This window comes from Cervus elaphus, chromosome 30 (genome assembly GCF_910594005.1).
Source record: "Cervus elaphus chromosome 30, mCerEla1.1, whole genome shotgun sequence".
Classification (NCBI taxonomy): Eukaryota; Metazoa; Chordata; class Mammalia; order Artiodactyla; family Cervidae; genus Cervus; species Cervus elaphus.
Genome location: NC_057844.1, coordinates 21,597,853 through 21,661,246, shown reverse-complemented (window position 1 = coordinate 21,661,246; position 63,394 = coordinate 21,597,853). Strand labels below are relative to the sequence as shown.

Genomic DNA, 63,394 nt, shown 5'->3' with positions numbered 1-63,394 from the left:
TGGAGCACCTAAGCCCATGCACCACAACTACAGAGCCTGAGCTCTAGACCCAGCGAGCCACAGCTATTAAGCCCATGTGCCACAACTACTGAAGCCTGTGCACTGACAGCCCGTCTGCGCTCCATAGCAAGAGAAGCCACCACAATAAAAAGCCTGAGAACCACAACTAGAGAGTAGCCCCTGTTCACCTCTACTAGAGTAAGGCCACATGCAGCAAGGAAGACCCAGCACAGCCAAAAAAAAGTCCACATTAATATATATACATATATATATATATAATACTTAACCCCATTAAACATAAGCATCCATTTTCCCCTTCTAGGTCAATTTCTTTGTCAAGTCTCAAGCCGATGACTAGATTTTACACATATATGACCATCCAATCTAAACACAATGGAAATCAACTACAAAGTGAAATTGCACATCTCACGAAAGATAATTTTATGAGATTGATGAAAGTAGATGTAGTCCACAGTGAAAGAGGGGAAAAGACACTGATATTGAGGAGCTAAGCAAAGACCAGATCAAGGAAGGCCTTGTGGTCTCAGGGGTTTTTGTTTTTGTTCTGATTGGGATGTAGAATTAGGGGACGCCTTTAAGCAGGGGAAGTGACAGATTTGTCTGTAAAATTTTCATTCTGCAACTGGCAAATACAGTAACATACGTGATTCTGCAATTGAATTTCTGTGATTGTACCCCATAGACGCAGCTCCACATCTATGAAATGACACTTGTACAAGACTTTTCATTGTTGCATTATTTGTTCACCAAAAGGTGCCTGGTTCAATAAACAGTGGAGTGATAAGCTTCAGGAAAAACAAATGAGGAAGATGTCTATGTGCTAATATGAAAAGGGCACCAGGATGTATTATTAATAAGCTAAAAAAGCAAGCAAGATTTAGAACAGCGTAGAACAGTCTATATGATAGGCTACCTTTTACTATGTAATAAGGTGAGAGATATATTTGTACAAATGCTTGCATTTGCCTTCAAAATCCTAGAAGGATGAAAGAAAAAGATACCAATGGAAATAGCTATCATTCGAAGGCTGGGGGTGAGGAATGCAAGAGTTCTCTGGGCTTATCTTTTTATGGTGTGTTAAGCTTTGAGCCGTGTAAAAGTTTGTGCCTAATAAAATTAAATACATTTAAGAATCATTCTGAAAAAAAAAAAAAAGAATCATTCTGGCTGCTCTGTGGCAAGTAGTTGTAGGGAGAAAAGAAGAGAAGCTGGCAGACCATTAGGAAGGTGGTGAAGCGGCTCAGGCAGGGGCAGATGGTTCTGGAATGGAGCAGTGGAGGTGGTGAGAAGGAGTCAGGTTGGGGATGCAGAAACAGTTGGACATGTTGATGAACTGGGCATCACCTGTGAGAGAGGGAAAAAAGAAATCAAGGATAATTCCTCACATTTGTCTCAGGCAGTTGGAAAAGAGAAGATGGGATAGAGGTGGGGAAGGGACAGGGAAAACTGAGAACTAAGGGCCTGTTTTGGACTCTTGAAGATGGATATGTCTCTTGGATGTTCAAGTGAAAACATCCACAATGAGAGAGAAACATCCGGAAGAATGAGGACAGCAGAGATGTTTCCAAAGATGAGTCCAACTCCCCATGAGTTTTATTTATTTATTTATTTATTTTGCATTTTTCTTATTTGTACTCTACTTTTTTATTTTATTTTATTTATTTTTTTTTATTAGTTGGAGGCTAATTACTTCACAACATTTCAGTGGGTTTTGTCATACATTGACATGAATCAGCCATAGATTTACACGTATTCCCCATCCCGATCCCCCCTCCCACCACCCTCTCCACCCGATTCCTCTGCCCATGAGTTTTAATTAAAGGACTGAGAGACTATGGTAGGATCAATAAAACCCTCAAGCATTTGATTAAATGTTCACCTTCATTTGCATGCTGCATAAATAAAGAAGGAAATGTCACTTGTGCTATAAGATTTGGCTGGAAAAAATTATGTCCAAAAATTCCAGTCAATCATTTGACTTATTCTTTGTTCTAAGAGTAAGCCTGTAGTGATCATTATAGCCTCAGTTCAGTTCAGTTCAGTCACTTAGTCTTGCCGCCTCTTTGTGACCCCATGGACTGCAGATGCCAGGCCTCCCTGTCCTGTCCACCACCAACTCCCTGTCCATCACCAACTCCTGGAGTTTACTCAAACTCATGTCCATTGAGTCGGCGATGCCATCTAACCATCTCATCCTCTGTCGTCCCCTTCTCCTCACACCTTCAATCTTTCCCAGCATCAGGGTCTTCTCAAATGAGTCAGTTCTTCGCATCAGGTGGCCAAAGCATTGGAGTTTCAGCTTTAGCATCAGTCCTTCCAATGAATATTCAGGACTGGTTTGATCTCCTTGCAGTCCAAGAGACATTAAGAGTCTTCTCCAACACCACAGTTCAAAAACATCAATTCTTTGGCACTCAGCTTTCTTTATAGTCCAACTCTCACATCCATACATGACCACTGGAAAAACCATAGCTTTGACTAGACAGACCTTTATAGCCTATATCTTGGTAAATAAAAATAAACATAGTTTCACAATTTTTATTGTACTTTTCAAGATAAAACTCACACCAAAGCATTTTCACTGTTGGGAATTCCCTGGTGGTTCAGTGGTTAGGACTGGGGGCTTTAACTGCTGGGGCCTGGATTCAGGTTCAATCCCTGGTGTGGGAACTAAGCTCCCTCAAGCTGCATGGCACAGCCAAAATTTAAAAGACAAGTTTTTTTAAAACACATTAAAAAAAGCAAACCTTTACACTGTTTACTATGAGATGTAAGCAGCCTACTCTAAATGACCTTCACCCCTACTTTGGATTTTTTTTAAGTCTTTATTGAATTTGTTACAATATTCCTTCTGTTTTATACTTTGGATTTTTGGCTGCCAGGCATGTGGGATCTATTTACCTTGACTAGGGATTGAATCTGCACCTCCTGCATTGGAAGGTGAAGTCTCAACCACTGGACCACCAGGGAAGTCCCTAAGTGTCCTTTTTAGTCTCCAAAATAAGATGGAAAAGGACAGAACTATGCAGTGACAGAAACACAGGGAAACAAATATAATTCAAACTTTTTTCTCTAGGATGCTAAGTTCACTTCTTTATTAACAGAGTAACTGACTATAGAACCTAGACTGATAACAGGGCAAGAGGTAGAGAGTAATGATTATTCCTACTTCATCACTCTAGAAGTCAAATAAATGCTTTTTGGTTAAAATGCAGAACTACTTTCTTAAGAATTCTACCTTCAACTATTAATTTGCTTCTCATGCATTTACCTGAGCAGGACAGCTTGGGAAATGTTCCAATGTTAATATAAGTTAGGGTGTTACTAGTAATAGTGTTTGGAGCAATGCAGTAGCGTCTTAAAAAGTCCAGGCTGCCAGAACAAATGACCACTATGGCTTAAGCAAGAAACATTTATTTCTCAGGGTTCTGGAGGCTGAAGTTTGAGATCAAGTCACCACATTCTGGTGAGAGCTGTCTTCCTGGTTACACTCTCACATGGCTTTCCTTTGTTCGTGCACACAGAGAGAGATCTCTTGTGTCTCTTCCTCTTCTTATGGAAGGGCACTAATCCCAGGATGGGGGTGCCACCCTCATGACCTAATCTAACCCTAACTACCTCCCAAATATCCCACCTTGGGATTAGAGTTTTGACATATTACTTAGGGGGAAGAGGGACACCAACATTCAATCCACAGCACCCAGCCCAGATCCCACTTAGTTTGGAGACCTTCAGACCCCCAGCTGCTGGAAGTGTTGGCTGCTCTTAGCTTACAACTAAGTCTTCCCAAGGACTTGCCTGAAGGAAGCAACTTTCCTCAAGGCTAGGACACTTCTGGGCTTCCCTATGGCCCCAGTGGTAAAGAATTGGCCTGTAATGCCAAAGATTAGAACTCTTTCCAAGGCAGTGAGCGATTGGTACGAAGGAAAGACAGTACAAAGATCCAGTCCTCTTGCTCATCAAGTTATGCACAAGACAACTTGGATGAGCTGTCTCACCTCCCCAGCTCCCCAGGAGGTCACTTGAGCCCAAACTTCTGCCCCATTCTGTTTCCCTGGCTCCGTTATGGGTGTTTTTCTCAATTTTTCTGCCCATAAATCTCGGTCTCAGAGTCCATTTCCTGGTTCCCAACCTAAGACACCAGGAGACTTCATTAATAGCTTATTCAAATAAAAAAATAACCTAATTGTGCAGATTTCTCTCCATTTTGTGTAGATTAAGACACAGCATAAAAAGTAAATGTAGTGGAAAATGCCCAGAATAGAGAACTGCTTTATGCACTTTGCACGTGTCGTACACACATTTGTGGGAGGAGAAAACTCTCCCTTATATCCGCTTGGCCCCACAGCTTTTTGTCTATCACAGAGAGTAGTCTCTTTGCTCATTATAACTGATCTCTGAATGTGTTACGATAAGAGAGAATGAAGTTTTGATCCTATTTTGCTAGAATTTATTTTTGTTTCTTAAAGACACATAACAACAGGCAGTCCTATTTCAGTCCGAATATTCTTGGAAGAAATAACCAGTAAATCATGAAATGAAATAGCCAGTTGGGCAGCTCTTCTTAAGAATTCCCCAGCAGGGGTTATGTGGCTGCATCTAAAAAAAAAAAACCAAGCCTTTGATACTGAGTTGATTTATCAAACACACAACAATTCTCAGCTCATAGATTCTTTCTGCTAATTCATTTCCATTATCATAATTTATTTAGCCTTTACCCTTCAAGATCCTTTATGACCATTAGTGTGATTTTTAAAATAGCATCATGCAGGCTATTTCACAAAGAACAGTCAGATTCTTCTCTCCCTTTCATGTCAGCATTTGGTGAAATCCAGAGGCTTTTTTTTTTTTCATAGCACCCAGGTAGCCTAACTTATATTCAGAGATTTAATCACAAAGAGACTGTCTTCAGCACCCTCTTTTATTTTGTAATAGTTATTTCTCCATTTATTTCCTTTTGAATTTTGTCATTCTTTGTTAATCATCATTTTATTACAGGATTAGGAGAAAAATGGAAACGGGATAAATGAAAAAGTGTCCATAATCTTGTCATCAGAATAAACCAAAATCAATGTTGCTGGTTTATTTTCTTCCAGACTTTTGCCAAGACAGTGCGTATAATAGTGATTACGATTTTTATAAAATATACTCATGCCATGTTATAATTTAAATTACCAGTATGTAATAAATATTGCTCATGTCAATAAATACACCATTAAAATAATGAAAAGATGCACACCACTGTATAATATGGGCATATCATAACTTCTTTAATCAATATCCTGCTATGAAGCATCTATATTTTCTCTTTTTAAAATTACTTTTATAAACAATGTGTAAGCAAACACCCTTGCAAATAAATCTTTGTACAAATAACTAGTTATTTCCCTGGGACAAGTTCTTTTTTCCCCCCTAGGAGAAGGCAATGGCAACCCACTCCAGTACTCTTGCCTGGAAAATCCCATGGACGGAGGAGCCTGGTAGGCTGCAGTCCATGGGGTCGCTAAGAGTCAGACAGGATTGAGCGTCTTCACTTTCACTTTTCACTTTCATGCACTGGAGAAGGAAATGGCAACCCTCTCCAGTGTTCTTGCCTGGAGAATCCCAGGGACGAGGGAGCCTGGTGGGCTGCCATCTATGGGGTCGCACAGAGTCGGACACAGCTGAAGCAACTTAGCAGCAGCAGCAGCAGGACAAATTGTTATAAGTGGGATTTCTGCATCAAAGAGTAGTTACATATTTAAGACTTTTAAAAACACATCACTAAATTGTTTCAACTTATAATCCCACCAATAGTGGTTGAGAATCTTCTTTACAACATTCTTGTCACTCTGAGTATGTAACTCTTTTTTATCTTTGCTAATCTAATAGATGAAAAACAGGACTTTATTTTTAGTTGCATTTCTTTGAATACTAGTGAGTCTGAATTTTTAAAAAATGTTTATTGACCATGTACATTGTTTCCTCTGTGAAATATCTGCTTATGGCCTCTGAACATAAGACATTGACTTCAAATATTTATCTTATTGAGTTTTAAGAGCCCTGTCTATTTATTTATCATACATCTGTCTGCATTATACATATAGAACTACATATACTCTAACCAGTTTTCCTCTGGTTTCTCTAACTTTAAATTTAACTTTGGGGGCATAAAGATTTTTTTAACTAGTTAAATGTGTCAATTTTTTCTTTATAATTTTGCCTATATTGTAATGCTGAAAAGAAAGATATTATATATCCAAGATTATACAAATAATCTAAGAGAAGTTCTATTTTCTGCTAGCAATTAATGGATTCATTGAAAACTTCTGTTACATTTAAATCTTTAACCCACTAAACTTTGATTGTATCTGTGAGGTAGGAGTCTAACTTTATTTTTTTCTATTGTTTCAGCAAGTATCCCAAACTTATAAAATAATCCATCCTTTTTCTTTTCAACTGAAATACTGTCATTAATGTGTGCCAAATTTGTAAATAACTTTATTTTATTTACTTATTTTTAATTTTTTTTTTAATTTACTTGGCTGTGCTTGCTCTTAGTTGTGAGACTATCAGGGGATCTTTGTTTAAACTTGTGGGATCTTTCAGCTGTGGCTTGTGGGATCTAGTTCGCTGACCAGGGCTAAAACAAGCGCCCCTGCATTGGGAGCACAGAGCCTGCCCACCAGGGAAGTCCCTGCTTCCAGGCTTTTTATTCTGATTGTTTCTTCTGTCTGTGAGTCCTATGCCCATACTATACATTTAATCAGTGTTGTTTTATAATGAGTTTTGATATCTGATATGACCCTTATCTCTTTTGTATGTTTTTAAAGACTGTATTATCTTTAGTGTCGCCTCTTTTTCAAAATGTCCATTATTCTCACATATGTATTCTTCCATATATTCAGATCTTCCTCAGCTTAACAATGGGGTTATATCACCATAAACCCATCATAAGTTGAAAACACTGCCAAGTCCAAAGTACATTTCATGCATCTACCCACTGAACATCATGGCTTAGCCCAACCTAACTTACACATACTCAGAAAACTTACATTAGCCTACAGTGGGGTGAAATCATCTAATACAAAGCTGATTTAATAATAAAACATAGAAAATAGCATATAATTTATTGAATATTACCCTGAAAGTAAAAAACAGAATGGGTGTGGAAGGGAGAAAAAAAGAAAATCAGAACAGGCATCTGGGAAGAACTGTGTATGTGTGCTGGCTATTTACCCTTGTCATCACAGGGCAGTGTCACAGGAGAGGGTCTCAAGCCTGGGAAAAGAGGAAAGCTCAGAATTCCAAGTATGGTTTCTACTGAATAGGTATTGCTTTCAAACTTTCATAAAGTCAAAAAATCATAAGTCAAACCACCCTATTTAGGAACAATCTATACTTTTAGAGCAGTTTTAGGTTCATAGCAAAATTAAAAGAAAGGTATAAAAAGATCAGGGATTCCCAAGTGGAGCTAGTGATAAAGAACCCGCCTGCCAATTCAGGAGATGTAAGAGACTGGTTTGATCCCTGAGTGGGGAAGATACCATGGAGAAGAGCATGGCAACCCACTCCAGTATCGTCACCTGGAAAATCTTAATGGACATAAGAGCCTGGTGGGCTACAGTCCACGGGATCACAAAGTCAGACGCAACCGAAGCGACTTAGGACAGCACACGAGGGATTAATAACAATTACTAATAGCAAAATGGAATAATTATAACAATATACTGTAATGAAAGTTTCATGAATGTGGCCTTTCTCTCACATTTAATGCCTTTTCTGTGTTAAAGTGAAAGTGAAGTTTGCTCAGTCGTGTCCGACTCTTTGTGACCCCATGGACTATACAGTCCATGGAATTCTCCAGGCCAGAATACTAGAGTGGGTAGCCTTTCCCTTCTCCGGGGGAATCTTCCCGACCCAGGGATCCAACTCAGGTCTCCCGCATTGCAGGCAGATTCTTTATCAGCTGAGTCACAAGGCAAGCCCAAGAATCCTGGAGTGGGTAGCCTATCCCTTCTCCAGCGGATCTTCTCAACCCAAGAATCCAATCGGAGTCTCCTGCATTGCAGATGGATTCTTTACCAACTAAGCTATGAGGGAAGCCCCACAGAGCACTTATCACACACTGTGACTTTAACTTTTACAATCGGAGGTTGAACAACAAAACTAGCACAAATTTCTTTTTCCTTCTTTACAATTTCATGGATAGAAGATTTATTTTTACCCTAGATCTTAGCAACCTCAGAATACAAATATTTTTTCTTTCCTTATTAATTCAAGAACTTTCATCTTTTTACTTAAAGGAGGCACTTTACAGCTCCTCTTTGGCATTTCCTAATTGCCAGCATCACTATTCTTGCACTTTGGGGCCGTTATTAAGTATTGATAAAATAAGAGTCACTTGAATACAAGCACTTTGATAAACTACAGTCAATCTGAGAGCCGAGAGGGCTACTAAGTCTAAGTGACTAATGGGCAGGATACATTGGACATAGGGATGATCCCAGATGGGGTGGAGCAGGACAGAGGGAGATTTCATCATGTTACTCAGAAGGACATGCAAGTCAAAACTTACCAATTGTTTACTACTGAAATTTTCCATTTAATATTTTTGGACCATGGTTTGACTTCAACTGTGGAAAGTAAAACCACAAGTAAAGGGGGACTACTGTATCTTTTCTTAGAGAAAAATCTAAGTCCTTTGCCCATTTTTAATGGGATTATTTATCATTTTATTGTTGAGTTGCCAGTTTTTAAAAATATATTCTGAATATCAAACAAATCATTTGCATAATTTGCAAATATTTTCTTCCATTCTGTGGGTTTTTCTTTCCACTTTCTTGATGGTGTCTTTTTTTTTTGCAAGGCAGCTGGCCCTTTTTTAAAATTTATTTTTAATTGAAGTATAACAATATTGTGTTAGTTTCCCCTGTACAATGTGAATCAATCAAAACTGTACATGGATCCGGCCTTCCTGAGCCTCCATCCCAGGTGTTTTTTGAAGTTTTAATTTTGATGAATTCTCATGGATCTATTTTTTATTTTGCCATTTGTGCTTTTGTATCATTTCTAAGAAGCCATTGCTAAACTCGAAGTCATAAAAATTCAGTTCTACATTTTCTTCTAAGAGTTTTATATTGTAGTTTAACTCTTAATTGTTAAATCTATGATCCATTTTCAGTTAATTTTTGTGTATGGTGTGAGGTAACTGTCCAGTTTCATTGTTTTGCATGTGGATACCAAATTGTCCCAGTTCCTAGTCTATTGACTAATTTTAAAGTCTTGTAACTATCCACCTAATATTGTTTCTAATATATTTGATGGATTTCTCTTTTTTTTTCAAGTAGATACTACCATGTTCAAATGATAACTTTGCTTTCTCCTTGACAATATTTGTATTTATTATTTTGTCTTCTCAGTTTTTTTTTAAAATCACATCATCTTCACATTTTTCTTCATTTTAAATGGACTGTTTCTAGAGTCTTGCCACCACTAAGTACAACACTTTCCACTATTCAGTAATAACTGCTTTTCAGTGTCTGCTACTGTGTCTGTATTTTGCTGCTATTGATACAAGGTGAGGAAACAATTTTGCTTCAAAATCTCTTTAAATTTTGTTTTAAAAATATATTGTTATAATTTCTACTGAATTTAAAATTTCTATATTTCTATTCGAAAAACCCTGATGCTGGGAAAGATTGAAGGCAGGAGAAGAAGGGAATGACAGAGGATGAGATGGTTGGATGGCATCATTGACTCCATGGATGTGAGTTTGAGCAAGCTCCGGAAGATGGTGATGGACAGGGAAGCCTGGCGTGCTGCAGTCCATGGGGTCACAAAGAGTTGGACATGACTAAGTGACTGAACTGAACTGATTGAATACAGCTTAATATTTATTAGAGGGAGGCTCCATAATCTTTTTTATGAAACCTTTGGTTAAAACAATTTTGTGTGTTTTTTTGTTTTGAAGGTAATAACATTTATTAAGACATCTTGACTATGTACCAGGTTTACCCATAGGACTCATTTAAACTCCACAGCTACCCTGTGAAGTAGAGGCCACCATATCTTCAGTTTGCAGACAAGTGAAACCTCAGGCACTGAGCACTTACCCAAAGTATCCAAGGATGCTCAGCTGCAATGTAGCAGAACTGAGATTTCTACCTTGCTGTCAGCTCTCTGATCATGAGGACTTTATTCTCTTTCCCCTTAACTGAGATATAATTGACATATAACATTACAGTAATTTCAGGGTTGTAACATAATGATTTGCTATTGTGAAATGATCAACACTGTTAACACCTAGTTAACTTCCATCACCACATGTAGTTACAAATGTTTTTTTCTTGTGACCAGAACTTTGCAAAACTACTCTCTTAGCAACTTTCAAATATGCAATACGGTATCATTCACCACAGGCTTCCCTGGAGGCTCAGACAGTAAAGAATTCGCCTGCAATGCAGAAGACCTGGGTTTGATACCTCAGTTAGGAAGATCCCCTGGAGTAGGGCAACCCACTCCACTCCAGGATTCTTGCCTGGAGAATTCCATAGACAGAGTAGCCTGGCAGGCTACAGTCAATGGGGTCACAAAGAGTCGGACACAGCTGAGCAACTTTCACTCACTCACATTATTAACTATAGTCACCGTGTTGTACATTACACCCCCAGGACATTTCATAACTGGAAATTTGCACCTTGTGATTCCCTTCACCCACTCTGAACTCCCCTATTTAAAAACAAAAACAAAAAACATATTTATTTGTCTGCGCTGAGTCTTAGTTGCAACATGCAGGATCTTCAATCTTCATCGAAGCATGCAGGATCCAGTTCCCTAACCTGGGATCAAACCCAGGCCACCTACGTTAGGAGCACAGTCTTAGCCGCTGGACCACCAGGGAAATCCTCAACTCCCACCTTTGGCAATGACCGGTCTGTCCTCTGTATGATTCTTTTATTTTTTCAGATTCCACATAAAAATGAGATAATACAGTATTTATCTGATAGTCATTTGAGGTGAATACTTTCATAAAACAGTGTTTATCAAGTAGTTTATTATTCCAATTAAAAAAATAAATTCATCATAAAGAATATGATGTTTTTGACACTACATAAAGAAATAATTAATTTCTTTTAATCTTAAATAGTTTAATTTTAAAAGTAAATCAATTAGTGAACTAGAAGAGATAATTCACAAATATCATATAGATTTCAAAAGGTAGAAAATAATATATACAGTGGAATAAAATTTCCTTTTCAGCCCTGTTTCATAGCCACCACATTCCTCTCCCTGCAAGCAACTACTGTCTTCTATAAAAGGACAGGATTTTTAAAAAAAAATACAAGAAACACATACTTATTCAATGCACACATATATACATACACATATATAAAATATATGCAATATGTACAAAATATATCAAATGTTTACATGAGAACAACAATGTGCTGAGGATGTGCAATATTCCTAAGGAATCAGATGGAATGCAGAGACTTGATAAAAAGTCTGTTCACAAAACAGAAAGAGAAGCAGCTGAGAAACTCTTTGAAATTTTTCTAATATTATCCATTACCAGTTTATTTAAACTCCAAATCGATTTTCTCATCAAGTTATGGCAAGAGATAAATCTGGAATCTATGCCACATTAGCTGCACTAAATATAAATGTCCACCACCTCAGCTTTCCCTACCTCAGATGGCAAATAAGATAGGAACCATGCATTTCTGAGAGGCAACAAACAACCGGAGTGCAAAATGACAAATCAAATTCCCAAAGTTTACTAAATCTCTTCATATGGATGGAAGAAACTTAAATAAATCAAAATCACGGCATAAAAATACCTTAGCCTTTCCCTGAATAATTTTGTGTGCTTAATTGCTCAGTCATGTCTGACTCTTTGCCACCCCATGGACTATAGCCCGCCCAGGCTGTTCTGTCCCCAGGATTTCCCAGCTAAGAATACTGGAGTGGGTTGCCATTTCCTTTGTATTAGGCTGTAAACAACTCTGAACAGTCACTTGGAAGCATGGTGTGCAATGAGGGAGAGCTGGCTGCTGGGTGCAGGTGGCACCTTTGGTGGAGTTGGTGCAGTCCAGCCCTGGGACTGATAAAGCTCCAGACGGTGGAGGGGGTTGGGGAGGGCAGTAGTGGTAGTGGGGAGTTGGGAAGGGAAGCTGGGAGGCAGAAGGGGAGGAGGGTGCTGATTCAAACAGATTGAACTCACAGAAGACTGATTTTTAAACAGAAATGCCACTTGTTCATTAACCATACTTGGTTGTCGTTCGGTTGCTAAGTTGTGTCTGACTCTTTCTGCGGCCCCATGGACTGCAGTCCACCAGGTTCCTCATCCATGGGATTTCCCAGGCAAGATTACTGGAGTGGGTTGCCATTTCCTACTCCAGGGGACTTCCAGACCCAGGGGTCGAGCCCACCACTCCTGCATTGGCAGGTGGATCTTAACCACTGAGCCACCAGGGAAGCCCTCATTAACCATGCAGACCACGATAAAACCGAGTGAACAATGGTTACTTTACAGCATCACTCTCCAAAGTTTCCTGAGGCCCTCCCTGTCTCCCCAGCTCTCAGCGTGGACACTTTGGTGAACGGCTAGGAGGTAATTAGTAATGTACTGTAGTGGTCAAAGTTCTGAGTCCCGTGGCCTTAGCCCCAGTCCAGGCCTGGCCACTTGCCGGCTATGTAACCTCAAGTGGTTATTTAACTTCTCTCTTCCTGTGAAAATGGGAGTGATAACAGTACCTACTTTAGCATGTCATTGTCAAGATTAAATGATAGCACAGGGGGCTCAGCTTAGTATTCTGTGATGGGGGGTGGTAGGAGGGAGGCCCAAGAGGGAGGGGATATATTTATACTTATACCTGATTCACCTTGTTGTTCAGCAGGAACTAACACAACATTGTAAAGCAATTATACTCCAATTAAAAAATAAATTTTAAAAAAAGATTAAATGAACTGTTTCATGTTGAGCATTTAGCACTGTGCCTAGTACATGTCAAACACTTCATACAGCCATTAGTATTAGAGGTTTCTCTTGTCTACTTCTGTTGATTTGTAGTTGTTTCTGTTCTCAGAGAATGTGCTATTTTTCATTCTTCGCCCAAATTAAGGAACGGGAAAGAGGAAGTTAAACGAGAGACCAGCTTGACTCAATGGTGAAAAGTCTGAAATGTATTCAGTGTTTCAAAGAAATGCAATTGTACTGCTTTCAAATTTGAATTGCAATCCCAAATAACATGGAAATAACAAATAACAAAGAAATAAAGCTATTTTTCCTGCGTTTTTTCTTTCATTTTTTCATTTATTTTAATTGAAGTATAGTTGATTTACAACATTGTGTTAGTTTCAAAGTTAGTATAGCAAAGTGATTCAGTCATCCATGTGTGCGTGCCTGCTAAGTCCACACATATGTATGTATTTTTTTCAGATTATTTTCCATTTTAGGTTATTGAAGCAAATTTTTAAAAGTTGAAATAAGTAAAAAAAAAAAAAATAGGGAACTTAATGTAAAAATTCAGTGTGTAGTAGACAAGTATTAATATTTCCAGTGTCCAGTATATACCCAGCTAGTCTTCCTCTTTCTATCCTTCTCTCTTTTAAATCCATTTGCAACACACCAGCCAAAATAATCTTTTAAGGATTTAAGTCTGAGCACATCACTTCTGGGCTTCCCAGGTGGTGCTAGTGTTAAGACACAGGTTCGAGCCCTGGGTGGGAAAGATCCGCTAGAGGAGAGCATGGCAACCCATTCCAGTATTCTTGCCTGGAAAAGCCCATGGATAGTGGAGCCTGGTGGACTACAGTTCATGCAGTCACAAAGAGTTAGACATGACTGAAGTGATTTAGCAGACATGCTGCTTCTGCATTCAAAATCTTCCAATGGCTCCCCACCTCATTCAAAGTAAAAGCCAACATCTTCACAATGCCCTATAAGGTCTTATGTAATCTGCTCGCCCCAACCCTACTTCTATGACTTAATCCTTTCAGATCCTCCAGCCTACTTCTTCTGCACAGGCCAAATGGGACTCTTTGCTGTCCCTCAATGTGCCAAGTACTCCTGCCTCAGGGCCTTTGCACTGGTAGTTCCATCTACCTGGAGTTCTTTTCTTGAAATCACATTTCTTTATGACCTTCCTTGACCCTCCTATTTAAAACCATAATTTTTTCCCACTGACACCCCTCTCTAATCTCCTTTCCCACTCTATTTTCTCTATAGTGTTTCTCTATACATTTATTGACTTATTATATTAACAATCTATCTTGTCTAGCCCTCCCTTCAATATAAAATTCCACAAGACAGGGGATTTTGTTTGTTTATTGCTGCGTCATTAATCCTCAGGTTAGTGATAGCACCCTTAGTTGAATGGATAAATGGTCACCTCAGGTGTTATTTCATTTATATCTTTTGGTGAAGGTCTGATTTTCATAATAACATGTTATTAAAAGGTAGCTATTTTTATTTTTATTTTTTTTTTTTAAAAGGTAGCTATTTTTATAATTAGGTATTTTTGTATTCAACAATTGCTGTCTTCTGAAATGAAAAATAGACTGAAAGCATCTTTAAGTTCTTGAAGCTGGAATTGAAAAACCACTGTTTATTTTAAAGTGTGGCTATCCTTTAAAAAACATCTTACATAAGATTGAAAGTCAGAGGAAGAAGTTGTTTTTAACTTCTTACTCAATATGAATGAAATGTATCACTTCTGAATTATAAGAAATTATGAATTTTCATATAAATTTAAGTTGGCCTTTTCTAATTCCAGCATGAATTCTCCAGCCCTTAGATATGATTTTTAGATTTGTCCAAATGGTGTATGACAGCAGAAGTGTGGGCCTAGATGTCCCTCCTTCTGCTTTGCTAGAGATAAGGCCTGCCTACTGAATTTCTGGTTTCCATTACAGCTGATGACATGAAAGAAATGCTTGTAAGAACAAATGTTTGGTTCCAGGCTGTAGCCTAATTTAATAGTGTACTTGAAAAAGAAAAGTTGATGATTCATTCCAAAACCCCTGGGGAGGGAGGAGTGATTGTAAGCAAATTGGAAAGGGGCAAGAAGACCTAATATGAAACCATTGCCACAATCTTCAACAACAACCAAAAGAGTCTTGTCTAAACTTGATCAAATGCTGGTTTCTTTCCAGAATGATTTTAACTGAGGAAAGATTGTTCAATTCAAAACCCCTTTCCCTCTGCTCTGCTTTGGAAAGGGGGAGATGGTAACTGTATTAATTTTGGATAATTTCAGATAATATGAAGTATTTGGTTGAGAGATTACCCTGAGGTTTTCATAACTGTGGTTTTGCTCAAATCATTGCGTGTGATTGCAATGTTTTTATGGGCCAGAACCCTAGGCAAATTTTTATGGAAGAGGGAAGAGACACTTCTTTCAAAATAGAAACCGAGACTGAAGACACCAGCCATCTAAGTCCGTGGAGGAGACAGCTGCCCTGGGACCCCGAAACCACTCCCAGCCCTTGCTTGTTGATGCCTGAAACTTTGAACACCGGGAATTCGTTTTCTTGGTTTAAGACTTCATCTATTAAAATACTAACAGCCCAACTCAGGATCACATGTTAAATTCTCTGGGCCATTTTTACTTCGATGGTGATTTCCTCACTGACTCCAGATCTAACAGGCTTTTCCAGCTGGGTGGGGAGAAGGAAAAGGGATCCTGGCTCTTTGGAAATGAGGCTGAACGTGTGATGGGGGAGGCGTCTCCCTTGGAGGAAAACAGGGAAGATCACTAGTAAGTGAGGAAGCTCAGGAAAGAAATCTGGAGACTTTTTCCTCGGAAGGAACCCTTTTTAGCCCTCTTTCCTTCTCTGAATACTGGAAGAACAGAAGGTTGATATGCAGACATGGTGCTAAGAAATCAGGCACATTTGAGTCTCTGGTAAACCTCACCACTGAAGAGATTAACACAGCAGTTAATCCTCCAATGAGTCCAGATGACTTGCTTATTTTAATTCATATCTATTGTTTCACCATAGCAACCAGGAACATTTTAGCACCTTTATCATTTTATATATTTTAAAATTTTATTTATTTTTATTTTTTTGGCCATTCCACACAGCAGATGGGACCTCAGTTTCCTGACCAGGGATCAAACCTCTGAACCGTGCTTTGGAAGTGCAGAGTCTTAACCACTGGACCACCAGGGAAGTCCCACCTTTATCATTTTAAAAGGTATTCTATAAAACACTTCTGACATGGGAGAATTCCTCTCTCTCCCCTACAGTTTTATAAAGGAGTAAATGGATGCTGGTGTATATAAATGTCCCCAGGCTTTTTTTTCGTCACCTGTTAGGCTTTCCAACTAGGTTGTTACTGGCTACCTGGTTATCACAGAAATAACAGTGACTTTTTAATTTTAATTTTTCACCATTTAACTTAGTTATTTCCTATTATGTAACTTTCAGAACAACTTAGTACCTAGGTCAAAAGGAGATTTTACAAAGTTTGGCTTATCATGTCATTTTTATTTTTATTAACTTTTTAACTGAAGTATAGTTGATCTACAGTGTTACATTAGTTCCAGGTGGACAGCAAAATGATTCCATTATTTTTATAATCACAGATTATTCCATTATAAGTTATTATAAGATAACGGCCACAGTTTCCTATGCTACACAATAGGTCCTTGTTACTCATCTATTTTATGCATAGCAATTTGCATCTGTTAATCCCATACCCCAAATTTGTCCCTCCCACTCTTTGGCAACCACAAGCTTGTTTTCCATGTCTGTGAGTCTGGGTCTATTTTGTTATTATACCGTTTTGTAAGTCATGATTTGCAGTGCAGTACATATATTTGCTTCTTCTTCTTTCTAAAATATTTATTTATTTGACTGGCTCGGTCTCAGTTGCGGCATGTAGGATCTTGAGTTGTGGCATGCAAACCCCTAGTTGTGGCATGTGGGATCTAGTTCCCTGACCAAGAATTAAACCTGGAAATGGGAGCGGGGAGTCTTGGCCACTTCCCTTGGCCACCAGGGAAGTCCCATCTTTGCTTCTTAAGCCTATAGCGTGTGTGCGTGCTCAGGTGTGTTTGACTCTTTACAGACACCATGGACTGTAGCCCACCATGCTCTTCTATCCATGACATTTTCCAGGAAGGAATACTGGATTGGGTTGCCATTTCCTCCTCCAGAGGATCCTCCTGACTCAGGGATTGAACCATTGGCAGGCAGATTCTTTACCACCGAGCCACCTGGAAATCCCAGGGCTATGGCACGACTGTTCAAAACAAGTCCCCTCGTCTTGGAAAGATTGCCAGGTTTCTTCGTCATCATTCGTTTTTTTGCCATACATTTCACACATATTACATAGCAGAGCCTGGGCTGGACGCTGAGGCCACAGAGCTGAGATCCACCCACTGACTAGTCAGTGGGAAACACATAATCACCATCTGCTAAGAACAGGACAGATGTTGGCACAAGGGCTGTGGATGTTTCCTTGCCCATCCTGGGATGTCAGGAAAGCTTTTCTGTGGGGATATAGTGTCGGAGCTAAAAGTTTTAAGAATGTGATGAATGGTAGGAATTAAGCAGGTGAAGAAGTGGCAGGGAACATTCCAGGAAGAGGGAAGAGCACTTGCAAAGAAAGAGTGGAGAGAGAACTCTACCTTCCTGTCTTCACCTCTCTAAGCTTCATCCGTACTCATCACTGCATCTCTGGTGTCTGTCTGGCATGTCAGAAGTACACATAAATATTTGTTGAACTTAAATGAACTGAACTGCAAATATTTATTGCTGCCAATAAGATTGTGGTCAGAAGAGAAGTTCTTGTTTTCGTGGTGTGTATGTTCTAAGCAGGTGTTAAGAAGAGTTAACATTTACCAAGCACTTTCTGAGCTTCCCTGGTGGTCCAGTATTCAAGAATTTGCCTTCCAATGCAGGGCATGCAGGTTTGATACCTGGTCAGGGAACTAAGATCCCACATGTGGCACCGGGCTGCCAAAAAAAGTTTTTAAAAAAGGGAAAGAAAAGAAAAACTTTTACTAAGCACTTACTACCTGCCAGGCCAAGAGCTTTATATATTTACTCATTCATTCTTCACAAGACTTTAGGTAGGTATAATAAGATTATCCCAATGTTACTGCTGAGGGCACAGAGAGATTAAGAAACTTGTCTAAGCTTATCCAGCTTGCGGGAAGTGGAGCTGGAATTCAAAGCTGGGAGATTTTGGCTTTTGGAGTGAGTTTTAACCTCTATAGTTAGCATTTCAAGACTTTTTAAATGCCTTTCAGTCTTCTTTTTGGAAAACAAAATAAAAAAATTCTGAATGTCCTTTCTCCCTCCACCTCTTTTCTCTTTATTGACCTAAGAATTATTTGGCGTAAACATACAAGTCTAACGGACATTTTGAAAAGCAAGAGGAGAGTTAAAATTAAAGGTAATGTTGTCTTTTATTTTATTTTAATATGGTCTTTTAAAAAAAGGTAAAGGAACTTCCCTGATGGTCCAGTGACTAAGACTCTGCCCTCTTAATGCAGGGGGACCGGGTTCAATCCCTGGTCAGGGAACTAGATTCCACAAGCTGCAACTAAAGATCCTGCATGTTGCAACTAAGACCTAAATAAATATTTAAAAAAAAAAAAAAAAAGTAAAGAGGGGATAATGGTCATATTATACATCAAAACGCATTTAAAATTATACTGATTAAGGGGCTTCCCTGGTGGCTCGCTTGCAAAGAATCCATTTGCGAGTACAGGAGACACAGGGTGCGGTCTCTGGTCTGGGAAGATCCCACATGCTGAGGGCAACTGAGGCCATGCACCACAACTACTGACCCTGTGCTCTGGGCCCCCAAGCCTCAACTACTGAACCCCCTGCACCCTAGAGTCAGTTCTCAGACAAGCCACCACAGCAAAGAGGGACACCCACTCTCTGCAACTAGAGAGAAGCCTGAGCAGCAACAAAGACCCAGTACAGTTAAAAATAATAAATTGAAAAATAACGTTACACTGATTAAAATATAGACATGGTGACCATAGTTAATAATATTGTATTGTATACCCAGAAGTTAGTAAGAGCGTAGATCTTAAAAGTTCCCATCACAAGAAAAAGAATTTGTCACTATGTGTGGTGACGGATAACTAAACTTATTGTGGTGGTCATTTTGCAATACATAAAGATATTGAATCATTATATTCTATACCTGAAAGGAAGATAATGTTGTATGTCAATTATATCTCAATTTTAAAAAAAGAAATAAAACTATATATTTAGCATGAGCACAGATTTGGGTCCTTCCACTACTACCTGTTTTCTTCTCCTCCAGACCCAAGGATCGGTAGGGAAAATGAGAAAGATTTCTCATTTAGAGATAAAGAATCATAAACAAATAATACAAACTCTGCTGCTGTCCCCATTCACTTGGTATTTCCCTGGTATTTCAATTATTAAGCCGATTGCCTTTCACATCAGATACCAGAGAGATGAGAAGAGTTGGATCCTATCTTCCCACTAGGGAAGGCTCAGTGGTAAAGAATCCGCCTGCCAATGCAGGAGACACGGGTTCAATCCCTGGTCTGGTAAGATCCCACACGCCGAGGGACAAATAAGCCTGTGTGCCACAACTACTGAACCTGTGCTCTAGAACCCAGGAACCCTAACTACTGACCGAGCCCGAGTGGTACAGCTACTGAAGCCCAAACACTCTAAAGCCTGCGCTCGGAAACCAGAGAAGCTGCCTGTGCACTACAACCAGAGAAAGCCCTCGCAGCAACGAAGACCCAGCACGGCCAGATAAATAAATAAAATTATTTTTAAAAAGTACGGACAAACTTTTTTTTAATAGAGAGAAGGAGAACTTTAAACTTTTTGTATAATTGAAATAATATATTTTAAATTATTTGATTTAAGCATTCAATTTTATGGATATATCAGGTGTATTTTATCAAACTGGCAACAGAGACCTATTAAGTACAAAACTCTTGACTGCCATGGGAGCTGGCCTGATTCTGAGAAAGAGATTCTAGACTGGAAGTTCCAATAGTTCTCGACCAGACTTGTCCTGATATTTTACAATTATAAATTTAATATAAAATATGTAGATTACAAATAGATTAAGTAAAATAAATTTAGGTAAGTACTACCCAAAGGACACACTCCTGCCACTTAAGGTGGCTCAGTGGTAAAGAGATGCTGGAGATGTGGGTTCGATCCCTCGGTCAGGAAAATCCCTTGGAGGAGGAAATGGCAACCCACCTCAGGACTCTTGCCAGGGAAATCCCATGGACAGAGGAGACTGGCAGGCTATAGTCCATGGGTCTCAGAGAGTTGGACATGACTGAGTGACTAAACACACACACACAAGCAGGAAATTCAGAGAAAGTGATGTCACAGGTGCCAAAGAAGAAGAGGGGACTTTAGAAAGAAATGTGGTCAATGCTCAATGACACAGAGACAGTGTGTACATCAAAATGTTAGAAAGTTATATTGAATCGGGCAATAGGGATGTCACCTCTGCCATCTGTGGGGATAGGTTCACAATTCAGATGGGGCTGGAAGCGAGATTGAAGTGGGTAAAGTAGTGAACGGGAGGATTGTAAAGAGGCAGTGATGATTTCATAGACTGATATTTGCAGAAGGTTGTCTGTGAGTGGAAAGAGAGTTTGTATAGAAGATAGAAGGCCTTTTTTTCTCTTTAAAGATAAAAAGAGTGAGCTTATTCATAGGCTTGGGGCTTCCCTGGTGGCTCAGATGGTAAAGAGATGGTAACGATAACCCTATATGCAAAACAGAAAAAGAGACACAGATGTACAGAACAGACTTTTGGACTCTGTGGGAGAAGGCGAGGGTGAGATGTTTTGAGAGAAGAGCATTGAAACATGTATATTATCAAGGGTGAAACAGATCACCAACCCAGGTTGGATGCATGAGACAAGTGCTAGGGGCTGGTGCACTGGGAAGACCCAGAGGGATCGGGTGGAGAGGGAGGTGGGAGGGGGGATCGGGACGGGGAATACATGTAAATCCATGGCTGATTCATGTCAATGTATGACAAAAGCCACTACAGTATTGTAAAGTAATTAGCCTCCAACTAATAAAAATAAATGGAAAAAAAGAAAAAGAAGAAAAAAAAAAAAAAGAAAATCTAGAAAAAAAAAAAAAGAATTCGCCTGCAATGTAGGAGACCTGGGTTTGATCCCTGGGTTGGGAAGACCCCCTGGAGGTGGGCATGGCAACCTGCTCCAATATTCTTGCCTGGAGAATCCCCATGGACAGAGGAGCCTGGCAGGCTACAGTCCATGGTGTCGCAAAGAGTCTGACACGACTGAGTGAATAAGCACATTCATAGGCTCAGGGAGGAAAGCAGTAGGGAGGGAGAGAGGCAGGGGATACAGTGTCGCAAGGACACATGAAGAGACTAAAACCTCAGAGGAGATAAGAAAGGTTGGTATCCAGAGTAGCCATGCATGAGTGGTGGAACACTCTCTCGATGAGTTGGAAGGAGGGCAGGATGGGTATAAATGAAGATATGTTTGGAGTTGGATAGAAGGGCAAGCGATGGAGTGAGTTCCCATCTGCTGATGATTTCTGTGGAAGGTTCACAAGGAGAGTGGTAAAGATTTAAGATCACCATTTAGAAATTTAGGTTGAAGATGGCTGTTTAAAGACACATCGGGTGACTGCACAGCACTGCAGAGGATCTGTCTGTGGCTGGAGGTCATAAACTTACGGTTGTGATGATTTGCAATGGATATGCTAATTGCATGGTTACAGGGGCGCAGAAGATAAGACTGGAATTATGACTGGAATAACAACCAGATTGATCCAGGCAGTGGAATTACAGGCTTTAAAGGTTCTAGGCAAGGCAGACTATTGTCTAAGGTCATATAGCCAATAGAAGTGGAGCTAGATTTGAGTAGCTTGATAACCTTAGCTGCACTTGGAGGCTAGGGTGCTGAGCAGGTCAACTATATTGACAGGAAAATTGCCTAGATCAATGGCAGGCCTTGGAATGAAGACAGAGCCTAAGATACAGATGCCAAAGTTCTTGGTGAATGAGGCCTGGGTGAACACTTAATGAATATCTACTGTAAACTGTTGAGTTAGGCTTTCAACAATCAAACATCACCTTTAATTCAATCATGAGAAAGGTTCTTCTAAAATATTATTGTTTTACAAATTAAAATATGTATAGAGAGAAGCCATGATTTAAAAATCAAAAATAACTTAAAATTAAATATGAATTGAAAGAATGGGATACCACTGTGGAAGTAGTGACAGATTTTATTTTCTTGGGCTCCAAAATCACTGCAGATGGTGACTGCAGCCATGAAATTAAAAGATGCTTGCTCTTTGGAAGGAATGCTATGACAAATTTAGACAGTGTATTAAAAATCAGAGACATTACTTTGCCAACAAAGGTCCATATAGTCAAAGCTGTGGTTTTACAGTAGTCGTGTACAGATGTAAGAGTTGGACCATAAAGAAGGCTGAGGGCAAAAAAACTGATGTTTTTGAACTGTGGTGCTGGAGAAGACTCTTGTGAGTCGCTTGGACAGAAAGGAGATCAAACCAGTCAATCCGAAAGTAAATCAACCCTGACTATTCAATGGAAGGACTGATGTTGAAGCTGAAGATCCAATACTTTGGTCACCTGATGTAAACAGCTGACTCATTGGAAAAGATCCTGATGTTGGGGAAGACTGTAAGCAAAAGGAGAAGGGGGCAGCAGAGAATGAGATGCTTAGACTGCATCACTGACTCAATTGACACGAATTTGAGCAAACTTTGGGAAATAGTGGAGGACAGAAGAGTCTTACATACTAAAGTACATGGGGTCATAAACAGTCAGACATGACTTAGTGACTGAACAATAACAACAGACACCTCCACCAGAGTGGTATGTTTTTTACAATTGATGAACTTACATTGACACTATAATGATGGATACATGTCATTCAACATTTGTCCAAAGGCACAGAATGTACAATACCAAGAGTGAGCCCTAATGTAAAGCCCTCTCTATGGGAGGGAGACAAATTACATGCACAGAGAATGGGTTTGTTTCCCAGGGTCAGCTGGTAACCAGACAGTATTGCCAGAAAGCTAGGCCTTTTTTGGCCAAAGATAGGTTTTCCAGAGCAAGTTATAGTTTCTCCCACTGTGCATGGAGTCAGTTTAGGAAAAAATAGAACCACAATCCAATCCTTTGGCCACCTGATGTAAAGAGCTGACTCACTGGAAAAGATCCTGATGCTGGGGACGATTGAAAGCAAAAGGAGAAGGGGGCAGCAAAGGATGAGATGCTTAGACTGCATCAATGACTCACCACCTTCCCACAGCTTACCATAACTTCCCAAACTTTCCCATCTCTCCCCACACCTTACCACACCTCCCCACACCTCCTGACAGCTCACCACACCTTCCCACACCTCACCATACCTGACCAAATCTCCCCACACCTTACCAAACCTTCCCACCTCTCCCCACACCTTACCACACCTGACCAAACCTCACCACATCTCACCACACCTTCCCAAACCTCACCATTCCTTCCCACCTCTCCCCACACCTTACCATATCTAACCAAACTGCCCCATGCTCCCCCTACACCTCTCTACACCTCCCCATACCTGATCACACCTCCCCACACCTCATCTATAATAGCTCACTACCCCCACCCTCCCCCTCACCACTAGGAGATGGTCGCCTCATGCTGAGATGGGCACTTGGAAGTGAGTTCAGTACCACATAGACAAGCTATAGAGCCAACAGGCAGGACGAGAGCGGAAACAATCCCAGTAACAGCAGTCAAATGTGGTACATGAAGTACACCCTTACAGGGAAAGATGCAGGACAAGAGGTATAGCAGAAAAGAAAGAAAGAAAGTGAAGTTACTCAGCCATGTCTGACTCTTTGTGACCCCATGAACTGTAGCCTCCAGGCTCCTCCCATCCATGGGATTGTCCAAGCAAGAGTACTGGAGTGAGTTGCCATTTCCTTCTTCAGGGGATCTTCCTGACCCAGGAATCGAACCCAGGTCTCCCACATTGTAGACAGATGCTTTACCGTCTGAGTCACCAGGGAAGCATAGCAGAGGGAGGGACCAAAAAGTAGGATGGATGAAACAGGAAAGGAAGGGGAGACGGGGGAAAGTAAAGAAACAAAGTGAATTTGTAAAAGACTATCCTCAGGTCAAGAACACCTTGGTGCTAGTGGCAGGAACTGACACCCTGCCTCTCTCAGTGAGTTTATGTTCTGGTAAGACACCTACCAAGGAGGATAGAGTTAACGCAAGTACTACAACGGCTTTAACAATACCTACATCCAAGAAGTAATCTAAGAGGATAAAGTGAAAAACGAAGGACTTAGGACTTTTAAGCAGTGGAGTCATATATTGTGACTGTGTGTGTGTTAGTCTCTCAGTTGTGTCTGACTCTTGCAACCGCATGGACTACAGCCTGCCCGGCTCCTCTGTCCATGGAATTCTCCAGGCAAGAATACTGGAGTGGGTAGCCCTTTCCTTCTTCAGGGGGTCTTTCCAACCCAGGGATTGAACCTGCGTCTCCTGCATTACAGGCAGATTCTTTACTGTCTGAGCCACCGGGGAAGCCCCATATTGTGACTAGTTGGATATATTTCATTTAATAAATTGGTTGTGATTCCTTCCCTTGTTATATTTATTGAATTGTTTTTAAGGAGTCCCTTTTCGCTTTAAAATTTCTCCACTTGGGAATACTAACAAAATTTTTGTCTGATTCTGAAATACCTGACTGTGGATGGTTTCCACAAACCCTCTTTGCAATCAGTGATCTGGTTCCAGATAGAGAGGAGATGACTGAGTGGATTTACCTGGGCTCCTGGAAACCTGGGCAGAGAGAAGAAAGGAATGAAAGCTGCTGAGTTAAACCCAGACTGGAGATGATTTACAAGAGTATTTTCTGTCGTCAAGGAGATAACTTGGGGAAAACTCTATTTTGTATTGCCAAACAAATTAGTAATTGAAATTGATTCCTGGTCATTGATTTTTGATTCCACATTCTTTTCAGTTGACATTAGTTACAATTTTGAGAAGAACTGTCAAGACTGAGTGCTTACTATGACCGTTATCTCAGACCTTTAGAGAGATGTCACTTTGGAGATCTAGTCTAACTCTTCTTTTTAAAGGAGGCTGAGAGAGGTTACTCCCCCACAGTGGCAGGCGCAAGACCAAAACCTGGGCATCATAATTTCATTATATCAGCACTCGATGCTGCTGTGGCTGGGTTCCCCCCACCAAGCAGGTTCTGAGACAAACTTGCATGCAAGGAATTTATTGGGGGAACTTTCCTGGTGGTTCAGTGGTTAAGAATCTACCTGCCACTGCAGGGGACATGGGTTCGATTCCTGGTCCGGAAAGATCACACATGCCTGAGAACAACTAAGCATGTGAATCACAAGCACTGAGCCTGGGCTCTAGAGCCCACAAGCCAAAACTCCTCGAAGCCTGAGTGCCTCCAGCCCATGCTCTGCAACCAGAGAAGCCATGGCAATGAGAAGCTAGCTCACTTTAACGAAGAGTAGCCCCTGCTCACTGCAACTAGAGAAAAGCCCGCTTGCAGCAACAAAGATCCAGTGCAATAAAAGTAAATAAATAAGTAAACTTTTTTAAAAAAAGTAAAGAAATATATTTGGAATACACAGGGACGTGCCCTGAGGAGTAGAACAGAGTGGGGCAGAGGGAGGAGTGACTTAACTTCCAGGTTGTCTGGAACTGGGATGGTCCTTCTGAGTTATCCTGGCTCGAGGCCGTGGCCTGAAACCTCTAACACCTACTCTCTAAACAACCAGTCATTGGGTGAATTCTGCTTTTAGGGAGACAGCATGATCTTGGGGGGGGAGGACGCAGTCTTGGACTGAGGGCAATCCTGGAAGAAGGACTTCACTGAAGGCTGTGGGTCATCGTCACTCCCAGTATCCAGGGAATAGCACCCTTACTTCTTCAGCCTCTGAAGAAGAGCACACCCCCGCCTCCACCACAAAACTTCACACTACCTCGGTAATGATGCTTTCACACACATCCACTTGACTTTCCACTGGTCAACAAGACCCTTGTTGATGGGTCCCTGGTTTATATCAGGCTCAAAAGAAGCATGGAGGGACTTCCCTAGTGGTCCAGTGGCTAGGACTCCATGCTCCCAATGCTACGGGCCTGGGTTCAATCCTTGGTCAGGGAACTAGATCCCACATGCCACAACTAAGAGTTCCCAAGCAGCAACTGAAGATCACACCTGCTGCAACTAAAACCAGCATAGCCTAAGAAATAAATATTTAAAAAAAAAAAAGAAAGAAAGAAAGAAAAAGGAGCTTGTACTTTCCAGATGGCGCAGAGGTAAAGAATTCACCTGCTGATGCAGGAGACCAAAGAGACTTGGGTTTGATCCCTGGGTAAGAAAGATCCTCTAGAGTAGGAAATGGCAACCCACTCCAGTATTCTTGCCTGGAGAATTCCGTGGACAGAGGATCCTGTTGGGCTACAGTCCAAGGGGTCACAAAGAGTCAAATATGACCAAGCAATTGAGCAAAGCAGCACATCATACTGCTCTGACCCCATCAGGAACTCAGTAAAATGTATTGATAACGAACAATCAAAGAAATTAATTATCATGTTAACTGCAGTTTGAAGAGGGCAACTTACATGATGACATTTTTTTTCTGCATAAAAGCAGTATTTTGAAACGAGGAAAGTAGTTTATCATGTTAAATACTTCATAATATTAGAAAATACCTTTGCTTTTTGATTGGCTGTTAACCTACATACATGGAGGAGGAGCAAGAAAAAGAAAAGAAATTAGAAACCAACATGTTATGTTCAGATAAAAGAACATGAGAGTGAGCCTGAAGATATAGCTTTCATGAAAGGCTTCCCTGTTGTTCTAATTAATTGCTCAGAAGCCTGAGAGGGTAAAACCCTGTGAATTTCCAAGTGAGCTTGATATCCTTTTTCATTTATGTCACCAAGGGGTATAAAGTGAATGAATCAATATCCCCAAAGCATACCCTGAAAAATGCTAAACTTTTTATCTCCCTAATAGTTTCTTTTTTCATTAAGAAATAAGATTAAAGAAAATCTGCACATTTAAAGTAGGATGAAGACTTGAAATTAGAAGGATATAACTTGAAACTATAAGACATGCTATGTCACTTACTAAAAATGTGGGTTTGTATTGAATAGTTCAGGTGTTTTCCTCCCACTTGGGAGATTATCTGTGCCAAAGCTCTGTTTAGTGTACTTATATACCACTCTCTGTGGGCACAATACTACTTTGATGTAGGGAAAAGAGATCCCCAGGTTTTAACTAGTGCTCCAAACCAGAAGCAATCTTCAAGAATGACAGTAACCACGGAAGAATCTGAACATCACAAATAGCATTGAGAACCGGAATGAAAGGCTTTTTGTGTCACTGAAGAATCCCCTTGGTAGGCCCAGCTGCAGCTGTTAACGTTTGGGGAACATTCTGAACAAGCAGATGTGCCAAAGTGTGGTGGTGTCCCTTTTCCAGAGGGCAGGCCGTCTTGTCTCCATTACAGGCTCAGGGTGAGTGGGGTGAAGCAAGGGACTGTCTCTTCTGTTTGAATCATGACTTCTCAACCTGCCAAAAGATCAACCAGCTGAAGCTTTGACTGAGTTCTCATTTTTAAGCATGTTCTATACAGAAAAAAAAAAACAAACTTGGAAACATTAAATCAGAGCTCAAGATAATTCCCATAGAGTTTTATTATTTTTTTTGTTTGGCTCTTAAGAATAGTTCTCTAAACAATTTATGATGCAAAGAAAAGGCAGTATCTTCCCAAATTCCCATCAGCGAGAACACAATGACCTGGAGGGACCTTTGCTGGAATTCCAGAACCAGTGGAATTTCAGAAGTGGAATACCAATTGTTAGTGTGTGCTCTAGCAACGCTGAGATAAAGCAAATAAGTACTCTATGTCCCCAGGCCACCAACTTTATACCATCATCATAAAGTCACATTCAGAATTTTCCTGCTTCCCTTTTCTTGAATGAGACATTAATGTAACCATTAAGTTGTCATCATGCTAGTCCTCAATGTTTTTCCTTCATCAAGAGCACGTCCACATAAAAACAGAACTGTTCACAGTTTCTTATCTCACAGTCGAAGGAACCACGTGATTATCTTGTCTACGAGTTTTTATGGCATCATAAGGATGGCGGAGAAGGCAATGGCAACCCACTCTAGTACTCTTGCCTGGAAAATCCCGTGGATGGAGGAGACTAGTGTGCTGCAGTCCATGAGGTTGCTAAGAGTTGGACTCGACTGAGCAACTTCACTTTCACTTTTCTCTTTTATGCTTTGGAGAAGGAAGTGGCAACCCACTCTAGGGTTCTTGCCTGGAGCATCCCAGGGATGGGGGAGCCTGGTGGGCTGCCGTCTATGGGGTCACACAGAGTCGGACACAACTGAAGTGACTTAACAGCTTAGCAGCATAGATGGATGGAGCATGCTCATATTCCCTCCCCTGTTCCCCCCACCACCAAAAAAAGAAAACAAAACACCCTTTAAAAATAAATTTAAAATATTTTTAAAAACAATTCTGTAAGGAGAGTGTCTACTTGGCTCTGCTATTTTGGAAACCTAGACCTTGATTCAAATTTATTGCCTGTCTTGGCCAGGTTTGTGTGTAGTATGTATGAAAGTGAAAGTGTAAGTCGCTCAGTCACGTCCAATTCTTTGCAACCTCATGGTCTGTCCATAGCATTCTCCAGGCAAGAATACTGGAGTGGGTTGCCATTCCCTTCTCCAGGGAATCTTCCCCACCTAGGGGATCTAACCTGGGTGTCCTGCATTGAAGGAGATTCTTTACTGTCTGAGCTATCAGGAAAGCTGGAGTTTAATAATTTGGAACTTTATAAAGACCACAAGATTTGTTGACATTGAAGTTATTTCTCTGGAATTAGGAAAATTTTGTATAGAAATAGATCATTTGCTTTGTACTTTTTTTCCCCCTGTAACAAATTAAAAGGTTTCTGATATTCTCCAGATCTTTTTAGTGAGATGATATCTTAGGATGACTTTTTTTTTAAAGTTTGCTTTCCAAGCCTCAAATACATGGTGAAAATCTTCAACAACAGCATCTCAAGTAGCTCCCAAGTTGTGCTCGAACTTGACCAAAGGAGTCTCTAGCAACCTTCCTCTGCTACCTACCGCAGCTGGGGGGCTTCTTGGTCTCCACTTCCATTGTAATCTGGGTCTTGCTCTCTGTAAACCCCTTTGAATCTCATACCTCAGACTGTCCCTTTCTAAGTTCATTATTGTCTGAGTCAGAGATTTTATTTCCCTTTTTCTGTCCCCCACTCCTAAGGCTCCTGCTCCCACACCCAGCTCTTTATTTCTGTACTCTAATTAAAGTCACACTGGATTCTCCACTTGCAAGAAAGGTATTCTCTTAGGTTATGGGTCAATGAGCAGTATATCACATGCATTTTGATAGTGGGAAGCTATGATTCACATATCTTGTGGTGTTCTGGTCTGGGCAAGTCTCAACTATTGTTTGTACCATTAAATCCTGGCCAATACTGAGAAAAAGTTTTCAAGAGCCCTGTAAAGGAGGATATGTACCACATCCTGTCAGCCAAAGGACCTCTGCATAGCAAGAGCAATGTGCCATAAATTTAGGGGTAGAAGAGGCTCCCTCTCTTTTAAGTAAAGAAAAGATTTTCCAGTATGTTCCAAGAAGCAGTATTTCTTACTCTTCTTGCTCTTTTGGTCAAAGTAGACTTCTGTGTGGGGGTGGCAAGTTTATCCACAAAGATCTCTCTGTAAGTATATCAGACAGGATGGTAATTTATTCTGACCCAGCCCATCTTATGGAGAAGGAAATGGCAACCCACTCTGTTATTCTTGCCTGAAGAATTCCATGGATAGAGGAGCCTGGTGGGATACAGTCCATGGGGGTCACAAAGAGTTGGACATGACTGTGTGCCTATCACTTTCACTTTTTTTTCCAGCCCATCTTAACAATCCTGATATCTACTCTTTCACTTTATTTGTTTCTCTGTTGGTTTAGGAGATGCTGTTTAAATTCATCCAAGCCATATATATATGGCTGTACTGGGTCTTAGTTGTAGCATGTGGGATCTAGTTCGCTGACCAGGGATTGAACCTGGGCCTCCTGCATTGGGAGCATGGAGTCTTAGCCACTGGACCACAAGGGAAGTCCCCCCCAAGTTCACATTTACCCATATACTATCCCTTATCCACAGAATATTGAACAGAGTATTTGAAGAGCATTCCTTTCCTTCTAACTAGTACATCTACTGCCCTACCACAATTTTCACATACAGTTTCACCTGCCACCTCATTCCATCAAAGCTGTGAATTCAATACCTGCCACCTTTCTACATCCTTAGTTCTGAGTTCCTGTACATAAACTAGGACAATAAATTTGTTCCATTATTCCGCACCCTGTTGCTCACACTATCTAGTCTCTCCTCTGTTGAAGACCCTTTATATCGTGTTCAGTTCTTACTTCCCATCCACCTCTTTGACTTGACCATCAAACTGTTTCTTGCTTCCCACTTCTAACCTCACCCAGGACTTCCTTCACTTTAGTTCTGCCCCAGGGCTCAGGGGGGAAACCCATTTTGATACATTTAATGCTCTAGTTAGACTGAACTACCCGCTCTCTTTGCAAATGCTATTTCCTCTACAGAGTACTTGATGCTCTGTTGTGTCTGACTCTTGATGACTCCATGGACTGTAGCCTGCCAGGCTCCTCTGTCCATGGGATTTTTTCCTGAGAAGAATACTGGAGTGGGTTGCCATTTCCTTCTCCAGGGGATCTTCTCAACTCAGGGATCGAACCCGAGTCTCTTGCGTCTCCTGCATTGCAGACAGATTCTTCACTGCTGAGCCACTTGGGAAGCTATTTCCTCTACCTAGAATATTCTCCTGGTCATTGCTTTCCTGGAGAATGTGAGCACATGCAGTTTCTCTAGTCATTTCCTCCTTCCTCAACTGTATTCACTACTGCTCATCTTGAGCTATCTCTATACCTTGAAATTACTTTCAGTGATTATCACACTACCTAGAAATTATTTGCATATATATCTTCTTCTTCACTGTTCTTGTATTTCTTGATCAAGATCTTTGTCATTTTTGATCGTCAAATTTCTTGCATAGTGCTTAGAAAACGATAGGCCCTCATTCATTTACTCCTTCTTTAGGCAAATATTCACTGTGTTGAGGATCTATTGTGTTCTTCCTCTTACAGAGCATAAAGGAAAGTACAGGCAGCAAGAGTTGTTTGTTTTGTAAATCAAATTGCCTTACAACTCGACTTGTTCACCTTTCTTTTCATTTTGTGATCACTGCTCTTCAAAACAGTCTTGATGGGAGTTTGAACTTGATTTCTGTGAGTTTTGATTCCTGTGTTTGCTTTGACTTTTTCCTTTCTTTAAAAAAAATTCCAAGCGGTCAGTGACAGGTGTTTTCCTGTATACCTGAGAATAGTGATTCAGTTGTTTTATGGCAACTTTCGTTTTCTAACTATGAAAAACCTATTTGGTTGCAATCAGCCAGGATTTTTTTTTAATTACTTTTTAAAAAGTTAGAGAAAATGGAAGACTCCAGCATGTAGTCATTTTCCCTGTGAATTTGGTTTTCAAGTTTGTTTGTTTGTTTGTTTAATTAAAATTTTTTGACTGCACTGGGCCTTCGCTGCTGTGCGTGGGCTCTCTCTAGCTTCAGTGAGCAGGGGCTACTCTCTAGCTCAGTGCACAGGTTTTTCACTGCAGTGACTTCTCTGCTCGGGCTTGGTAGTTGTGGTGCGTGGGGCTTAGTTGTGGCGGATGGAATCTTCCCAGACCAGGGATCAAACCCACAGCCCCTGCATTGGCAGGTGGATTCTTAACCACTGGACCACCCGGGAAGTTCAGTTTTCAAAACTTTTTAAAAAGACTCTTCTTGGCAAAGCTGGTTTAAGGCGCAGCCCCTATGATATGGTTTGGGGGCAAAAGAGCCTATGGGTTCAAGCACAATTTAACGTGCTCCCGTGGCCTACTCTCTCCTCTCCCATCCTGAAGTTTTACCATAGCGTTTACTATGGGCTTAGGTACTATTCTCAAATATTTTTATATGCTTGAAATCTTTATACTGAAAGTTTGAAATGTATGATTTTCAACAGTGTGATTTATATTAAAAAAAAAAAAACCCCAAACACTACAGAGAGAACACTGTTTCAATACCTGAAACTGTTCACGTCCTATATTCCAACCAGAGGAAACGGGTCTCCCTCACCTCAGGAGTTTATAAGGTGGACTTGGTTTTGGCATATGGCATAGTCCACTGTGAAATGCCTAGTTCTTCTGATGGAACGGAAACTGGCCAAGTCTGTTCAGACTCTGATGACAATACCAAGAATTATTTTTATCACAGTTGCTAATCAGGACGCAAAGGAGGTTGTCTGGGCCTGAGGGAGGTGAGAATGGAGAGGGGTAATCGTAAATGGGCCTGAGGGATCTTATTGAAGTGATGGAAAAAACTGAAAACTGCCTTAAGGTTATGGCTGCACAACTTGGTAATTTACAAAAGAAAATTGAATTCTACACTTGAAATGGGTGAATTATATGATATGTAAAATGTGCGTCAATTGTTTAGTAGCTAAGTTGTGTCTGACTCTTTTTGATCCCATGGACCATACGTAGCCCACCAGGCTCCTCTGTCCATGGGATTTCCCAGGAAAGAATACTGGAGCGGTTGCCATTTCCTTCTTCAATGTATCAATAAAGATATATTAAAAAGCAAGGCATACAGCAAAGTATTTAATATGCCACCATTTGAAGGAAAAAGCATGAAACCAAAGGTAGGGCAAAAGAGACTGAATCTTTTTTTCTATTTTAAATTTTTGATTATTTGTATGAACAACTTAATGTATTGAAATAGTGTTCTCTCTATAGTGTTTTTTTTCCTAAATCACATTATTGAAAATTGTACATTTCAAATGTTCACTATGAAAATTTTAAACATGTGAAAATATTTGAGAATAGTACCTATTTCTCAGCTTTAGCAATATCAATACTGTCAATCTTGTTTTAATCTATTCCCCTATCAACATTTTTCCTGGAATGGTTTACAACAAACCCCAGATAACATCTTTTTTCTAAAAATAAAAATATTTATTTTTATTTATAAATTTATTTGTCTGCAGCAGGTCTTAGTTCTGGCATGTGGGATCTAATTTCCCAGTCAGGGACCAAACTAGTGTCTCCTGCATTGGAAGGCAAATTCTTAACCACTGGACCACCAGGGAAGTCCCTACCCCATATCTTTGATTTAGCAAGTTTAAATATTCTAAAACAAATTCCAAACATCATTAGATGGTTAAATACTTCAACATGTGTATCTGAAAATTTTAAGTATTTTTCCTTCTTAGACCCTTCCCTGGTTACCCAACAAAACTAATAATGATTCCCCAAGAAAATCTAATTTTCAGTTAATGTTAACATATGATGTTTCTCAAAACGTCTTTTGCCAACCAGAACCCAGTTAAAGCCAACACATGGTATTTCACTAACGAATTGTCCCAAGTCTTTTTGATTTAGCACAGTTCTGACCTAACCATTTAATAAATTTCTTCTTGAGACGGACTCACTGCAAACTAAGGCGGCTTCTCTGTGACCTCATCCTAAATTCTAAGTGCGCTCCAAATAACCGGCCCCTAGTCTGAGGTATACTAAAGAAAAACATATTCAGACTTCTCTGCTTCAAAGTTCTAGCACCCCGCAGAACTCTAGAACCACTTCCGCTTCTGGGGCTAATCCGGCTGAAGTGCACACCACGTGACATGTTCGCGCATGCGCTTCTCCTACGGCGGGGGGCGGGCAGCGCCTGGAAAGCGAGTTCCCAGGAGACCTTTTCTGCACCGCGGACGCTCAGCCGGATTTTATAAGTCCTGTAGTGCGAATGACCATTTTCCTCTGGCCGAAATATAGGAAGTTAGTGCCGCTGTCCTCGTGGCCCCGCTTGACGCCCGTTTCTCAGTTAGCTGAGCTCTAGGGAGTGCATCGTCTTCTGTGATCCTTGTGTCGATCTTGCGGACTGGCCCCTCTTCGGCTTGTGCAGAGGGTCTTTCTCTCCGCACCTCTCATTTTTCTTCAGTTCCTCAGATCTGCGTTTTGCAGGCCAAGCTTATCTCCAGAGGGAGCACTCAGGAAAACGTGAAAATGGCTATAGGACCCAGGAGAGTTAGAAAAAAGGTGGGAATTAACTGATATTTCGTCAAAAGAGGCTGAATCTTAACGAAAAGGTATGCCGAAAAAAAATTTTTCTTTTCAATGAAAGTGGTTACCTCTCTTTGGGCTTTCACACTTCCGTGCTTCCTTCTAGCGTTAGTATTGAAATACCAAAAGTATGGGCTCTGGGGGCAGTGGGTTGTCTGTGGGGAGAAGCAGCAGAGGTGTCTGTCTTCACAAGTGGAGGCTTTGGTGGGTGCCTTTCCCCCAAGCAGGCCTAGAATTGTGCGTGGAGCCCGTGTTGGAGGCAAGCTGATTTGAGCTGTGGTCTGGTTCCAGCTCCAGGCCACACAGGATGGGAAGGGGCGGGATTGTATCCGGTGGACAGCATTCCACCTGAGTGGAAAGGCTGGTGGTGCAGGTGCTCAGGAAGGTTAGGTACTGGCAGGGGTGGGGGGCTGTTACTGAGTGCTCATGTGTGGGGAGAGGGTATGGAAAAAAGGAAAAGCCAGACCAGAAGAGTTGGGGGTGGTGTATAGAAGAGGCGATGCATTAAAGACTGTGTGAAGTGTATGTGTGTATAAAAGACTGAAGAACACAAGAGAGAGAATTCCTGTGATCACCAGACATCACTAACGTGTGGCTTCGAAGCAGCTTCCTGTGCTGAATAGCTTCTCCAGAAACGTTCCACGACTTTATTCTGAGGTGGACTCAGCTGTGTAAAACCGTGCTGAGACCAGGCCATCTGAGAAGCCCAGCTGGCTGCAGGAAACCGGGCAGGTAAAGGAAGCAAAGCACCGTGCTTCCCTTGCTGACCTTCGCTCCTGGGATTTTTTTCCTGAACCTCAGTGAACTGGGTTCCGAAGGCCTTGTGGAGCAGGGTGGCAAATGGATGGGCCTGGGGAAGAGATGTGGTACTTAAGAATTTCATTATTTTTATTTACAGAGGTTGAATTTATCCCACATTTGTGTTTCCTGGGACACAAACATGTCCCTTTTTAAAAAGTCACTAGGAGGGACTTTCTTGATGATCCAGTGGCTAAGATTCCATGCTCCCAACTCAGGGCACCTGGGTTTGATCCCTAGTCAGGGAACTAGATTCCATGTGCCAAAACTAAGAGTTTGCACAGTGTAACTAAGACCAGGTGCAGCCAAATCAATACATAAGTAAATAAAAACTTAAAAAAAAATTTTTTTTTAAGTCACCAGAAAAGGACTGGCAGCCCCTACACTACCTTTGGGCTTCCTGGTGGCTGAGTCAGTAAAGAATCTGCCAGCAATGCAGGAGCCCCGGGTTCGTTCCCTGGGTCAGGAAGATCACCTGGAGAAGGGAAGCCACCCACTCCAGTACTCTTGCCTGGAGAGTACCATGGACAGAGGAGCCTGGCAGGCTATGTATGGTCCACAGGGTCACAAATAGTCGGACACAACTTAGCAACTAAACAACAACAGCAGCAACACCCCTACCTTTATCTTTGAGACCTGAGTACAAATCTGATGACCCTATTGCTAGAGTCAAGGTCATTCACTCCCAGAGCCAGGGCTAAAAATGTGATTACTGAAAGTAATTTTGTGGAAGCCTTTTTTGGTTTCCTTTTCATATGTGCATGTTCATGTAAGTTTACTATTACTTAGGGGAAAAAAAAAGAAAACCAACAGATTAGTTCCTCAGACCTGGACTTTGTTTGGCATTTTTATTTATAATTTGTTTTCAGCCAGTTCCATCTTATGGAAGGATCTACCAGTGCTTCACATGATGTTTTCCTTCCTATAAACAGTAGGGATCTAAATTTAGCATTGATTTTTTTTTTTAAGGCTGGCTTTTCTCAGATTATAAGCCTAAATGAAGTATTTAATGTCAGGTATGTGTAGTGAGTCGTATAATATCTTCTCCAGTTCATGTCCATACAGAAGCTGTCAATGTGACCTCATTTGGAAACAAGGTCTTTGCAGATTGAATTAGTTAAGATGAGGTCATACTGGATTAGGCTGGGCCCTACATCCAATGGCTAGAGTATTTATAAGAGAAAGGAGAGGGAGATTTGGACTCAGACACTGAAATGCACATGGGGGACAAGGTCATACGAAGATGCAGACAGAGATTGGGGTGATGTGGCTATAAGCCAAGGAACACCAGGGGTTGCTGCACCACCAGAAGTTGGGAGGGAGGCATGGGCCAGATTCTCCATCAGAGGTTCCAGAAGAAACCAGTGGTGCTGACACCTTGATTTCAGGTCTTTAGCTTCCAGAAATGTGAGAGAATATATTACTTCTGTTTTAAGCCACCAATGTGTGGTAACTGGTTACAACAGCCCTAGGAGGCCAATAGAGCATATGTTCCAAGCTTTTACTCCACAGCAGCTTTGCCAGCCCAGCAGCCTGAGAGATTCTGATAGAATGTAAGGTTGTACTGCTGCTCTTCGCAGAGTTGAGGGTGAAGTTAATGGACTGGTTGACAAGCTCTGCGTGATCTGTACACGATCTCTCTCACCCCAGTTCTTCTCTCTGCCACACCGCCCATCTTGGTGTTCGCCAACATGCCTCAGTCCTTTCTACCATTCTGGAATGTTCTTTTGCTGACATATGCTTGGTTTGCTCCTTTACCTCTTTCAGGTCTTTACTCCTCTGGCACCTTCTTAGTGAGACGACGTCCCCTGACATCTCTATTGCAAATCACGTGAATTCCTTAGCCTCCTTGCTGCTTAATTTTTCTTATCATTGTCTAGCACATCATATATTAATATTTTACTTATTTCATTTATCATCTATCTTCCCTCAAGAGAGGATCAGCTGTCTGAGAACAGGAAGTTTCGTCTGTTCTGTTTAGCACTATATCCCTCATGCCTGTGTGGCCAACACATAGTTGATAGTCAGTGACTGTTTGTTGAACGAGCGATTGCATTCATTGGTATGTAGTTGTGCTTTCTTGTTTGTATATGAAAGCACCTAGTTCCAGAATACCCTGCTTGTGAACAGCTGGCAAAGGTGGCAGAACTTACATTACTGTTACTGATTCTGGACTTTCCCAACCAAAGCTGGACATTTGGTGGTCTGGAGAGGGAGCACCTGGTGTTCCTGGGCCCACGCTGGGGAGTCTGGAACACCAAGCCCAGAGAGTCCAGGTGGTGTTTGGAGATTCCTGTCGCAGTCTGCTCAGGCTGCCATAACAAAATATCATAGGCTGCGTAGCTTATACAACACACTTTCATTTTCCATAGTCCTGGAGGCTGCAAGTCCAGGCAGAGTGAGGTTCTGGTGAGAACACCTTCCTGGCTTGCAGATGGCTGCCTACTTGCTGTGTCCTCATGCGGCAGAGAGAGAGAGCCTGGTGTCTCTTGTGAAAGTCACTCAGTCGTGTCCGACTCTTTGCGACCCCGTGGACTGTAGCCCACCAGGCTCCTCTATCCATGGGATTTCCCAGGCAAGAATCCTGGAGTGGGTGTGGGATCAGAGATGGTGACCTCACTTAACCTTAACCATCCCCTCAGAGCCCTATCTCTAACCCAGTCACATGGCCTCAGCATGTGAATTTAGGGAGGACACAGTTCAGTCTGTCCTGTCAGTGACACATCCAGCAATATGGCGCTAAGTTGGCTGCTGTGCAGTTACATTCTGTAATCTTTTCTCTAACAAAAGTGGATACAGAATTCCAAATACTAAATCCTTTCAGGTAATTTAGACTCTATCTCAGTCATGTTTTGGCAACTGCATGAATATAAAAATTTTGAAAAAGCTCTGTATCCTATTATTTAACTCACACTCAGGATTTTATGGAGAGTGGTTGACATGCAATCTAAGGTATATGAAAGTGAAGTGAAAGTGTTATTCAGTCGTGTCCGACTCTTTGTGACCCCATGAACTGTAGCCTACCAGGCTCCTCTGTCCAAGGAATTCTCCAGGCAAGAATACTGGAGTGGGTGGGTTGTCATTTCCTTCTCCAGAGAATTGTCCCGACCCAGGGATTGAACCCGGGTCTCCCGCATTGCAGGTAGACTCTTCACTGACTGAGTCACCAGCGAAGGTAGGTACATAGCCTTACAAACAATTCTTGCTTCTCCTTTTCTACCCAAACACCACCTCCTCTTAGGAGGTGTGTTAACAGGGCTAGTGTCAGAAGTTCAGCCTCTCCTAGCTTCCACCCCAGGATAACCCGTCTGAACAATTTCAATACATCACAGCAGATGTCTCAGATATATGTTACCTGTCACAGGGTGGCTGGGCAAGAGAGTGTGGATACATCACTGCTGACTGTCCCCACTACTAGAACAACTTCAGGCACATGTCCTGCAGCCTGTGGGTTGGTTGTAGAAGTTTCCTAATAATAATAATAATAAAGAAGAGTGGACTTTAAGACAGGGAAGCAGCTTTGCCTCATCAAAGTTATGTGATCTTGGGCAAATCATTATCCTCTTTGGGCCTTAGTTTTCTCAACTTAAAAGAATTGGGGCAAGTTCCTCCCAACTCTAAACCAAAGAGGAATGGAAAGAACCACTAGCCAACAGGAGAATGGATTGTAAGGTGCTCATTTGGGAAGAAGTAGATGGAGAGGCCTTATCATTAGGACAGAACTGAGAGGACTATTTGTGGTGGACTCTGCTCCTCCTGGACTTCCCTGGTGGCTCAGACGGTAAAAGCGTCTGACTACAATGCGGGAGACCCGGGTTCGATCCCTGGGTCGGGAAGATCCCCTGGAGAAGGAAATGGCAACCCACTCCAGTACTCTCGCCTGGAAAATACCATGGATGGAGGAGCCTGGCCGGGAGGAGCCCATGGGGTCGCAAAGAGTTGGACACGACTGAGTGACTTCACTGCTCATCCTGTGCCTGGAGAAAGCTCTCCCTTCTCTACTGACACTGCCATAGGGGATGCTGGAGGCAACAGAGCTTCATGTGCCTGCAGGGAGCAGCCGAGTATCTGAAAATTGCTAGATATCAAAATAATAACTCTGGGATGAGTAGAGTGTCTTGAGCACCATATAAATTTAATGAAGAAAGAAATATTTGCCTCCTGGGAAATTCCCAAGAGCCTCTTGCTGCCATGTTACAAGGTCACCATGGCCACAGGGGTCCTGCCTTGCGGGCCGGGTCTGGGATGGCTCCAGGATCCTCCTTCTCTGGTTTGGTGTGCTCTGAGGACCTCAGGAAAGCATGCCTTCGGTTGTAGCTGTGTGAACACATTTGCTACATTTTCCTACATCCCAGGGAATGAAAATTGAAAATGTCACCTGAACATTGACTATAATTTTTGTTTCTTCTTTAAAATGTAGTTTAAAAAGCTTTTTTGTTTTTTGTTTTCTTTTAAATTTCAGGAAAGGCTGGCTTTCAGGTCACTGGTTCTCTTACATAGTGTTATCAGTGGTTCTGACCCTAGCTGAATCTCGAATTGCCTGGAGGTAAATTTAAAATACTCTAAAGAACAAAGCTAGCCAACAAACAAAGCAAAATGAAAACACTCACAGATGCAAAGGACAAATGGATGGTTTCCAGAGGGGAGAGGGGTGGGAGATGGGCAAAATAGGTGGAGGGTATTAAGAGGTGCAACCTCCAGTTATAAAAAAGCCAAGGGCACGTCATATTCAACATAAGGAATATGGTCAATAATATTGTAATGACTTATATGAGGACAGATGGTTCCTCATCTGACTGACCATGGTGCTCATTTCGTAATGTATGCAAATATCAAATCCCTATGGAGTACATTTGAAACTAACATAGTATTGCATGGCAACTGTATTTCAATTTTTAAAAATAATAAATAAAATAAAATGCTTATGCCCAGGCCTCACTTCTGGAGTTTCAGACTTGGTAGGTTTGAGATGAGGCCCAACATATGTCTATTGGAAACAGCTCTGCAAGGTTGAAAACAGTGGTAAAAATGATGATACTACAGAGACAGTTATAGTAAGGAGCTCACAGAAAACACAAACGGGTCAATTCTGTAAAAATTCAGCTTTTATGTGTGATCTGTTTGGACATATCCACATGGTGTGACTTGATTCTGCCTGGCATAATCTTCAGTTGAAAAGCTGATGCAAAATGAAACTTGAAACATTTTTATAAGTAAAACAAACTTGTTATTCCTCCATCCCAAAACAGTTGTTTTCATTTTTCCACTTTATCTAATCTAATCTTTCACACACTCATCTGGTTTTATACTTTTATAGTCACAGTACTATGTGAAAAATTACTGCCTTTTGATTTCAGGTTTATCAAAAATATTTTTGAAGTTTCTGCAGTTTTCATGGTTGTGGCTTTCAGTGATTACATAATAGGACATGTTGTTGGTGTATTATACTTTTCTAAATCATTTTCTGGTTACAGAAATTTAGGTTGCTTCTGGATTTTGGCTGTTATAGGTAGCCTTGTACTAAAAGATTTTGTGCATCTAGATTTTTACTTCTGTGGAATTAGTTCTTTTTGGATAAGTTCCCAGGAGTAGAGTTGCTAGGTCAAAGTGACAGAACATCTATTGGCTCTTGCTACATATTATAAGAAATGCACTTAAAAAATACTATGGACGTATATGTTAATGCATAGAAAATTGGTCTTATTACAGTGGTTCAGGCTCCCAAGGGCTAGATGGAGGCTGAGTTCACTACAGTATAAGGAAGCTAAATGACATCTCTGTTGGAAGGCAAATATAGGCAGATACAGTTTTCAACAAAGTTTTAGTCAGTTGTGCATACAAGTCAATGGGAGTGGTCTGATTTCCGCAGGGCTTTTGGTGGATTCTCACAACTGTTTTGTCTTAAGCCAAACAAGACTGTAAATTTGCAGATTCATTTGAATGGTTGTTCTCTACACTATAGATCAATGTATTCCTCATGGTTATTTTAAGAAAAGAGAAATAGCTACTTGCTTTTGTGTCTTATTTTGTGTTTGGAATCTAAAACCAAATTGTATTCTTTTCTCATAGTAGGCTGTCAAATATTTGTTGAATATACATATAATTGTTCTGCCATTGCATATTTTTAATATTTAATACTTAATTCTAATGAAGTTTGAAAGGTACAAGATCTTCAGTTTACATATCAGGTTAAGGAGAACCAAAGTATAAGAAATACCACGTTTAAGAATAAAACATGATATTATAGTCCATGATCAGTTTATTGCATACAGTTTCCTATTCTTCATTCCTAATTTAACAATTCAGATACATAATGGCCAATATAATCTCAGTGTTGATTTAACAGTTGCCAGTTACCAAAAAATTTGGAGGATATTTTTCAGTCCTCCCCAAAACTTAACATCTGTTTCCACAGCCCTCTGTGTTATATTACAGGTACTTTTTTCGTATAGAGTTTTATCTCTAAGACACCAACTGTCATTTCTTTGGAAGCTTTGATTATTTCAGTATTTTGCATATAAGTAATCAAAAATCTGTAATCTATTTCAAAACATGAGTCCTTTCAGCTTTTTGCTTTTTAAAATGTGCGTATTTTTTGATAATCACCTACCACAAATCTCACAGTCCCGGATCATGAATGCATATTTATTTATAAAGGAAAATGTGGGTGGTAAAGGTATCAGCCTACAATATCTAAAAGAAAAATAACTTTTAGACTGAAAAGTGAAACTGTATAAAGCAGTGAATACAGCATTGGAAAGGGTGTTGGGAGACCAGGGTTTAATCTGCCTCCACTTTTCATGATTGGTTCTGGCTAGCCCTCCAGGCCTCCTCTCTGGACCCACCAATTCACTCTCCCTACTCCATACTTCCCTGGTGTATGGAGGAAATACCCAGCTCTCTGGCCTTTTGTGACCATGCCATAAATTTGCAAAATGTTCTGCTCTTGCACATGCTGTTCCTTCTATTTGGAATACTCTTCACCATCTTCTTGATCTGGAAAATTCCTGATCATCTTTCATAACTAAGTTCAACTATGACTTCCACAGTTAACCCTTGCTTAACAGCCAGCAACCTTTTCCTCCATCTTAGCTACAGTTCCCCTCCCCCACTCCCCCAAAACCCAGACAGAAAAACCTGGCCAGGTTGAAGAAGGAACCATACTCATTTCCTTTTCTAAGAGTACTAGGCATGTTTATTCAGTTTTTCAAATATTTTCTAGAATTCCTATTCTAGATGCTTGGAACAGCCTTCCTTCATAGAGCTTTTAGCCTAATAGAGATAGACTATGAATTAGATAAGTGTATTTTTCATAGTATATTGAAAGTGTAAGTGCCTATAGAGAAAACAGAGTGGGAAGACCAATAGAAAGTCTCTGCACAAGGGTATGAGTTTTAGGTTGGGGGTTACAAATTGATTACAAATTGAAATTGATTAATCAGGAAGACTTCAGTGAGGAAAGGACATGTGAGCCGAGATTTGAAGGAGAGAGAAATGGGGATATCTAATAGAGCTCAGGTAGAAGGAACAGCTAGTGCAAAGGCCCTGAGGTTGGAGCTTGCCAATACTATCTGAGGAACAACAAGGAAGCCCATGTGCTTGGAACAAAGTGAGCAAAAACAACAGTAGTAGAGACTAGATCAGAAAGATATAATAGAGTGGAGATGGGGGCCAAGACTTCATGGGGTCCTGGAGGCCATTGTGAGGACTCTGGCTTTTACTAGGAATGTGATAGGAAGTCCTTGGAGGATTTGATATGAAAACTGACTTATCCGAGTTACAATCTTAAAGGTTCCTCTGATTCATGGAATATGGACTGTTGGAGGACAAAGCAGTAATCCGGACAAGGGAAGATTGTGGCTTGGACCAAGATTGTGTCAGGGGAGATGGTAAGAAGTGGTTGGATCCTGGATATATGCTGAGGGAAGAGCTAGTAGGATTTCATGATGGAGTAAATGAGAGAAAGAAAGAAGTCAAAGATGACGCCAAAGTATTCAGTAAAAAATTCTCCGCTGGAGAAGGTTACCCACTCCAGTATTCTTGGGCTTACCTTGTGGCTCAGCTGTTAAAGAATCTGCCTGCAATGCGGGAGACCTGGGTATGATCCCTGGCTTGGGAAGATCCCCTGGAGAAGGGAAAGACTACGCACTCTAGTATTCTGGCCTGGAGAATTCCATGGACTGTATAAATCCATGGGGTTGCAAAGAGTCGAACATGACTGAGTGACTTTCACTCACTCACTTCATTCAACTGGAAAGATGAAGCTATTAATGAATTGCAATGATGAAGATTGTGTCCGGAGCAGATATGGAAGTGAAGTTTAGAAATTTGTTTTTGAACATGTTGAGTTTTAGATGATAATTCTCTAAGCCAGGCTTCAACAGTATGTGAACCATGAACTTTCAGATGTTCAAGCTGGATTTAGAAAAGGCAGAGGAACCAGAGATCAAATTGCCAACATCCATTGGAGCATTGAAAAAGAAAGCAAGTTGCCGAAAAACATCTACTTCTGGTTTATTGACTATGCCAAAGCCTTTGACTGTGTGGATCACAACAAACTGTAGAAAATTCTTAAAGAAATAGATACCAGACCACCTGACCTACCTCCTGAGAAATCTGTATGCAGGTCAAGAGACAACAGTTAGAACTAGACATGGAACAACAGGCTGTTTCCAAATTGGGAAAGAAGTACCTCAAGGCTATATATTGTCACCCTGCTTATTGAACTTATATGCAGAGTACATCATGAGAAATGCAGGACTGGATGAAGCACAAGCTGGAATCAAGATTGCTGGGAGAAATATCAATAACCTCAGATATGCAGATGACACCACCCTTATGGCAGAAAGCAAAGTGGGGTCACAAAGAGTCGGACACGACTGAGTGACTGAACTGAACTGAACTGAGCCTTTAAATGGGGCTTCCTAGGTGACTCTAGCAGTAAAGAGCCTGCCAGCCAATGCAAGAGACATGAGAGATGCGGGTTCGATCCCTGGGTCAGGAAAATCCCCTTTAAAAGGGTATGGCAACCCACTCCAATATTCTTGCTTGGAAAATCCCATGGACAGAGGAGCCTGACAGGCTATAGTCCATAGCATTGCAAAGAGTCAGACATGACTGACATGACCTTGCACATACACACAGCCTTTAAAGGAGAGATGTCAGGTTGTCAGCTGGATTAGTGAGTTTGGCGTTTGGGAGAGACATCTGCTGGAGATAAAAATTTTGGAGTCATCAACATACAATTGATATTTAAAGCCATGACAGTGAATGAGATCATGAAGGGAGTGGTTGTAGAAAGAAAATACAGGAGGTACAAGCCTGAGCCCTAGGGTGCTCCAGTGTTACGTGATTCAGCATGCGGGTCTGTTATAGCATGTTCACATTTTCTTGTAATTGTTTATGCCTATCTTATATTGTGAACTCCTTGATGGACTGAATTTTACTCTTGAGAGTCCCTTGGACTGCAAGGGGCTCCAACCAGTCCATCCTAAAGGAGATCAGTCTTAGGTGTTCATTGGAAGGACTGATGTTGAAGCTGAAACTCCAATACTTTGGCCACCTGATGTGAAGAGCTTATTCATTTGAAAAGACCCTGATGCTGGGAAAGATTGAGGGTGGGAGGAGAAGGGGACCACAGAGGATAAGATGGTTGGATGGCATCACCGACTCAATGGACATGGGTTTGGATGTACTCCGGGAGTTGGTGATGGACAGGGAGGCCTGGCGTGCTGCGATTCCTGGGGTCGCAAAGAGTCTGACACGACTGAGCGACTAAACTTAACTGAACTGAAAAACAGTTTCAGGGACTTACCTGGTGGTCCAGTGGTTAAGCCCCTGTGCTCCTAATGAGGGGTCTGGGTTTGATCCCTGATCAGAGAACTAGATCCCACATGCTGTGGGGCAATTAGGCACCTAAGAAGTCTACATGCCACAACTAAGACCCAAGGCAGCCTGAATAAATAAATTTTTAAAAAACCCAACAGTTTCATGTGAGGTATAATTTACCTACCATAATACTCACCTATTTTAAGTATACAATTCAATGACTTTTAGTGTCTACTCACTTTTATATCTTCAATGACAAAGAAGCAGTTAATAAATGTTTTTAGAATGAATGTGAAATTTTAAGTAAACTATTAAATAAATGGATGTATGTGATCTTAGTTGTCTGAATTTCTCTTTGTGTACAAAATGAGGGTGTGACTAGAGGATTTTTAATTCTCTTTCAACTTTGAAACTTAAATGTTCCATATGTTTGTTTCAGAGTCAAGGAATAAATCTCAGTGAGCTGCTCAGGTTTTCCCATTACTAGCTTTTTTAATGGCATAAAGACACAAAATTTTTTTAGAAAATTTCTTAATCCAGTGAGAAACTGGTTTTGACTTACTTGTGTTAGATTATAACTATTAAGATATGGTTTAAAATGGAATATCTCACCATGAATCAGGAATGGTAGAGCACAAACTTGGGGTCTAGTATTCTTTGGTTTATAATACATATAGATTTATATATGTTTATATATATTGTTGACTTAAAAAATACAACTTAATAAGCTGATGTCTTTATGTAGAAATGTTCTGAGCGAGGAAAAAAAAAAAAAAACAACTTAAAAGTTAAGAATTATGTTTTATTTGGTGGGGATTTTTAGGACTTCAAGCCCAGGAGACAACATCTCAAGTGACCCTGAAAGAACCACTCCAAGGAGATGAGAGGAGGAACTGGGTTATATAGAAGTTTTGCAACAAAGGGCAGGTAATCTGAACGTCAAAAGATTGTTGTTAGTTAAAGAAAACCAGATATCCCAAGTGAAAGTCGCTCAGTTGTGTTCAACTCTTTGCAACCGTATAGTCCATGGAATTCTGCAGGCCAGAATACTGCAACGTATAGTCCATGGAATTCTGCAGGCCAGAATACTGGAGTGGGTGGGCTTTTCCTTCGCTAGGGGATCTTCCCAAACCAGGGATCGAACCCAGGTCTCCTACACTGCAGGCAGATTCTTTACCAGCTGAGCCACAAGGGAAGCCCTTGTTAAAGGACTTAAAGGAAGTTAAAGAAAACCAGATATCCCAAGTTAAGGAATTTAGCCCTTTTCTATGTATGGGAAGATTCAAGAGTCTAGGCTCATTCCTTTCATATGCATCTCAGCTATCTGGGGCCAGTACCCTGTGTTTTTCACATCCTGAGCTCCCTTGAAGCTCACATAAGGAGTGACTGCAGTCCTGCTGGCTGTAGGATCTCAGGTATTCTTCGTGAGAGCCTTAGGGCTCAGAAGCTCACATTGGAGGACTGGGATCACTGATGACTGTGACATCCTTGTTTTCTGATACGGCAGGAAATACTCCATTTCTCAATATTTATATACAGGTTTCCTACATTTCAACATTAGAGTTAAATTAACATTTACTCTAAGTAGACTGGGAGAAATTAAAGATTGTAATCCCTGGCACAGTCACTAAAGAAGTAATATCAAGAGATGTAGCTTAAAAGTCAATACAAGAATTAAAATGAAATGCTACAGATAGTTGTTTAACATAAAAGAAGGTAGGAAAGAAATAATAAAGATAAGACACACAGCAAAATGGTAAACCACAATACAATCAGATTAACAATTACATTAACTTTAAATTGGCCAAAGAAGAGATTGTTAGACCGTAAGACTGAATTTAAAAAGCAACACCCAATTACTTGCTGTATGTGAGAGACACACTTTAAAAACAGAAATATAAGTAGAGTAAAAGCATCTAAAAATACAAACATAATAAAGTTAGACTGGCTACATTAATAAAAGCAGACTTCAGAAAAGTTTTATAATAGGCAGAGAGACATTTTATAATGATATTATGCATTGCTATGATACATAATTTTATATATAGAACTTTAAAATATATGAAGCAAAAACTGATAGAACTAAAGGGAGAAATAGACAAATACATAAACATAGTTGGAAAATTTTAAATACTTCTATAGTAATGGATAGAAAAAAAAACAACCAGAAAAATCAGTAAGGCTGTAGAAGATCTGAAAAACATTATCAACACTATAACCTAACTGACATTTATAGAATAATGCACTCATCAACTTCAAACTACACATTCTTTTCAAGTATGTAAGGAATGTTCACCAAGATAGATCATATCCTGGGCCATAAAATAAATCTTAATACATACCAAAAGACTGAAATCTTACAGAATGTATTCTCTAACCATAATAGAATTAAATGAGCAATAATAACAATAAGATAAAGAGAAAAGCACCAAATATTTTGAAAGTAAACAGCATATGTCTGAATAACCCCTGACTCAAAGAGAAATCACAAGGGAAATAAGAAAATATCCTGAATTATTTGATAATGTAAGCTCAACATATCAAAACTTGTCTGCTAAGCTGTACTTAGAGTGCAATTTATTGCTTTAAATGTTTGTTAGGAAAAAAGAGATCTAAAATCAGTGATCTAAGTTTTGACCTTAAGAAAATTTTAAAATAGTGTGCACCTTAAATTTACACAATATGTCAACTATCTCAGTAAAGGTGGAGGAAAAAGAAATTAGAAAAATGAGAGTAAATTAAGGGGGCTTCCCAGGTAGCGCTAGTGGTAAAGAACCCTCCTACCAATACAGGAGACCTAAGAGATGCGGGTTTGATCCCTGGATTGGGAAGATCCCTTGGAGAAGGGGCACCCACTCCCGTATTCTTGCCTGGAGAATCCCATGGACTGAGGAGGCTGGCAGGCTACTGTCCAAGGGGTCGATAAGAGTTGGACACAACTGAAGCGACCTGGCACAAACTCAAAGTAAGCAGTAAGAAAGAAGTAAGAAAGAGCAGAAATCAGTGAAACAGAAACTGACAAAAACAGAGAACATTAATGAAAGCAAAAGGTGGTTCTTTGAAAAGATCAATGGGAAAAAAAAAAAAAGAAGGTACAGGAAACCCTGGCACTCCAATGGTTAAGACTGGGATCTTCCGCTGCACAGGGTCTATCCCTGGCTGGGGAAGATCCTGCATGTTGCATAGCATGGCCAAAAAAAGAGAGAGAGAGAGAGAGAAGATACAAATCAGCAACATCAGGAATAAAAGAGGGAGCACAACTACAGAGTCTACAGACCTTCAAGGATAAAAGGAGATAGTATAAACAACTTGTGTCTGTAAATTGTCCAACTTAGAGGAAATAGCTTTCTTGAAAGACACTATTTATCAAACTGACATAACAAGAAGTAGAAAACCCAAATAATCTTACACCTACTAAAGAAATTGAATTAGTGACTTAAAATCTTGCCACAAACAAGAATCCAGGATCAGATGGCTTCACTGATGAGTTTTATCAGGCATTTAAGGAAGACATAATACAAATTTTCAAAAACTATTTCAGAAAAGATAGAGGGAAGGAATAATTTTCTACTCCTTTTATGAGGTCAATACTTAACTTGCCACCAAAACTAAGCATAGATGTTACAGAAAGGAAAACTGTTACAGCCAATATTCCTCATGAGCATAGATGCAAAAATCCTTAACAAAATTTTGGCAAATCAAATTCAATAAGAAAAAAGGGATAATACATCATGAACAAGTGGTTGGGATGGGGTGGTTTCCAGGAATGCAAGGTTGGTTAACATTTGGACATTGATCAGTATTACTCAGCATATCAAGAGAATCCTTCAAACTGGGCTTCAGCAGTAAGTGAACCGAGAACTTCAGATGTACAAGCTGAATTGAGAAAAGGCAGAGGAACCAGAGATCAAATTGCCAGCATTCATTGGACCATAGAGAAAATAAGGGAATTTCAGAAAAACATGTTTCATTGACTACACTAAAGCCTTTGACTGTGGATCACAACAAACTATGGAAAGTTAAAGTTAGAGATAGGAATACCAGACCATCTTACCTGCTTCCTGAGAAACCTGTATGTGGGTCAAGAAGCAACAGTTAGAACCAGACATGAAACAACGGATTGGTTAAAAATTGGGAAAAGAGTACAAACAGCCTGTATATTGTCACCCTGCTGACAATTTCACTTTCACTTAAAGTGAAAGGTGTGTAATTCCTTTTTTCACTTGAACACTTAGAGGCCATTGTAGGGTTATTAATTGGCCTAATTACAATAACGTTGTGTCTCCAATAGGGAGGCCTGAGAAAAGGGATGGGGGACTAATCCATCAATGGAGCAATCAGAATATACACATTTATCAATTGTTTGCCAGCTTACATGGGCACAGTTCATGGTGCCCCAAAACAATTACAATAGTAACATCAAAGGTCATTGATCACAGATCACCACACAAATATAATGAAAGTTTGAAATGTTATGAAAATTACCAGATGTGACACAGAAACATGAAGTGAGCAAGTGCCTTTTGAAAAATGGTGCCTGTAGACTTGCTCAACGCAGGGTAGCCACAAACTTTCAATTTGTAAAAAGCACAAAATCTGAGAAGTGCAATAAAACGAGATTTGCCTCTAGATAATTAAGTAAGCCCAGATCATATGTACCACCTGAACTCCAAGTTCCCTGCCAGTACTACGTTCTTGATCTCGTCTACATCCCATGGAAGAGTAAAGGAGATGAGTTTGTTAGTAGTGTTTTCATGATTTCCTAAAATTAGCATAATTGTCATGAAGTGTTTTTGTCAGAGAGGAAGGGAATAATTATCTGGTATAATTTTTTTCTTTTTTTTTTGGCCAGAGAAAATTATGTATTAATAATAACTCTTTGCGACCCCATGGACTGTAATCTACTAGGCTCCTCCGTCCATGGGATTTTCCAGGCAAGAGTACTGGAGTGGGCTGCCATTTCCTTCTCCAGGGCCAGGAAACTGAAGAACCCATTTTTACTGCAGTGGCAGAAGGCCTGTGATTTTGGTAGGAAACATTGAGTAAAGGGTGTGGTAAGTAGCAGAAGGAAGTGAAAGTAAAGAAAGAAAAAGAAACACAACTGCCAGCAAAATAAAGGCTCTTATCACCATCCAAGTTACTTTTCTGATACAAATTAGGTAACTATACAAGTTGATGCATTTGTCTTCCTACCAAGGCATTGTTCGTAGGCTGCTGTATTATGAATTATGACAAGTCAATAGATTCCCAAAATGCATTGAATAAGGCCATGTCATTAGGCACTTTTCCGATGGAACACATTGCCTGTTTCACAGCAACGCCACGAGGTGAGTACCGCACTAGTTCTTACCCTTTCCACTTTACAGATAGGGAAACTGACTCGGTCCACTCTATTGTCTTTCTAAAAAAGCAAGATATCCTAAATTTGTAAGCACGATTTGCCTCATGACTTTGGGTAAGAGATTGTGGTCATGTAATACCCAACTTACTCAATTGTGGTGAGGATTCCTGTGATCTTGTATGTAAAGTCCCTAACGCACATTTAGTTCTCAGTAATGAATATTTACTACTTGAAAGAACAATTGATTTTAACTGTTAAAATTAGTAAAGCAGTTTAGAAGATGTAAGATTAAGAAGATCCTGGATGGCAAGACTATTGAAGACAATGGAAGCAACTTTAACTGAATTAACTGTGTGACAGTGGAGGACATATCTTGGGAATGTGAAATAGGGGGTGGCATTAGGTTTGGAGTTTGCAGAGGAGATGAGGCTAGAAAGTTTGGCAGGGGTTGAAAACTGTGGACAGCTTTGACTGCTTACATGCAGTAAGAAGGAGACTAAAAACTTTGATGTATGTGGGGAGGGTGCTGGAGTTTGATAAAATCTTATCAGTGTTTTAGGAAAAGAACTCTAATGACAGTGTAGAGCAGGGCTGAGGTGGGGGGCAGAGATAGAGGGACTAGCCAGGACACTCTTGTAAGGTTTCAGTTGAGATTTAATGAAAGTCAGACATGGGGCTGCAGAGAAAAAAGAACATTAGAAACACAAGGTATTCTCTACTAGGATATTGGATGGGAGAAAGTGAAAGGGAGATGCTGGAGCTAGGACATTTCTGGTATTTCAAGCTGAAGTCACATCTAGCTCAGTTATAACTTGTGATCAAGTACCTCAGTAAAAAGAAGGATTAGGTTTGTATGGAAAGATGAGTTCAATTCAGGATGTGTTGAGTCTGAGATGTTTACAGAACTTCCCATTGGAAATATGGGCCCGGGGCTTGGAAGATGAATCAGCTGAAGGCAGATGGCAAGTCACCCACTTAAAGATCACAGCTGAAACTGCCCAAGTGGATGAGATCATTGAGGAAGGATGTGCAGCACGAAACAAATACCATCAATGTTAGTAACCATTTCAAGGATCTTCCTGTGCACTTAGATTTTGGCTGACAGGGGAAAGAGCAGCAAACAAAATTAAAACATGTGAGTCTAAGTCTGGTCTGTTACTTGTATGCTTTCCTTACTTCTCTCAAGAACACTGTGAGGTAGAAAAAAAAGAGGGAGAAGAGGCAAATCCTTGCTAAGGTCCTCACTTTCAGGGTGAAGGCAGAAGAGGAACTAGAAAAGGGAAGAAAGACCAAAGTTTTAAAAAGTTACTTTAAACCTCCACAGCCAACTTATTATCATCATAAGACAGAGATCCTGCCTCCAGCATTCTTGGACTTGATGAGGATCAGGATGCACACATCAGAAGATGTGGAACAACCTATGGGGACATTTAGGAAGTGCCGAGTGCGTGGAACAAGAAGTGCTATTTAATTGTGAACTGGGCTGGATTGAGCTGGTCCAGGAAGATCTGAGAGAAGACATGTGTGTGGGATCTTGAAAGGACAGCAGGGCTTAGATGAGTGGAAAAGAGCAGGGCAGAGCAGTGCAGGTCAGGGCACCCATGGCCTTAAACATGACGCATTTTCTCTTAGCTCATAGTTACTGCTGAGGTATATCAGAAAGCCTCCCACAAACTTCCAGTACTTACAGCCTATTTTTGCTTTAACTCTACATTTTCCACTTCCTCTGAATGCAACTGGAACACACTTATCTTTTCATCAGGTTTGATATTTGGCATTAGACCTTCCTTTTAAAACATCAGCACATTTCAGCTATTCGTTTTAGTTCCAACATTTATTTACATACCTGTGATTTTTCAAGATTAATTCTCTTAATGTCAAATCGTGTGACATTTCTGAACTATTGACATTATGCTTAGAGATTTTTAAAGAACAGTTAATTCCTCGTTACTTCCACATTAATGATCTGAAAGTTGTTCCTTTCCCTACCTGCCAAATGAGGAGGGATCCTGGAGCAAAGTCATGTCCCAGGCTGTAGTGGACCTTTGCTGCTGCTTGGCTTCCCAGCATCCATTTGCCCTCCTGTTCTTAATTATGAATCCCTTTTTGGGGATTCCTGGCTCCTTATTGTGAGTCCCAGTGAGCCTGTTAAGGAACCCTTGGCTTCTCCTTGCCAAGAGTAGTTAGTGACCGAAGCTGGCCAATCGGATTTCACTCTAAGACAGTGCATCTTTTTTTTTTTTTTTAAAGATATATTTATTTTATTTTTTGGCTGTGGTGGGTCTTTGTTGTTGCACAAGGGCTTTACTCTTCATTGCAGTGTGCAGGCTTCTCATTGCATTTGCTTCTCTTGTTGTGGAGCACAGGCTCTAGGTACGTGGGCTCAGTAGTTGCGGCTCCTGGGCTCTAGAGCGCAAGCTCAGTAGTTGTGGTGCATGGGCTTAGTTGCTCTCTGGCATGTGGGATCGCCCCAGACCAGGGATGGAACTGGTGTCCCTTGCAATGCAAGGCAGATTCTTAACCACTGGACTACCAGGGAAGCCCTCCAACAGTGCATCTTGAACAGAATAACTCAAGGACTGTTATGAAAGAAAAAAAAATTGGAGAGGGATTTTCTTCATCAGAGGTGCTCTGAGATCATTGATTACTTCCTACCATGTGGGTGATTCAGAGTTGCCCTGTTTCTGCCTTCATGAGCCTCGTTCTTCAAGTCCTTTTTCAAGTCTCTGAGCTCTCTCAGACCTTTCTAATAAATTCTCTCAATTAGAGTCAGTCTCTATTGTTTTAAAAAAGTTAAACAAAAAAATGAACTCATTCTCTGACTCTACTAGAGAATCCAGTTTTCGGCTGTTTGCCAAAGTTACCCCCACTGATGTGGGGAAGCAGGAGAGATATGGATGGGTACAAAATTATAATTAAAAGAGATTGTGACAAGTGATACTTTGTCTTTTTTCAGTGCCCAGTGAATTGAATCGCCATCTATGTGGTTGTTCGCGGAAGGAGCTGGAGAATCATACTTGATACGCAGCCTTGCTGTGCTGGATCCATGCTCCACCCTCCTTCACTTGCTGTCTCCCCCAGGGGATGGTTTGACTAGAGGAAGTCAAGAGCAATTAATTGAGTCAAGAGGCCCCTGTGTTTGGCTTCCTGGTTGAGTTGGTCCTATTCCTAACTTGAGAGTGAGTGAGTTTTCTTAGCTCCCACATTGAGAGGTTGCCTCAGGCTGGCTGTGTCCAGCAGTGTGCTTGTAAATGTTTAACAACTGGGTCTCTGAAAGAAAAAAAAAGTTCTGGTTCATATTATTCACCGGTATCTCTGCTATATTACCAACTAAAACCTATGTGGCTACCCACGTGATGTCATTGAATGCATAGCTAGAGAAAGGTGGTAGCAGTCAGCTCCCCGCATGTCCAGGCACATGGCTGGCCATGTCGCCTGGCAGAATAACTCAGCTTCTCTCAAGGTGGGCCTGCTGTCCATGATTCTCTCACCTTCGAAGTTCCAGCAACCTCTCCCTCCTCTTGGCCCTTGGGTGTAGGGGGTGATAACAGTTTCTGCTTCCAGTGTGGTCTTTATTCCTTTGTGGTCTTTCTTTTCCTTGCACACATCTTTGTAAATTGTCCCTGTGTAAGAAGACAAAACAACTATTCCTACATACACACAACTTCTCAAATTACCCTCATTTGAAAGTGCCGTCTTTTTCACAACGAGCACAGTGGTTATCAGCCTCCAAGGTGGCCCCTAACAGGCTGTGCCTCCTGTGTAGTCCCCTCATGTCCTTGGGTAGTTCCCTCCCACACTTTGTCAGACTTGGTCTGTGTTAACTGTAGAAGGTGGCAGAAGTGATGGCATGTCTCTTCTGAGACTGGTCATGAACAACACTGCAGCTTTCTTCTTGGTCACTTTGCACACTCTCTCTTTTTCTGATCATTCACTTTGGGGTGAATCAACCTTCACATCAGACATTCCCCATGTCGTAAGGAACTGAGGCCTGCAGTCAATCACGTGAGTGAGATTGAAAGCAGATCCTCTAGCCCCAATGAAAACGTAAGAATGTTGTGACACATGCAACAACTCCACATTGGCCTCATGAAAGACTGAGCCAGAGCCACCCAGGTAAGCTGCTCCCAGGTCTCTGACCTTTCAAGACACTCTGTGAGATACTAAATACTTATTGTTTGAGGTAATTTGTCTTGCCACAATAGATAACTAATTTAGGCACCCTGACAGACACAATTCCCCACTCTTATCCTTCATTTCTAGGGATTTACCTCCTAAGTATCTACTCACTTCTCCCCTTCTCTGCTGCCATCATCCTAGTCCAAGTCTGGACCATGGTGACAGATCTCTAAATGACCTTCCCACTGACTGCACTCCAGCAAGAATGATCAGTGGAAACCCATGGGTGATAGTCTCCTTATTAAAATCCTTCCCTGGAAACCTGTTGCTCTTAGAATCAAGATTAAAACCTGTTTTTCAAAAAATTATTTATGTTTGGCTGCACTGGCTCTTTGTTGCCTTGCTCGGACTTTCTCTAATTGTGGCGAGCAGGGTCTATTCATTCTGGTGCACAGGCTTCCCACTGCGGTGGCTTCTCTTGTTGTGGAGCACAGGCTCTAGGCATGTGGGCTTCAGTAGTTGGAGCACTCGAGCCCAGAGGTTGTGGTGCATGGGCATAGTTGCTCTGAGGCATGTGACGTCTTCCTGAACCAGGGATTGAACCCGTGTCCCCTGCATTGGTAGGCAGATTCTTATGTACTGCACCACCAGGGAAGTCCAAATCTTTATGTGGCTCACATGACCCTGGATAGCTTACCTTTCTTACTTTTATAGTTTATCTTTGGCTACCCTCACTTGAACCTTGGACTATAAAGTTGGAGTTGGACTGTAGAGTTGGACTATAAAGAAAGCTGAGCACTGAAGAATTGATGCTTTTGAACTGTGGTGTTGGAGAAGACTCTTGAGAGTCCCTTGGACTGCAAGGAGATCCAACCAGTCCATCCTAAAGGAAATCAGTCCTGAATATTCATTGGAGGGACTGATGCTGAAGCTGAAACTCCAATACTTTGGCCACCTGATGCGAAGAACTGACTCATTGGAAAAGACCCTGATGCTAGGAAAGATTGAAGGCGTGAGGGGAAGGGGACGACAGAGGATGAAATGGTTGGATGGCATCACTGACTGAATGGACATGAGTTTGAGCAAGCTCTAGGAGTTGGTAATGGACAGGGAAGCCTGGCGTGCTGCAGTCCATGGGGTTGCAAAGAGTTAGACACGACAGAGCGACTAAACTGCACTGACCCTCACTTACACTCGCCCACCTTCCATGCTTCAATTTTGGACTACTTTGTATCTCTTCTAACTGCTAAGGTTCTTCCTGGAATTGAGTACTTTAGGTGGGCAGCTTAAAACACTCCTTTCTGGCAAGCTTCTCCTACCTCCCAATCAGCCCAAATCATCCTTCAAGTCTCAAGGTTCAAGACCTTAGAAAAGCTTTCCTGGTCCTCTGCCAAGACTAGGGTTAGTCCACAATTCAAGCAGTATTTCCTGGGAATCTGACACAGGCATGATCTTGGGGTTTGCAATATATAAGAGAATATCTTCTACCATTTGTTCATGGTGTGTATGACAATTCTAACCCAAATATGTGATTAACGTTCATCACCATTACTGGATTATAAATGTCCCGCAGACAGATACCACTGTCTGCCCATTACCAATGCCTGACTTAGAGTGGGTGCCCAATTTCTATTTGTTGGAGAAATGAAATGAAATACATTTGTTGGAGAAATGTTGGCGTCAGACCCAAATTTGAATACTTGATCTACTGTTTGCAAACTGTGTGACTGGGCCACAGTTTCACCATCTAGCAAATGTAAATAACCACAATTTCCATACCTCAGAATGTTGATGTGAGGACGAAATCAGATAGTGCATGGTAGTTGCTCAGAGCACTGTCTCAGACCTAATAACACAAAGCAGATGAGACATGTTATTATTTAAAACTAATTTAGGGCTTCCCTGGTGGTCCAGTGGTTAAGAATCCACCTGCCAATGCAGGGAGCATGAATTCGATCCCTCGTCTGGGAAGACCCCACATAGCACAGGTCACCTAAGCCTGTGTGCCACAACTGCTGAGCCCATGCTCTGCGACAAGAGAAGCCACGGCAATGAGAAGCCCTCACGCCACAACGAAGAGTAGTCCCCACTCATCGCGACTAGAGAAAGCCTGCGTGCAGCAACGAAGACCCAAGGCAGTCAAAGATAAATAAAATAAAAACAATAAATAAAATGAATTTGACTCTGCATTCATGTCGCAGAGCTGTCACTTTGAGACTGTCCAATTATTGCCATCTACATTTTCCTAGTACGCTTTCCCTCCTTCTTCCCCAGAATTAGCCTCGTGTTGTTGTTGCGCAGCTTAGCTAAATGTACTTGCTTCAGTCCCTTCAGGATTTCTCTGAAAACTTGAACTGATGCAGCAATTTTTTGTTTGCTATAAATTTCCCCACTTACAGGAAAGACTTTTAACATGAATGTATGTTTGGGAGAAAAGGGAAATGATACATATCCTTCAGGGGGATTCTGTGTCAAGGAATTAGCAGTAATAAATAGGAGTCTCTGTTATCTCAAAGAACACAGCAGATATAAATCAAAGTGAAGGAAAACTAGGAAGTCACGTGGCCACAACTTTTGATTATCCCCATCAGGATTATTTATAGCAAATCTTGATGTGCATTTCTGTTGAAGATACTACATGCATAGAAGACATAACTTAAAACATACCCATCATAGGATAGTGTGTTCATTCCTAAAGCTACATGGTGAGACCAGGATTAACAATAGTTTTGTGAGCCATGAGCTTGGGGATAGTAAAAGCAACCTTAGTGTCTTGTTTCATGATTTAGAATCCCTTCCTGGTAGTTTCCTCTTTAAGGGGAGAGAGGTCAAGTTTTACCTCTGAAGTCACTCTCCAACACTCAGCCTTGGCTGTAACCCAGAGTATGTCCCTTCTTCAGCTGCAGTATGCTAGAAGCACCGCCTTGAATGGAATGTGCTGGCTTTTTTAGCAGCATCTGCCAGCCGTATGACTTCTGATGCAGAGCCCTGAAAGCAGGACCATCTCTCATCAGAAATCTGCCACCCCTGGTCCTGCCATGCTGAAAGGCTTGGAAGCTTCTCAGAACAGCTCATTCTCAAGGTGTCCAGAGAAGCTCTCCTGCGGGTCTGACCAGTGACCAGAGAAATACTCAGACCCCAGAAGCCTGCCTCACTGTGCAAAGGAGAGAAGAAAACAAAAAGGGAGAGAAGGAACAGCCTCATATTTGCCAAACCCAGCTGCTCTTAAAAACCTCAGTGCCTGTGCTTATTCACCACTTAAACATGTTTCCTAGCTCAAAGACTCCTTCCTTCTCTCTTGAAATCTAAAACTTATCCCTGCCAAGGCCACGAAACCCCATTCTCAGATATTTTTTTATACTACAAGGACAGATGAAGTTTCAGAAATGAGACCAGGCTCCCTGTACCCCAGAATTACTGAAATTTCCCTCTATAGTTCCTCTTAAAAAAAAACAAAACTTATTTGGTTGCACCAGGTGTTAGTTGCAACATATGGGATCTTCTATCTTTGTTGTGGTTTAGTTTCCTGACCAGGGATCAAACTTGGACCCCTGCGTTGGGAACGTGGAGTCTTAGCCGCTGGACCACAAGGGAAGTCCCCCTTCTATAATTCTCATAACTAAAATATTTCCAATATTTAGTGGCTTAAAAAGACCACTAAATCCTGAATTCATCTGTTTCCATGGGCCCCTAGGGTTGATTCAGGTAGATATCTGGAATTGGATATTCTTGTCCTCAAAAGTCTTCTTTAAGCTGGAGAAATCAGTGTAAGATTCAGCTCGGAAAGTGGAGAAGCTTGTGAGAAGCTAGGCTGTCAACAATGGCTGGCCATTGACCTCCTGGAGAGCACTAAGTGTTTCAGACAGCCAAAGAGCAGGGATTCTTTTTTACTCCTACAGCATTTGACTGATAGTTGTGCCCATCTTGAGAGTATCAAGAATCAAGGATGCTTCCCTCTTATCTATGTGTTTACTGTCTTCATGCATCAGTCAGCATCTTTGTCAAAAATGTACTCGTGGTCTTAGGCCTAGGTGTGGCTCAGCCATAAAGCTGCCAATGCAGAAGATGCAGGGACTCAGGTTTGATGCCTGGGTCAGGAAGATCCCCTGGAGAAGGAAATGGCAACCCACTTCACTATTCTTGCCTGGAAAATCCCATAGAGGAGCCAGGCAAGCTACAGTCCATGGGGTCACAAAAAGTCAGACATGACTTAGTGGCTAAAAACAACGAACAACAGCTTAGTTTGATTAGCAAAGGTCCCCTTTATTCAGTGCATGTCAATTTCTGAGTAGGAGTTGAAGAACTAGGTAGAATTATGGTGGCAATTAAATTTTGCTGTTGATTCCTATAAAGAAAAGGCGCTATTGGTAGGAGTTAGGACAATGTCAGTGTTCCCAGTCATACTCCTAGTTAACACTTACTGTTAACATTAGGGTATAGTAGGTATATCATTTGGGGTCCCAACAGCAAACAAGTAGAACACTCAAATTAGGATAACTTATTAAGTGTTACAAATGTTATAAAAAGCTAAGTACAGAACTGAAGGCAGAGCTAAGGGAGCCATAAGGTATGGGATGCATTCAGAAATGGCAGCAGCCAAATAGTTATCACTCCTGGCCCCAAGGGACAAGGTGAGCGAAAGTTACAGAGCCTGGAAGGAGAATCATGCATAGCAGGTACTAATACTTTGAGAACAGCGGTGAGTAGATCACAGCCAGTGCAAGGCAACCTCTCCCTCTCCTCCCTCCTCTGTGTCTCCTGCCAGACTCCCCTTTGACTCAACACATCTTAAAGCCAAAGACACGGAGCCATATGGGGCACACTTGGGCCTGAGAGCAGAATGTAGGAAGCAGGAGAGGGAGTCTGGAGGAACCAGTATAAGTTATCTGACACACCTGGATTCCCAAAGCAAGACCAACCTCCTTCTTACCCCTCTGACTTCTACCTCTCCATGACTCTTTTTCCCCAGGTTTAAGAATAAACCTGGCCATCTCTCAAGGCTTCATCCTCAAAGGGCATCCTGCAGACCTCTTGCCCCATAGGTCAAATAATGCTCACTACTTTGCACAATCTCCAGGAATGTAGCCTGACCTCCACCTAATCCAACTGCCTGCTGGACAACTTGACCCAGATGGCCACTGGCACTCTGAAATCCACAGATCCTAAATCCAGCATAATCTTCCACAACCTCAGCCGCAAATTGGCTCCTCTTCCTCCCAACTCATACTACTTCACTTGGAAACACCATCCTTTCCCCAGTGACTCAATCTTGCAGGCTCAGTCATGCTTCTCTGTGCCTTCCCTTTTTCACCTTTCCCCTTCCCCATTGGTTGGTTGCAAAGTCATCTACCTTCTCCTTCAAGTGTGCTTTTCTACTGCATGTACAGTCTCATGACCAGGTTGTAGTTAGGGGGTCTTTAAAAGCATTTTACCTGGACTACTGTAATAAATTCTTAACTGTTACCCTAACTCCTGTCCACTCTGTACCCAATCTAATGTACAGATAGTTGAGTTTGTTGCACCAAGTTGCCACACTAATATGGCCATCATCTTTGCCTCTGTTCTTCTTGACATTTGAGAGGAGGAAACAGTCTGTAAGATAAATCTTCCTAAAGCAGTGCTTGTAGCAGGGCATGAAGCATATGTGACAACCTGAGGCCCAGAGAATCTGCTGTCCACATAACCTACCTCTCACAACCAGTGCTCTAAGAAGCCTTTGATGACTCCTCTTCACTTTCTGTTTAGTAGAACATAACACTTTGCAGGTTTCCATTCTAGGCTGTTTCCACCATGTGTTCCTAACTCATCTGTTCAGGCTTTTATCCTGCAACTAGCCCATATACAGCCTATTCTCAACAGCCTGTTCTGGGATACAGGTCATAATCCTCCCCATTCGTGTCTTTGCATGTACTTTCTTTTACTTAAATTGGCCTTCCCTCTGTTGATTCCCCAAGATCTGCTTGTTCAACATCTGTGTACCTTTCAGAGAATAGGCTATAGTCCTCTTCCTTTAGACTCTCTTTTACAAAGTCCCTTACAAAGACTTCCTGGATTTCCCTAACCAAATAGGGTCTTTCTCTCCTTTAAGTCTCTTAAAAAAAAAAATAACTTTCAGTACTTTGATTTTACCCTGGTCTTTCAAGTATTTGTCACTTTGCTCATGGCTATATGTAGACTGTCTTAGGCTTTTATTATACTGTAAGCTTCTTACATGCATGGCCTATACCTCCTTCAACTGTTTCCTGTACTGGCAGTATTAATGTAGTGCATCTCACAGAAAAACTCTTCATTACTATTTTTAAATATTGATTTATTTTTTAAAAATACTTCTTTGGCCACGTTGGGTCTTAGTTGCGGCACTTGGTTTTTGTTGAGGCACACGGACTTTCCTCGAGCTGCCATCTGGACCTCACGGCCTGAGTAGTTGCAGTGGGTTCGCTTAGTTTCTCTGAAGCAGGTGGGATCTTAGTTCCTCAACCAGAGGTCAAACTCATGTCTCCTACATTGGAAGGTGAATTCTTAGCCACTAGACCACCAGGGAAGTCCCTGAATTTTGACGTATGATACTTTTCTCCCTCTAGAAATAATTATCCCGGTACTTTTCCATTATAACTGTATATTTCTTATGTGTAATTCCCTTGGCAGGAAGGGGTGAAGTTTCATTATTATTGTTGGTTTCTTGTCTGCTAAGATGATGGTATTTATCAGAGCATGTTTCATCCCTCTGAATCCTTACCATTCTCCTTGGTAACTTGGTGGGAGATAAAGACCAACTGGGCTTCTCAGGTGGCTCAGTGGTAAAGAATCTGCCTGTTGATGCAGGAGATGTGGGTTCAATCCCTGGGTCAGGAATATCCCCTAGAGAAGGAAATGGCAACCCACTCCAGTATTCTTGCCTGGAAAATCCCATGACAGAGGAGCCTGGTGGGCTACAGTCCATGGGGTCACAAAGAGCCAAACATGGACTTAGTGACTAAACAACAGCAACAACAAAAATCAACTGATCTAGTCTATTTTATAAATGAATATTGCAGTTAAATTGTATATGCAGCATATGTTGAAGAGATGAATGAATGATTGACAGAATGCATGCATAATATGACTGCTACTAGGCATACCTTCTGTCTCACTGGGTGTCTCATTCTGTTCAAATTCTGACTCTGCCACTACTGAGCTAAGAGACCTCAGAAAAGTCACTTAATTTCTCTGAACCTTAGAGAGTATGGACCACATTTTCAAAATTTTCTTTTAAGTTGAGGAATTCTTATAAAGTGAAATCTTACTCAGACTAGTAAAACTGATGAAATAAGAGAAGTATATTTGGCTGAAAACTGGGGAAGCAGCTTTGGGGACTAAGATGTAAAAACCAATAGACGAATGTGACCTTGAAAGTCCATCCCACAGTGAACTCCCTAATTAACCACTTTGTCAAAGAATACAGTCAGGGTAGAAGATTCAAACCAGTACTGACTGGTAGGGGTTTCTGAAATTCTAATTGAGAACGTTAAAAATGTGAAACTGAAACCACTTCATACCCTTTAGGATGGCTGTCATAAAAACAACAACAGCAACCCAGAAAATTACAAATGTTGGCATGGGTGTGGAGAAATTGGAGTCTTTGTGCATCGCTTATGGGAATATAAAATGGTGCAGCTACTGTGGAAAATAGTATGGTGGTTCCTCAAAAAACTAAACATAGAATAACTACATAATCCAGCAATTCCACTTCTAAGTACATATCCAAAAGAATTGAAATTAGGGCCTTGAAAAGATATTTGTATGCCCATCTTCATAGCAGCAAAAGGTTCTGTGTAGCCAAAAGATGGAAGTAACCTGAGTATCCATCGATGGGTGAGTGGACTAAGAAAATGTGGTCTATGCATGCAGTTGAATTTTAGTTAGCCTTAAAAAGGAATGAAATTCTGACACTTGCTACAATATGGATGAACCATGAACTAAGCCAGATGGAAAAGGACAAATGTTGTATAATTCATACCCTATATATTTGTTTGAGGTGCCTAAAGTAGTCAAATTCGTAGAGACAGAAAGTAGAGTAGTAATTAGCAAGGGCTGGGAAGTGAGAATGATGGGGAACTAGTGTTTAATACTTACAGTATTTGAGATTCGGATGGTAAAAAAGTTCTGGAGATGGAGAGTGGTGATAGTTGCACAGCAGCGAGGTTGTACTTAACTTCCACTGATTTATACACTTAAATTGGTTAAAATTTTATGTATATTTTAGCACTGTAAAAAAAATATCCCCTAAAATGAGAGACAGAAATAGAATATGTCAGTTTTGGAATTATGGCAGTATAGAGAAAATCTACACGTTGCACATGGTACCCAAAATTAATTTCAAAATATCTAATAACAAAGCTGTTCTCCATTTTAGCATATGGAATTTCTTGAATGCTGACCTCAGGCTAAAGTCCATACTTACTGGAGAAAGACTTTTGTTGTTGTTTTTGTTCTGTCGCTAAGTTGTGTCTGACTCTTTGTGACCCCATGGATTACAGCACGCCAGTCTCCTCTGTCCTTAACTATTTCCCGGAGTTTGTTCACATTCATGTCCACTGAGTCAGTGATGTTATTCAACCATTTCATCTTCTGCTGCCCCCTACTCCTCTTGCCCTCAATCTTTCCCAGCATCAGGGTCTTTTCCAACAAGTCGGCTCTTTCTATCAGGTGGCCAAAGTATTGGAGTTTCAGCCTCAGCATCAGTCCTTCTAATGAATATTCACATTAGGAGTGACTGGTTTGATCTCCTTGCTGTCGAAGGGACTCCCAAGGACCTTACAGCATTAAATCAGTGGTCATTCCAATGCCTTATAGGACCAGATAGGTTGTTCCTTATTCACGATAGTAGTCTCTGAATTCTAAGACTCCAGGTCTTAATTTCTATCAGAAGTCAGGAGAGAACCTCTGGAACAAAGCTAAAGACTGTGACCACATACCACCACCCAATCAAGCTTGTCTAGGAAAGAATCTACGAGTCCAGAGTCAGCCCTGATAGCCCTGGGTGTCAAACCTTAGAAGAAAACTCAGTCACAGTAGCT

At 41.0% G+C, this 63,394-nt stretch overlaps 1 long non-coding RNA gene across 1 annotated transcript; it reads right to left on the bottom strand.

Moving 5' to 3' along the window:
• Nucleotides 1-52,654: 52,654 nt before the first annotated feature.
• Nucleotides 52,655-62,536, bottom strand: LOC122686837. Its single transcript, XR_006338910.1, has 4 exons — nucleotides 62,451-62,536; nucleotides 56,118-56,184; nucleotides 53,711-53,842; nucleotides 52,655-53,489 (listed from the first exon to the last, which is right to left on the bottom strand). It is a non-coding gene; the product is annotated as an uncharacterized LOC122686837 (long non-coding RNA).
• Nucleotides 62,537-63,394: the final 858 nt, after the last annotated feature.